Below are 71,763 nucleotides of genomic sequence, written 5' to 3'. Positions count from 1 at the left end.
CATGGGACGCACACGCTACCAACTGAGCTAAAACAGGCTATATTACAAAACGAGGTGAACTGGTTTAGTCTTAACTCTTGGTTGACGGTGTTGGGAGGGGTCACGTGTTGATTCCCCAGTGTCAAATAAACAAATGGATAAGAAGAGGACACAGCCATCAGGTGCCCAGGTCAGGAAAAAGACAAGAGAAGAAGAGGAGAAACCAGCAGAAGATAAAGGTACGGAGCCATGTCAAACACTCTTCAGAAGTGTGACCATGCATGTAATGAGATGAAATGACATTAATTAGTAGAAGTTAGGCTAACTGGTATGTTTGTTAGCCTCTTGCTACACTGCTGGCTACAATAGTAGATGACGACAGCATCCGTTTTCAGTCCAGCTGACCAGCAAACATTCTATCTAATTCATTTCACCCTAATAATGTAACACAACATGACCAGCTCACATAGTGTGTGTTAAACATCACGTTAGGTCCTGTGCTGCTCAGTAAAGTCAATTATCACTTCTGGAAGCTAATTGCTGGTGTAACTTTCTGTTTTTCATTTTACAGACAGTGGCATGTATTTTGTACACAGCTGTACATAGTTTTTTTTTTTTTTAAATTAGTCACAGTTACTTATAGTTAGGTACATTTTGTTATTTTTTAATTTGTTAGCGTTAGGGCTGCACAGTGGCCCAGTGGTTAGCACTGCTGCCTCACAGCTAGAAGATCCCCGGTTCGCGTCCCTGTGTGGAGTTTGTATGTTCTCCCTGTGCAAGCGTGGGTTTTCACCGGGTACTCCGGCTTCCACAGTCCAAAAACATACTGAGGTAGGTGTCCGTAGGTGTGAATGAGAGTGTGCCTGGTTGTTCGTCTCTATGTGTAGCCCTGTGATAGACTGGCGACCTGTCCAAGGTGTCCCCTGCCTTCGCCCTAAGTCAGCTGGGATAGGCTCCAGCCCCCCCGCGACCCTGCAGAGGATTAAGCGGCGTACATATATAATGTGTACAGATAATGGATGGATGGATGTATGGATAGTTAGCGTTAAATATTGTTAGTTAGATCCCTGCACATGGACTCTGCCTTGACGTGTCGTGGAGGCTTGCGTGCCTCTGTGATACCAGGGAGTGTCCAAGTCCCTAGTATCACCGAGCCAGACAAAAGAGTCCATAAAAAAATGTCGAGTCGTAGAAAATATCACAGGAACTTATCCAAGCCAATTAAGGAAAAGAGGAGAAGAGCCAGAATGAACGAGAGCTTGGGCAAGTTGAAAACTCTCATCCTGGATGCATTCAAAAAAAAGATAGCTACAGACACTCTAAACTGGAGAAGGCGGAAATCCTGGAGATGATGGCGAAGCATCTCTGGAATCTCCAGAGGGCTCAGATGACCGCAGCCCTGAAGCACTTCGGCTTCATAAACCCCCTGTTCTTCCACTTTTAGGAGGTCTTCAACAATTTTTCAACAAAAATGTTCCTTTAAAAATTCAACAATACTTTATTTACCTTCTTCTATTTTTTATACACTTAAGTTTCATTTTATAGGGATTTTGTATTGTTTCATTTGGAGTTTATAATTTTAAAAAAAAAGGCAGATGAATAAATACAAAATCAATAGGAACCAGATCCACTGCATGACGCCCCCAGCTACTGGGGTTCATCATTTTTTAAACCTTACCTAACCCCTAACCCTGAAATGTGCTCCTAAACACTTTCTGGAAGTAGGAGTTTCACTCTGACACTTGGTTAAATTTCAGCAAAAAGTTGGAAACTTTTCAACTTTTTATAGGTATCTATTAGGGATCGACCGATATGGATTTTTCAGGGCCGATACCGATACCGATTATTGATAACCAAGCGAAACCGATAGCCGATATGTATAACCGATATTTATTTGCAGTAAAAATGAAAATTTTGGTGTCAGAATTTACAGAAAGACACCTGGGATTAGAATGAATACAGTATACTGTTTGTTTACATTGAAAAAATGTCCTTTTGCTCCAGTGCTCTTTGCAGCATGTGTAGTGTTGAATTCCACCTCGTTGGGACAGTCTGGATTAGTATGTGTTGTGGCAGGCCACAACACATACTAACTTGGCAAGAATGGAGTGGTGGAAATGGGTGGCACACTTTTTCAGAATTGCTATGATGTTTGTAACTGCTCTTTGACTGGACAGCCCATCATTTACTACAAGCTGCAAAGAATGCGCTGTGCAACTTAGGTCTGGAATTTCAGCGAGCCTCATGCCTTTGACCATATTTGCTCCACTGTCTCGAAGCACAAGTGCTACACGGCCTTTGCTGATTTTCCAGTCATCAAGCATGCCCAGGAACGTCTCTCTTATATACTCTCCAGTGTGGGATCCATGCATTGCTTTTGTGTTTAAGACAACCTGCTTTCTGTTCCATTCATTGTCGATGAAGTGGCATGTTAAACTCATCAATGATTCTATGGATCCAGACCAGCAGTCTGTAGTGAAAGAAAGCGCATGGCCAGCATTCTCTGGTTGGATCAGGGCTTTTACCTTTTCAACAACCTTGTTGTAAACCTCTGGGAGCATTTCGGTGCGGTAATATTTCTCAGATTTCAGAGAGTATTGCGGTGCCGCTGCACCCATGAAGCGTTTAAAGCCTACATCAGACACCACTGTGAACGGCTGGTTGTCTGTGATGATCATTTCTGTAATCAGTTTGTCCAACATTTTAGATCGTTGATCTGAATTTGGCCACTGTTTTTGTTTCTGAAACAGGTCTTGTATAGTAGGCTGAGATAAAGTTGCTGTCCCTGCTTGAGATGGAGCTGATGTCGTCCCCAGCTGTGATTGTGCAGTTGCATACAACTGACTGTGATGGATCCTGAGATGGGACCACAGGTTGGACATGTTAAATGTCTTTGCACTTGTTCCTCCCATGCTCACATTTTCTTGGCAGGTATTGCAGACTGCCTTTCCTGGGGTTGGCTGTGCGAAATACTGCCATACTTTACTTTTGACCCGCTTCTTTGATCCATCCATCTGTAATGAGGATTTAGAGAAAGAGAGACAAAAGAGAGTGAGAATTAAAAAAGAGAAAATATATATTAATTTATTAGAGCAAAACTGTCTGTTAAACTTCCGCTACACTACATAATATTCTTAATGTTCTTCTATTCTACATTAATAACATTTAATTAATGATGTCTTATGTTCTCTCCCTCTCAGGTAGGATACATCTGATCCAGCCTGATTAAGACCAAACAATAAAGAGGGTGGCCAGAACCTTGGATCACTACATTCATTTTATAGATATAATAGTTACTTTTCAGATGAAAATTTTACATAAAACAGCAGGAGTAAATAAAGACACAACTTTCAGTGCTCACCAGAGTTTTTCACTTATAGTTCATTATTTATTATTATATTTATTTATTTATTTAGAGAAATGAATTCATATTCTGAATCTCAGAACATTAAATGTACACTATTGTGCTTAGAACTGTATGTCATATTACATAAGAATAAGGCACTTGGCAATTGTAAATGCAAACAATAAAGGCTACTTTACACACGTGGGTTCTAGACGGGACGGTAAATTTATTGATTGAAAAAACTCGTGCTCTCTGCTTGACTCATTGAAATGGCCCATCATTTCCCTGGACTTTACGAGTGACCGGCAAAAAGATGAATATTTAACACATATTCTGTGTGATCATTGTGTAGTGGCAGCATGAGCACCGAGGGAGAGGACACGTTAGTGTGTGGTGTTAAACTTATAGGCTATAATGGCCTCGGACTGACTCACTTGTGCCAAGTAGCCAATCAGTGAGGGATGTGGGTGGGACATTGTTACACAACCAAGAGAGTGGTGACTTCAGGCAGAGACAGCTGCATCAGAGCCGAAGGAGCGCATTTTAAAATACATTAATTAATTTTATCAGTTATCGGTGAAAAAACGGCCGATGCCGATGATCGTAAAAATGCCAAATATCGGCCGATATTATCGGCCAAGCCGATAATTGGTCGATCCCTACTGCCACCTATTATTGTCAAAAGGACTGATTTCCATATCTGTGTCCTTTCAGGACGCAGCCAGTTCCCGCCTGAGGGCCCAGGGGAGCTGGAACTTGCTTATGCTGGCCTTGGGAAAAGGATTATTAGTACACACAGTGAGGTAATCATACATATATGTATATGAATATGTATTAAACAATTTTGTACAATGTTCAATGACTGATGTTAATAACCTGCTGAATAGTTAATCATATCTCACTTTGATTTAAAGATTGTGGCTCTCCTTGAGGAGGAGTTTCCAAAACCAAAATTATTAAAAGAAGGATGGATGTTCTTCAAATCTACAGGTAGCATTTTTCTCAACCAAAAATATAGCTATAATTTTTTTTCACATTCAGAGCCCCAGAGATGTGTTATGTGACATCCTGCTTTGAAATACCATTCATATTACACAAAGTGGTAGAGGACAGTACTAAAGTTGCCTGATATTAATGCATGTATATTTTTACAATGTTTTGAAGGACCCTTGTGTTGTTCCTCTTTACATCTTAAACATAGGTGGGAGCAGACGTTGCAAGCTGTCCATAATCCCTACTGACAACGAGGGGTACTCCACAAGGCTCCTCAAATCAGTGTCCAACAACGGCAAAGACATAGTGTTTGTTGTTCCACTACAGGAGCAACTTTCCACCGAAGCGCTTCCTTTTGATTCGCCAGAGTTCGCAAAGATGCCACAGTCATGCTGCATTTCATGTGGCAGTGAAATGCCTTTGCAGAGGTTGCCGCTGCATGTAGAGGGATGCGATGGCAAAGTGACTGTAAGTTTTCTATAATTTCACAAATAAATATGTAACATTTCATCTTGTGCAAATGACTGTTTCAAAGTCTATAGCACTAGCTCTTTTTTTCTTTTAAGGAGAGTGAACCTGTGACGCCTCTTGTAGAAGATTGCCAAGTTATTACGCAGCCTTTTCCACCATGACAGGGATGGGGGAATCCTCAGAGGTAATGGATGTTGTCCTCCAGTGTAACTTTGCTATTGAGAAATAAAGTCTTATTCTTTTTGTCCCTGGGAAGCAAGGTAGAAGACAGTTGTAATATTTTTTTAAAGTCAGAATTATATTTCCTGTGTCCAGGAGATGTGACATGTCTGAGAGAGGTTCATTAACCACAATATATTTCTCCTAAAAATTAAAGTATTTATTTTTTAAAATTTTCTTTTAGGTTTGCCCAGTCTGTCTCGTATCATACCCAGTTGGTATCCTCCCATCTCACACAAGCACATGTGGTGACAGGTAAGAGGTTTTGACCAATTCAGGTTTACTTAATTCAAGTCCATGTTCTGAGTCAAGTGAAGAACATGTAAAGACTGTCACGCATAATTAGAGTATGATTATGTGTTGTGAATGCTCTTGTTCCTGTTTTGTGCTCAAAGTGCTGTATTGTGACAGCTATAGTAGTTGCATCAGAGTGTGACTGCAACATCATCTATTTGCAGTAGAAATCATAACAGAGCTACTACTTCTTAGGGTTCTGATTTGATGACTATGTAAGATGGAGCCTATATGCATGAAGAAATATGTGAAAAATAATAACCACTATTGATCTGTCTCCTTTTGCCATTCTGTTTTGTTGTCTGTCCTAAGAATGGGCAGTGCTCTCTGCAGTGGAACAGCTATGGAAAAAGAATTACCAGGACCTTCTGTCCCACGATTACCACCATCTTTTTCATCAGGTTATTGATTCAGAACAATTACTGTTGTGGTGTAATTGGAAAAAAGGACATTTTTTAACTGTAAATTATTTAATAAATACTCACAAAGTTACAACAACAAACATCCCCAAAATAAATTTTGCTACAAGATGTTTGATCCAGTCATTTAAAAAGGAACATTGATTTCAATTACCTACCCTTAATTTATTGCTTTAAAATGCAAGGCTTTCAAAATGTCACTGTCGAGACAACTAATTCAGACTCTGGAGTGACAGATGCTATGTTGCTGTGATCTTATAATATTTCGAATTACTTGTAGTAATGGCGCTGGTAAAATATATCTATTTTTTACTTTCTAAATTATTTTTATTATTTTCTCCCTCCGTTTTCAGCGCCCCCCTGTGGATGACGGCGCCCCTAGCGTTTGCCTATACTGCCTAGCCAATGCACAACTGTAGAATTAGCTGAAGAACTCTGTCCAAAGGAGAAAAAATACATTTTACCATGGCTAATTCAAATTGCAACATGTCTCTCCAGTGAGACAACATGTGTTCTGCCGCTCGTGGAGACCAGTGTACTCGGTCATGTACAGTTTGAAACATTGCTTTTGGTAATTTTGGAAGGTGTGGCAAGCTTTCAATCAGTGTGTTAATATGAGAGAGCACCTGTTGGTATTTGTTTGGAAAATGTTTTGAGAAGGAGATCAGAGGCATGACTACCTCGGCTTTTGGAAATCTTTCTTTGGCCACTATAAAAATTGCCTCCAGTTCCCGTTTTACCTGCTCTCCATCCCTGGCATTTTTGTCATCGATTCCAAATGAAAGAGTGACTTTGAGGACATGATCCGTTTGCTTTGTGTTCTCCAAAATGTGCAGGGCATGGCACAATCGTGCTCCCGGGTAAGAGTCGACCTGTACTCTGCTGTCATTGCACTTTGGTAGCCGTGAAGTATTTGAGTCACCAAGTATCAGGATTGGCCTCTGGATGCTTAGCTTTTAAATGTGTCATTGTAATGCTGGTGCCTTGTAAACAGGGCTTTGTCCTCTGCCACTTGATCCAGTTTTTCCTTCAGCTTTACTTCAGCTCTCATTGCAGCATCCATATTAAAATCAACCAGTTCTTTCTTGACCCAGTTTACTGCCATGGTCCATGGCTCCTGCCAGTTTGTGCTGTCAGTAGTGAAGTGGAAATCTGCCAGTACACCCTCAAAATGTCTAGTGATAACTGCAACTGTGTCCTCAGTCCAGTCGCTGCAAGCTGTGTTAACTTGCGTGTGCACGTTCCCATCTGATGGTTTGGTTTGCACAGCCAGCCTAAGACATTTGTAAGCATCCTTAATGTTTGTATTTTCCAAAGTTTTCCTGTTGAATTTGAAGCAGTAATCAAGGTGCTGATGAACCTTAAGATATCTTTTATAAGATTGGCAAGGGTCTTAGGGACTGCCTTGCCTTCTGCCATATCTTCTTCTTTTTTTCTTCAAGGAATAAAAGCTTTCAAGTTCTTCAGTCTAATTTTGTTCCAAATATTCTTTAAATTCGTTTTGAATGTATTGATTGCACAGAGGATCATTTAATAAGCTTGTGTTGAGCCTCCATGTGGTATTTTTAATTTCACCATCTAAATGTAGGGATAGATATTATCCAGTGGTGATTCTGGGGGGTGGCCTGGGGTGGCCATGGCCACCCCTGAAAACTCATTGGCCACCCCTGATCTGATAGGTAGTTGGTCAAGTTCATCAACACAAGAAACAAGAGAAATGCTGTCAATCAATGATGACAGCTGATCAGCTGATTTAGGGCCAGTTTTATATTTCTAACTAACACAGTAATGGGCACACAGAGGCTGTGAGAGCTGATTTCTGGTCAGCGAACAATTGGCAAATGGCCATGCAGGTGTAATAGGTGAGCCATTAGCACACTGCATCTGCTGCTGCTGCTGGTCCGGTCCGGCCCGGTTGTTAATGAAACAGGAGGACGGCCACAGTGACAACATCAACTGCTGGATAAAAACGCTGAAATCTGTCTATTGAGAGGTAATTTAATGTTTAGCAATGTCGTAGTTCCCTCTGAATGTGTAGGAAAACTTTATCTGGTACTAAGTAGCAGCTAAAAGAGGAGCTAGTTCAGCAGTCTGCAAACCAAGTTAAGCATTTAACGTTAGCATTTTAAAAAAAAAAATGTTATTTGCATACTGCCATGAAATATGAACAGCTGTTTTCTGGAGTGAAGACTGAGGGCTTTTTTTTTTTACAGATGTGTGTGTTCAGTAGAGCTGATGTTATATTTCTGACCAACCAGTGTGTGAAATAAAGTGTGACAGACTAGATTTAAGTAGCTATTACACAAGAACAAGCTGGGATTTATTTATCTGCTCTGTGATTTAAGGGCTGTTTAAAGACTTTATGCTCTTGGAGATAAAGCACTTTGTGTTTGTATCAATTAGCTCATCTTAACAGTTCACATATTTTTAGATGTTTAAATATGCAGAAGACGAGCAAATTGCATTCAAATGCCACACATGCTTGAGATGCAGTATGTGTTAATTGTGTTATTAAAAGTGATGGAAGTTGTCGGTAGTTATGTAAAAATAAACCTTTGTAGATACTATAAATAGACATAATTAGGCACATTGTTGACACCTCCTTTCTTTTTGGCATTTTAATGGAGTCAAAGCTGTTTTTAAGACCTGTAGTTTGCATACTGATTCTAACCCAGTTTGACAATGATCCTGCTTGATGTTTGTAGTTACAGCTATTACATCACAGTGAATTGACTGACTGATTGAGTGATTGAATTCCATTTCCCCAGGGTTATTTAGAGAATAGCTATGGCCCGGTCCAGTCAGCAGCCTCAGTACAGCTGTAGTAACCCAGAGCAGTCAGCTCCCCCTGCACAGGATGGTGGGTCATTCTTGGACAGATGGAATGTACCATGTAGGCTCACATTCAAGTTGTTTGTCACTCCAGTCATACAATTACAACTGTATGAATGTATGTATATATGAATGTGTAAGTGTGAAAGAAATAAATTGATAAATATATATATACAGTTTTTTTCACACGTACATACATACATAGACGTGTGTGTGTGTGTGTGTGTGTGTGTGTGTGTGTGTGTGTGTGTGTGTGTGTGTGTGTGTGTGTGTGTGTGTCAGAACCTCCAACCTATTGATGGCTCAGATTTCTCAGATATCTGTGTGTTCCCACAGCTGACCGGCCACACCCAGAAGAGGAGGAGATAGTGAGAGATGAGTGTGATTCAGCAGTGTCTGGAGCTCCACCTGCTGAGCATGGTATGTCAAGTTCTGTTTTGTCCAGATGTGTCATTCATGAACAGTTACTTGAAGTTGTTGTGTACTTTCATACATGATTATTTTAAAAAGGATGGTCCAATTTTGCCCAAAGTGTTTGCTATTTATTTGCTAATGCACAGCAAACCCCATGCTTAAACATAGACAATCTGCTCTGTAGATCTCAACCGCGGTCGGCTGCGTACGTGCCATTAAACTTGGCTATGCCATGGCCACCCCACACTAGCTTTGTGTCCCATCTTGGCCACCCCAGTAAAAATATCCTGGATATGCCACTGATATACACCCGCATGGTCTGAGATATATTTTACCCCTATTTGACATTTGAAAATTTTGTGTCTTTCTGAATGAAACATTAAAAAGTAATCAGCTCTTGAATGGACGTTATGAGGGTGGGAGAAAAAGGTAAACTGCCTCATTGTTGGGTTTAATTCCCTCCAAACATCCATCATACCTGCTTCAAGGAGAAGTTTCTTAACGGTGACTTTCTCAGGATTATTTCTTTCTGTTAAATTAGTCGAGTCGAGGGACTGTTGGAATTGTATCTTCCAGTCTCCACCACAGATAAGGACCCCACCAGTGTCTTCAGCAATTATATCCAATATTTTCCTCCATAAATGTTTTATCATTACCTGGGGGTCTATACACATTTAATAGTGTTACCTGCTTGTGGTCAATGTAACCTTTTACTAGAATGTATCTCCCCTCAGTGTCCTTTATCTGTTTGGAGATCTGGAACATAATTTTGTCAGAGATTAATATTATAACTCCTCTCTTTTGTCCATGTTTGTAAGATTAGTAATATGCTAATATATTTTCAAAAGCCAACTGTTTAAACTTTTCATGCTCTTTATCACTGAGGTGAGTCTCCTGCCAAAAAATAATATGTTGTTTTTGTCTTATTTTTCTCAGACTCATTTTGGATTAATTTTTAATATTTCCAGACATTTCTCAAACCAGAGCTGCAGGCCCTGCTCGCCCTCCCTCGTACTCAGCACGGACAGGGTAGAACCAGTAGGTTATTATTAAAGGATATTGTTGTTACATGGTAAGAATTTAAGTGGTGCTTCAAACTGATTACTAGACAGAACACTGCTATGTTCGCTGTACAGAGCATGAAGCACTAACTCCTTGATCACTGTACAACAAACATGCTAGTGGTCTGTGTGTTCTAACCCTCTCTCTCCCGTGTTTTAGATCTGTCTACTGCTTAATAAAAGGTGTCCATGCCAGAAAAAAATCTTAAAAACAAAAAAAAAGATGCTGTTTGAGTTCCTGCAGCCGCTTCCTGTTTGTGGAGACAATAAGGTGGAGTCCTTCCTCAAGTAGAACAAGATAATGAAGAAGGTGAAGTGGAGGACAAGCTCAAAGGTGCAGGCACTGATGACAACGGTGAAGCTGTACTTCACTAAGACGGTAGAAGAATTAGCTAACTGTGACGCCAGCAGCACGTTGGCCTCTGTGACACTGAACGTTAGCGACACCTGAGAGGGAGTGAGGGAGAGACGGAGGGAGAGAGAGAGAGACACAGACAGCAGGTCATTACTGTACCTGCACACATGACAAGACTACAGGTTGTTCCTGCACCTGTGATGGAGCCGCTCATACACATTCAAGGACAAGAGCCACTCACTGCCTCCATGTTAGCTGCAGCTCCACTCATGGATCAATAACAGCTTCTTGGGGAGCGACTGTACCCAATGATTCAGGCCCTTCAGCCAAATTTGGCTGGTAAAATTACTGGGATACTGCTGGAGATTGACAACTGGGAGCTGCTGTACATGCTGAAGGCTGCTGAAGAGATATTTGAGCTGTTTGAAAGAACGATAGCAGAGCAGAGCACATGACTGTGAGTGTTACTGTGATCTTTTGGTCTGCATTGGTAAATTTCACCCTGATATTTTAGTCATTAACTCTACTAATTCATGTGAAACCCTGAGTGGCTTGGCAGGGCAAAACAAGGGCAACAGTGGGTGATTGGGGTAAAGGAGCACAAGACAGCAGCACAGCAAGTGGCTGCCTTTGCCCCATCAGAGGAGGAGGTGCATGTAAGTTCATCACATTTCCTGTCAGAACCTGTCAGAACATTAACCTTAATTTTTTCTCCTCTGCCAACAGTGGTTTGATGTCTCCTACAGACTGGTGCAGCCACAACTCCTGAGACCCACCAGGAATTGCAAGAGGGATGTGAAATGGAAAAATGTGATTGTGATGATTGTCTTAGTCTTATTAAAACTGGGAAGTACGCAGAACACTGAGATTTTTGTTCCATTTTTTTAAGTAATTTTAAGTACCTTTGCCCCCCCAATATTAATCAAGCCGTTTTGCGAGGATCTGGATCGGTGGCTGAGCGAGGATGAGCAGCACATTGCTGTCATCCACTGCAAAGCAGGAAAAGGCCGAACAGTTGTGATAATCTGGGCCTACCTGCTGCACCGGGGCAAGTTCCAGGAGGCGCTGGGCTTCTACAGAGAGGTCCTGACACGAGACAAGAAGTGTGTGACCATCCCCAGTCAGCGGCACTGTGTCATCTACTACAGCTTCCTGCTGAGGAACCAGCTGCTGTACAAACCCGTCGCTCTGCTCTTCCACAAGATGCTGTTTGAAACCATCCCCATGTTTACTGGAGGAACCTGCAACCCTCAGTTCATGGTGTACCAACACGTCGAACCCGAGAAGACAAGCTGATGCTGTTTGAGTTCCTGCAGCCACTTCCTGTTTGTGGAGACTTTAAGGTGGAGTCCTGCCACAAGATGAACAAGATAATGAAGAAGGTGAAGTGGAGGACAAGCTCAAAGGTGCAGGCACTGATGGGAAACCTCCTCAGGCCACGATGTGAAGATAGCAGCATCAAATGTTTGGTCGTCTCTCACTTTACATGCTTCCTCTCCATTCTGGAGACTCCACTGAGAGAGCATGGTTTTACTTTCATGCATTTGGATGGCACCATGAGTCAAAAGGAGAGGACTCGTGTCATCCAGGAGTTTCAGAGCACTGCAGCAGACAGTCCTGCTATCATGCTTCTGTCACTCAAAGCAGGAGGGTGGGGCTTAACTTGACAGCCACCTCACATGTTTTCCTCATGGACCTGCATGGAATCCTGCTACTGAGGAGCAGTTTATTAACCGCTGCCGGCTTTTGGGACAGACGAGGAAAGCCGTCGTGACCAAGTTCATTGTGAAAGACTCAGTAGAGGAGAAGATGGTGGAGATCCAGAGGGGGAAGCAGGACCTGGTGGAGAAGGCTTTTGGCTCCAAGAACAATGACAGGAAAACATCTTGCATCAATGACATCAAGGCTCTGATGGAGCTATAGATGTCTGACAATGGGCCTGAGCTAATGTGTCAACAGTGCAACAAGACAAACCTTGAACCATTACAACAGTTGACTGTGTTCTCTATTGTTGTCTCAGTTCATATCTGAGAGTTTTTGCACACATTGTTAATGTTTGCTTCCTACTTTGAATTTGATATTTTGCTTTCATAGTTTATAATTTTTGTTCTATTTTAATTCCAGCTGTTTTATTAAAATTTTGATAAGTAGTTTTGTAAGTTTCATTGTTCTAAGTAGTTGCCATTATTTGTTTTGCTTTTAGTCCAGACATATATTTATGGATCGCCAACACATTCAGCACACAAACGAGTGCTTTGGCAGTATGTACAGTGTTACCTCATGCCAATAAAGCCAGTTGAATTGAGAGAGAGACTGAGAGACTGGCTGACTCTGTTTCCAGCACTAAGACTGTATCTGACTGTCCATCCACACTTGACACCCAGCAGAGGCTGGATAGTACAAACACTCCCACTGGCACAGTTGATGTTTTGATTTTGTTTACATTTTTTTTTTGTTGTTATGTTTTGCTTTTTTTAAAATGTCAATTTTCAAGTTGTCTTTTATTTTCCTTTGTACTAATTAAAAGTTAAGTTACATGCTATGAGGAAGTGTATGCCATATGATTGATCTTAATCTGTGAGAAGTTGAGATAATGGCAAACATGGTGTTTTACAGGAGGGCTAATGTTACGTTAGCTCTGTAAGGGAGCGGATGCTCTGTAACTTTGCAAGGGTACATCGCAGAGGGTTACGGCCTTTGACATGATTCTGCAAGTGTCAGAGCCAAAAGTTGTTATGCCAGAAAGTGTTCAGGAGCATTTTTCTTGCCATTTGGAGTCAATTTGGGTTAATCTTTTAAATTTATATCTGTTGAAAGTGAAATTGTTGGGTCCGAAATCACATAGTGGAGGATGGACCTTACGTAACCTTATGTAACCTTACATAACCTCCGTATGGTGTGCCTTTTTCCTGCGAGGTCAGGGAGCAGAATTACAGCCAATCGAATTTGTGCAAAATATTTGCATTTCTCTCGCCCCCTTTTAAAGTGTCAATAATGAGCTTAATCTAAATTACAGACAAATCTTTCCAATTTCTTCACACTGGTATTTATTTTATCTTATCAGTATTTATATGCCACATATGCGTCTCTATATCAGTACACAGTGTACCAGAGCATGTGAGCGGAGCTGAGCGGCGAGAATTTCTGCTCCCTGCTTTCGTGGGTGTTCGCTGCTTCGCTCCATCACTCAAAGTTATACCAGACAGCTCCGCTCAAAGAGTGCTCTCCGCTCACCTAAAATTTCATTCAGCTCCGGTGAAATCGCTCCACGCTCGCTCAAATTTAAAAGAGGGAGCAATTCCTGACGTTTTCCACTGAATTACGGCTGGGACACACTGCCCGATGTGGCCTAAACTAACATGCAGCGGCTCTGTTGCTGGAGAGAGCCTGTCGATTGAAACCCTTTTCAGTTTGTAAAGAACAGTAGATTGTTTTGGGGTGCTGTGTTCTGTCTGTTTGAGCCAGTGGATGGCCTTGTACTGCCATCTAGTGGCCAGTCTTGGAACTGGAGCGAAAAGGAACCATCACTCTGGCCTTTGGATTAAAACCCGCTCTGCGCTCCGACTATATTTCACACGCTCCGCTCACATGCCCTGCAGTGTACAGTCACAAACTTTTACATCAGTCTGCATTGTTTTGTGGTGAAGTGTCTGCTTCAGATGCTTAAAAACGTGCATGGTTTGAAATAAAAACAAATCTACCTACATTTTTTTAAATTTGATTGTTTGCAAAAGTTAAAATGGTAAGACGGTAAGACATGTTTTTGTTATGGAGAGGCTGGCTCTGATGATTTATTCATTTTTTTATGCATTGGGGTTGTGCATTGATATGTCAAAAGTGCATGTTCTTTCTGTGCGTCAAAAGTTCCATCTGCGAGTTGCCCCCGATAAATAAAATACCTGAGCAGTACATGTTGCCCCGAAACACATCGGCAATATCAAGTAAGGAGCTTGTTGTATATAAAATGGTTCTAACTGGAACCACAAACCACCAGGAAACACAGGTTGCAGTCAGTTCGTCTTGTTTATTTCCCAGAATTATGTGAATGTTGGCATTATAGTTCTTCCTGGTCGATTGCCATGGTTCTAAACAAAAGAGAACAAATTACAGTATTTGCCCAAACAAATTAGACATCCAGCTCCAAATATTGTTAAATACTTGTAAATTAGGATACAATTTATATTTCAAATAATAAACTTCATAATCCAAATGAAGCGGATGACGTGCTACTTACAGTGAGGGATTTCAAATACACATGGTAAACTCAGGTGAGCACCAGCACACACTCAGCCTGGTAAAAGTTTGGAGACAAAGAGGAGGGAGGCCTCATCCAGCCCTCTATTTATAAAGTGGGAGGAACAGTGGGAGGTGCTTGAACCACTATTGCTGGTCTCCTTGTCACGGTTGACTGTAGCTGCCTTTGTGACATCTGGTAAATATTGTACCGAATTGTCTCTTTATTTTTCCTACTGACAGCACTCGGTCATCTCGATCAACAGGAATAAGGAGTAAAAAAGGCAGACTATCTCCTTCAAGCAATCACTCATTCAGTTAGAAGTTGTGCCTGCTTCACCTCGTTCACCTCCACCTCTATGCTACCTGTCTGAACAAAGTAACGGCCGCAAGAAGTATATTTAGAAATACATAAAAGTCTCCCCCTGCTTGGCTGTTTATTCATTAAACTACCTGAGGTGGGATGCCTCAGGGGAAGGAGGTAGGGTTAGGGAAAGGGAAGGGAAGGGGTATAAATGTGTGGCACTTTAACAAAACAAGTGATGTGCATGATGGGTGCAGTTCTTGGGTGATGGGGAGGATGACGGTGACGGATCAGGTTAAATAACAACATAAAAACCTCAAGTTTCATCTATATGACCGCACTAACATACATAAATTTTGGAAACTCTAAAGTTTGCCTTAAGAGTTGGCTCGAAAAATGAAGCAAATGCTGTCAAATTACCATTCTGGCTGTCATGTCCAAGTGTCAACAATTTAGTGAAACTGTTAAGTGCTTTTAAAACTGCTAAAAGTTGGACTCTTTAGTCTGGCCCCCGTCATCCCAGGGATTCTCCAGAACGGCCATACCCAGCACAGTTAAATCCTGTGTGGCAAGGCAGGAGTATGCCATGTTGGGTACAGCCATTCTGGAGAATGCCTCGGACCACTGAGGCACGCAAGCCCCCACGCCACGTCAAGGCAGAGTCCTTGTGGGGGATCCTAACTAACTATAACTATGTACAACTAACTAAATGGTACTATTATTACATCTAACTATGATGACATAAATATAACTGCCTAACTACAAATAAATATTTAGAACAGTAACTCAACTTAACTAAAACTATCAAACTATAACTAAATGTAAATACTACTAACTAACTACTAAGCAAACATCTGTAACTATAATTGAAAATGACTCAAACTATATTTAACCATAACTAAATCTTAACATAACTACCTGAACTATATATATAAAATTGAACTACTTACAAAATTAGAACAGACTCCTGTTGGATGGTTGTTTATTCATTGTTTTACCGGAGGTGGGATGCCACTAGGGAGGTAGGGAAGGGGAGGGAAGGGAATGGGTATAAGTGTGTCTCCCTTTAACGAAACACTCATTTAAAGAGAGGTTGTGACTGATGGGGTTAGGGGTTTGGGGGATGGGGAGGGTGGGGGTGAGGGATGCAGTCTTTCTCTTTACTTTGTTTCTCCACAGTCCACCTCAAAGCACCTACTTTACACAGTTTTCAGAATAACTGCTTGAAGTCAAAGCCCACTGACGGTTTTGGCAACCTGAAAGGTATTGCTTGCCTTGAGTGTACTCCACCTTAGCGCATCCCAAAGCCCAAACATTCACCTCCACCTCTATGTGGCCTGTTTATCCAAACCAATGGCAGCTATGTATATTTACATATACACAAAAGACTGCCCTTGCTTGGTTGTTTATTCATGGCCCTACTTCAGGTGGGATGCCACTGGGGAGGGAGGTAGGGTAGGTGAAGGGGAAGGGAAGGGGTATAAGTGTATGTCACCTCTAGGCATGTCATAGATTTTCATTTGTCGGTGTGTGTTGCCATTTGTGGTGAATGTCTATCCACACCTTAACCCCTAAATTATCACATTTTTAAGGAGAACGTTGGATGTGTTTAACTCATATCCCTGTTGTTCGAGGTTAGAGAGTGCTGTCAGTAGGAATAATAAGGAGAATTTTTAGCACAATATTCACCAGGTATCAGGACGGCAGCTAAAGCGAACCTATGGGGACAGACATTCTTAATTCCTCTTTTGGTTATGTCTGCCCTCATAGGTTGACTCTAGCTTGTTGTCTTGTTAATTTTCCTACTGACAGCACTCTGTCACCTCGATCAACCGGGATAAGGAGTAAAAAAGGCCAATGTTCTCCTTCAAGCAACCACTCGTCTAATGACTGGTTGTGCCTAATGGGCTGAGATAGCTTTGTCCTTAAAACTCTCCTTGCGTGGAGGTGTGGTAGGGGATGGGGAGGGTGGGGGATGTGGGGGGTGAGGCCTTGTGAATCCCTCACCCCCAAAAGAAACCCATCGTCTTCGTTTCCTCCCAAAATTTTGTGCCTGATGGGTGTCAGGGTTTTGGGGATAGGGAGGGTGGAGGTGAGGGATAAAGGGTGTGGGGATTATTTTTCTTAGGGAAGGGGATGTTTAAAGCCAGCGGGCCCACCTGGTGCCCGTGGCATGTGGCACACTATGTTTGGACAAGTGATGAAGCTGTAGACAGTGTTCTTGTTCCATCATCATTTTCCAGAGGAGAAAAGTGAGAAAGGAAAAGGAAAGGAAAGGAAAAGGGGGGTATAGGGATAAGTGCCAGTTTTCAAGTGGTAAATCGTTGCCTTTCCCCATATTTCTTTTGAGCTAAAACTTGGTCTACCCCCACATTTCCAGGTCCCCTGAGTCCACTGGTAGCAATGGATCATGAATCCGAGCAAGTAAACATTTGATGAAATTTGGTGAAAGTGTTAGAGTGAAAATTCACCTTGCAGAAAGTGTTTTGGAGCACATTTCAGGTCATTTAGGTCTATAAATACCTATAAAAAGTTGAAAAGTTTCCAACTTTTTGCTGAAATTTAACCAAGTGTCAGAGTGAAACTCCTACTTCCAGAAAGTTTTTAGGAGCAAATTTCAGGTCATTTAGGTCAATAGATACCTATAAAAAGTTGAAAAGTTTCCAACTTTTTGCTGAAATTTAACCAAGTGTCAGAGTGAAACTCCTACTTCCAGAAAGTTTTTAGGAGCACATTTCAGGTCATTTAGGTCTATAGATACCTATAAAAAGTTGAAAAGTTTCCAACTTTTTGCTGAAATTTAACCAAGTGTCAGAGTGAAACTCCTACTTCCAGAAAGTGTTTAGGAGCACATTTCAGGGTTAGGGGTTAGGTAAGGTTTAAAAAATGATGAACCCCACTAGCTGGGGGCGTCATGCAGTGGATCTGGTTCCTATTGATTTTGTATGTATTCAAAAATATAAAATGAAAATTAAGTGTATAGAAAATAGAAGAAGTGAAATAAAAATAATGTTGAAAATTTAAATTAAAGGAACATTTTTGTTGAAAAATTGTTGAAGACCTCCTAAAAGTGGAAGAACAGGGGGTTTATGAAGCCGAAGTGCTTCAGGGCTGCGGTCATCTGAGCCCTCTGGAGATTCCAGAGATGCTTCGCCATCATCTCCAGGATTTCCGCCTTCTCCAGTTTAGAGTGTCTGTAGCTATCTTTTTTTTGAATGCATCCAGGATGAGAGTTTTCAACTTGCCCAAGCTCTCGTTCATTCTGGCTCTTCTCCTCTTTTCCTTAATTGGCTTGGATAAGTTCCTGTGATATTTTCTACGACTCGACATTTTTTTATGGACTCTTTTGTCTGGCTCGGTGATACTAGGGACTTGGACACTCCCTGGTATCACAGAGGCACGCAAGCCTCCACGACACGTCAAGGCAGAGTCCATGTGCAGGGATCTAACTAACAATATTTAACGCTAACTATCCATACATCCATCCATCCATTATCTGTACACATTATATATGTACGCCGCTTAATCCTCTGCAGGGTCGCGGGGGGGCTGGAGCCTATCCCAGCTGACTTAGGGCGAAGGCAGGGGACACCTTGGACAGGTCGCCAGTCTATCACAGGGCTACACATAGAGACGAACAACCAGGCACACTCTCATTCACACCTACGGACACCTACCTCAGTATGTTTTTGGACTGTGGAAGCCGGAGTACCCGGTGAAAACCCACGCTTGCACAGGGAGAACATACAAACTCCACACAGGGACGCGAACCGGGGATCTTCTAGCTGTGAGGCAGCAGTGCTAACCACTGGGCCACTGTGCAGCCCTAACGCTAACAAATTAAAAAATAACAAAATGTACCTAACTATAAGTAACTGTGACTAATTTAAAAAAAAAAAAAAACTATGTACAGCTGTGTACAAAATACATGCCACTGTCTGTAAAATGAAAAACAGAAAGTTACACCAGCAATTAGCTTCCAGAAGTGATAATTGACTTTACTGAGCAGCACAGGACCTAACGTGATGTTTAACACACACTATGTGAGCTGGTCATGTTGTGTTACATTATTAGGGTGAAATGAATTAGATAGAATGTTTGCTGGTCAGCTGGACTGAAAACGGATGCTGTCGTCATCTACTATTGTAGCCAGCAGTGTAGCAAGAGGCCAACAAACATACCAGTTAGCCTAACTTCTACTAATTAACGTCATTTCATCTCATTACATGCATGGTCACACTTCTGAAGAGTATTTGACATGGCTCCGTACCTTTATCTTCTGCTGGTTTCTCCTCTTCTTCTCTTGTCTTTTTCCTGACCTGGGCACCTGATGGCTGTGTCCTCTTCTTATCCATTTGTTTATTTGACACTGGGGAATCAACACGTGACCCCTCCCAACACCGTCAACCAAGAGTTAAGACTAAACCAGTTCACCTCGTTTTGTAATATAGCCTGTTTTAGCTCAGTTGGTAGCGTGTGCGTCCCATGTGCTGAAGCTCTGCAGTGGACACGCAGCAAAGGGACCCGGGCCGGTAGTCGACCCGGGTCCCTTTGCTGCGTGTCACTCCCCCTCTCTTACCCTGTTTCCTGTCTCTATCTTCGAGCTGTACTGTCAATAAAGCCAGAAAGGCCAAAAAATACTTTAAGAAAAAAAAAAGAAGAAGAGCTTACGAATCAGCAAAAGAGCAACATGTCAGCAACTCTTTGGACTGAAGTGTTATATGTCCCATTGCTCTGAGTGGACAACAGGCCAAGAGTAATCCTTCAGTGATCCACGACGGAACAGCAGGATAGTCCAGTGGCACTAAATGTTACCGTTGATTTTTTGATTTTGTAGAATGTGATGCGTCTCCGGAACTACGGATTGTTGCATCAGGCCACCCCAGCAACCTCTGCAACCTCAGGTATCAGCCAGATCCCCCACCAGGGCCATGTCCCTTACCCAAAGCCCAAGGAGGAAGAGGCAGAGGCAGAGAAATGTTTGCCTCTCTATGATTATATTAGTGTTTTTGCTGTTGTGTGTACTGTAAATTGTTGCTTAATATCGCATTACTCTAATCTGACCACTTTTTTCAGTAATGAGTAATCTAACGCGTTGATATTTCCAAACCAGTAATCATAATAAAGTTAAGTATTCAAGTCACTATGTGTTACTCTTACTTTAGTCATTTTCCTTGGTAAAAGTATGTATTTTTGCTTTCTTCTTGCATCTCGGTGAGTGATGTCACTTACGCAACAAGTTTCTAGCAGGAGATAGTCATTATTTTGAGTTTGTGGCAGCTACAGATGAGAATATTAAGGTTTGTCGTAAACTCTGTGCTGGCAACAAATTACTATCAAGCTTCAAAAACATGACAGTCGCAGCACAGCACAGTTAAGCTCACAGAGCAAGGCCCACCAGGTGGTGTTAAGCAGCGAGCTGCAGCCTCCACTTCTGCAGGAGGTCATTTTTATGTTGAGGCAGCGAGGGTGTTGTTGGCAGCTGCTGAATGTAACTAATAAAGTAACTTGTAATCTAACTCAGTTACTGTTAAAGACAAGTAATCAGTAACGTAACAAAGTTACTTTTTAAAGAAGCAATCAGTAATCAGTTTCAGATTACTTTTTCAAGATTACTGTGGCAACACTGACCGTGACAACAGGAAAATGACTGTCACAGGGCCATTTTTTTCTGTAGACACTGAGAAAACATTTGACTTTTTTTAAATAACAAACTTTATTACAAAACAAACTTATTTACAGTTTTTCAGTAGTGAGCTTGTGTGGAGGGAGGCTGAATCTTCATCTTCCCCCTCCTCTTCGTCCATGTCCTGTACTCTCCCACTTCACCTTGACTCCCAATTCCTCTCAGCACGCTGACACCTGAAAAAAAGTGACAGGCTTCACCTTAAATGTATATAAACTATACAAAGATTAGGAATCTGCACAGATTGGTTTGACATTTCCTTTCTGGAAAACTGACAGGGAGTACAGGGAGAACAAAGACTAAATACAGAGAAGAACTGAAGAAGAGACGAACAGCGTAACAGAGAAACCTAAGACAGAAGTACAAATATGAGGCTGTGAGGATGAACAACCACGTCCGTCTTGTCTGCAGCTGCTGCCTCCTCTGATTTTGAACTGATAGATTAAACAACCAGCTCTGATGAAGCAGGTTCCAGGGAAAGGGAGGGAGAATCTCTGTAGTGTCATGTTTCACCTTAAGTGCTTTGGAATAAAAGTCAAAACAGATGAAACACAGATGAAAATAAGCTTTCCTTCTGGTTTAAATGGTGGTTCAAATCCACAGGGTCACCTTCCCCCTGAAGGCGACATGAAGTACACTCTCCTTCCCCTGTCGTATTCAGCCGTAATATCCCAGTAGGGCTGGTAGGTGCGTTGGCATCTCCCTCCGTAACGTACCACGTTCACTCTCCATCCAAACTTCCCATTTCTGTGTGTTAGTGTTTTCCACGTTTCCAGCTGTTTGTCAACCGTTAGCTTTGCTTCTTTTTGTCTGTTTTTCTGCCTTCTCCAACAGGTTCTCTCCCCTTGCTAGGCTTACAATTGTAATAATAAATAATTCAGCCGCTGCAGATGTACATGTAAGAGACGGCTGACATTCCGGTCACTCTGCTGTTGCGTTATCACTGAGCAGTCATCTGATCTGAGTGCTGCCTGGCTTGGGTTAGGTTTAGGTTTAGGTTTAGGTTTAGGGTAGGGGACTCTCTACCCTCTCCGGAAGCTTTTTCTTTTTTTTTCCTTGACTGTAGGAAAGCATGAGGTTTATTGGGAGGGAAAACATGGGTAATATGACAATAAACTTTTCAACAAGGGGTAACTCCTCTATTTAAAAAGAAAACTTGAAACCACATACTTCACAGTTAACATCCTGGTCTTTGACAAATGTTCACATTTTTCTGTAAATGCATTCTGTAAATTCACAAAGAAAATATGCATTCCCTCCTTTTTAAAATGGTTGTACAAATCCATGGATTGGGGGGAGGCGACAGAGCCTTCCCCATACCAACCTTACCAGCCGAGGTGTGAAATCCCTGGCACTTCTGAATCTTCTTTCTCCTTCTCCTCATCTTCCATCTCCTCTACTGTCCCTCTATCCACTGTCATAGCTTCCCTCCATCGTCACCTCCACACAGGTGGTTCTCTTAGTGCCAGCCAATGGCCAACAGGCGACTGCCAAGTACTCGATATGCATGTTGTGTTTCCACACCAGCACTGGCTTCACCTCAAGCTGACTCCCACCTTTTGTTAGGCTGATTTCTCTGATGGTGTAGCCCTCTCGAATTCACGCATGATCGCACGATATAACAGGATGTAGTTTCGCAGCTGGTGGAAGCACACACAGTGACTAGAATTATAAAATATGTGTTTAAAAAGTTATAATCATGAGTAGATAAACTGTGACTCCATACTTTACCTATGAAAAGCTTACAGGCTTATATACTGACACTAAACATGTGAGTGTTAGCTAAACCCACCCAGCTCCTGATGTCCATTGCAATGGACTTTGAAAAATTCCTATAAATTAATGATATATGTTTAAAATAACTTCAAATATTATCACTTGTAACAGTTAAAATTACTACTGACAGCATTTTTTTGGCCAGCATGAACAAAAATGTATATTTTGATTGAAAATGGGCACTTACTCCTCCCTCTCTGCAGTTGCTCCGCCATGCTTGTCTTGTCTTGTCCGATGTCTGTCCCTCTCTCTGAGCGTGATCAAAGTCATGATATGACTGTGATTGGATAATCAGGATCCAATCAGTAACCAGCATTGCTGACATCATTCAGTTACAGAGTATTTATTGGTCTAGAGACAAAGGACACAGGGTCGTAAGGAGTTAATTCCCCGAGGGTTTGTCTCCTTCCACTATTGTGTTGTTGTAGTTAGTCTTGAAAAAAATCACCGCGACGGTCAGCCCTCCTGACGAGAGTACAGACTACGAACTTTCCTCAGAAAACAGCATCCCTCCCCGCGAGTGAAAGAGTCAGACAGCGTCCTGTTTACTCGTGCCCATTATGTAATCATGTCATTTAGAAGACCTTAATGATTAATGATGATTAAGACCTTAATCACTACACATTATAGCTGCATCCATATGATTAAAACAGTCAGCGGGTACATGTTTAGATTAGCAGGAGGACACCAGGGGAAACATATTGAAAAAAAACCCCCACAGATCTCAACGTCATGATCAGTACCATCACGCCTCTTTTGGACCTGCAGCGCCGGCTTTCTGTGTGAAGCACACACTGGTTCGTCTTTACACTGGAGCTGCTTGGTTCTGTGTGAACAAACAATGGCGGAGAATTGGCAAAAAGCCTAGTGCTTGAACATGAAAACAACAATCTCACTACTGATCATCTTTATTTGAACTTTATCCAGGTTGTTCCTTTTTTACATTTTTAAATTAACATTGGGTTTTTTTCCCGCCTTCCCTGTACTCCTTCACTTTCACAGAGACTGAAGCTTTAACCTGCCATAAACTTACATCTGCATCGAATTTATCAATCTTCATCTTTGGCAGTCTCATGGTCAGGTTATTGTACCGAGAGCCGGCGGAGCTTGCGCTAACATCACTTAGCCGAGCAGCCCAGGGATCGCCGTTACTCACAGTCTCATGTGCTCTGATCACTTGGTGGGCTCGCGCCTTCATACCGATGATGCGGTCTCTGTAATCCTCTGCGAGTTTGATCTCCTCCTCGGCATATTCAAGTGAAGTGTGTTACTCCACTACACGGTCAAGCTCACGTAAGCTGTCCTCCTTTGCTGATAATATGACCAGCATCTCTTGTACACGGCCAACGTTTGGGTCTTCCTTTAATAGTTCGGCATCGATCTGATTCAGCAGTCTCGTGGTGGAACTCCATATTGTCCGACACTTTCTTTTTGCCCTTTCAGTAAGTTGTTCCCCACCGTCCAGTCGCCCTCGTAGTCTCTGTCTTCGTCAGCCATTATCTCCTGCTTCCTGGGTTTCAGCACCAAAAAATGTATCAGAATCAGCTGATGACTAAAAATGACGAAGCAAGACTGTTAATTCCATTCCATTCAGTCCTTTAGTGAGTAAAGAAAAGCGACAAGAAAAACATACATACAGCGTGTGCTAACTAAACTAAAGGTACAGCATAGCTTCCTGCAACAGAATCTGACACCATCACGCCACGTTCACCTTTTTCCCAAGAGCATCCTGGGTAATGAAGTCTGTTTTTAGTATAACTCCACATCAAATGAAATGAGATTCAGTTCTCCTTAACTACATATTTAACACATTAACCGTTTTTCTGAATTTGAATGTTGACTCATATTTAACTTATTCATTCTTACAAATAACATGTTCTTTCAAAATAATTCTCAACATGTATTTACTATACACTTTTAGGCAACAGCATCAAACACCAGGCTGGATCCACAGTTGGACAGATAATTTCCCTCAGGTAAATACATAGTGCAAAGGATGAATACTGGTACAGTTTTCAATAGTAACCATCATCATTATTTACTTAACGTAATCCGTTAAGGATCCGTGGGAGAAACAGTGTCCAAGGAGTGGCTGTTGGAGAATGAAGTCTCAGTGGCAGACACAACATTCCACAAGAATCTGTGTGAAGAAAGGGCGGGACAATATAATGGACAAGAAAAAGAAGGTGAATGAAGGTGGATGAGGGCTCTTTGGAGAAGTCAAAGACTGAAGGTGAAGACAAATATAAGACAGAAGATAAGATAAAAGAAGGAGAAAAGACAGAGAAAGAGACACAGGAAGAGACTTTTGAGAAAATAGAGAGTAAGAGTGAAAAAATGAAGAAGAGAAAAACAAAGATTCAACTGAAGTCATTGGAGAAGATGGGGGGTAAGAGTAAAAAAGGAAAGAAAAGAGAAACAAAGATTCAAGAGGAGCCTTTGGAGAAGATGGAGAGTAGGAGTGAAAAGGGAAAGAAGAGAGAAACAAAGATTCAAGAGGAGCATGTGGTGATGACGAGGAGTAGGGCTAAAGAAGTGCAAAGGAGAAAACTAAAAGAGGAGCATTTGGAGACGAATGAGAGGGAAAGTGAAGAAGGATCAAGTGGAACAGCACAAACCTGGAAGATGCCCTTTAAGAGAAGGAAATTTCAAGAATCACAGGGGAAGAAAGGAGAAAGCAGGAGGAAATGGAAACTGTTCAAAACCTTCAGAAAAGGGGAAAAATAAGCATGTGCATTAAAACGTTCAGTCACCCTGCAGAGTTCCTTGAATTTGATGTGATCAATAGAACAGTTCAACTTGCAAAATAGTGGAATTTGTTTTCCCAAAGTCATAAGTCCAGTAATCCTCACATTTAAATGTTAACAGGGTTTAGCTAAAGAGTTTTTTGTATCTATTTTTCCATATTTATCCGCTTTTCTAATTGTGAAAAGCTTCACAGTAAAGATTTGTCCAAAAGCCCTATGCGGTGTCTCCTATGTTCAACAGTTCAGAAGAGGAAGGTAGTTTTCTTATACTCCCACCAATGATGCAGGGAAGTAAAAATGTTGTTTTAATTTTCAGAATTTGCTCCAATCATTACTTGGGGGGTTATGAGGGTCCCCAGTGCAGGGCCCTTGGTTGTCCTGGCCATTCACAAGGCCATAAAATGCATCTTCATCCAACCTTATTCCTGAGGGCCACCTGCTGGGGGGAGGAGCGTGATATTTTGGAGAGGGTAAGCATGACTCCAAAGTTTCAAAGGTCTTGAGAAAAGTTGTTGGGTTCTACATCTATTTAATTTGAGGCCTATTGTCAAAGACTTGATCTGTTGCTATTGTGTCCTCTTTTGGATCCTGAAGCAGTAGGAGATGTACATTTTAACCATGGTGGCTCAATGCTCAATGCTGTAAAGATCAATATATAAATAAATGTGTTTATATATTGTATTCATTTACATGATAGTATGTGGTTAAATAGACCTTGAAGCACCACAGGTGATCAGCCAACTGGCTGAGGCCTAAGAAGTGAGACGTTGTATTTTTTTTATTTTTTCTGAATTATACAAACAGACAGATTAATATGATGTAGTACTGAGTTCTGTTCAATCAAATAAGGGTTTATCAACTCCCAGTCACTTTTACTGTGAAGCGAAGGCGTCAGTAAACACAAGTGCATATGACATAGTTTGTCTCACTTAATAGGAAATGAAAACAATATGACCCAAGAGGCCTAAAGACAACTGGACACCATGTTATCATGATAGAAATGAAGAAACTCCCAACGTATGCAACTTTGTCCCTTCGACCTAAGAATATAATGGATGCCACACGTGCCCTCTGGCCCTGCCCCCGGTACATAGTTCAAGTTTCAGCCCTCCATCTGCTTCAGTGGCCAAATTAGTTCAGAAGACTAACTGGTCTGGGAAGGCCTGAGTCAAGGTTAAAGGTCAGTGGAGACCATCCTGTGAGAATATACAATTAAAAAAAAAACCAAAACAAAACAAAACAAAAAAAACAACTTAGAAATAACTTGATGAGCCCTCCAGCTCCTCTCTCTCACTCAGATCACTGTCTTGATTTAGTGACTGTTGCAAATTTAAATCTCGGTGTTGCAGAGATTTTGTATCTCTTTTTTGGCACATATTGTAAATATTGTAAATAATTGTTAAAATACTTTTTCAGTCCAGGTTAGTAGGGGTGAGTAGCCTTTTTTCTTTGTACACCTTTTTCTCCTGTTTTTTGTTAGGGAGTGAGGTAAGAAGACCTGTATTTATGTTGACTTTTGTGTTAAAACCCAGCTTGTGTTGTTTATTGTTTTAGGTATTGCTCACCCTGAAGTATTTTTCATTTGGGTAAATAAAATCCCTTATTTTTGCTGTTCTGGTGTTTTGTTTTGTTTTGTTTTTGTTGGGGTTTTTTTTTGGGGGGGGGGGGGGTAGGAAAGGGAGAGATCACTATGTTTTGCTCTGGTATATCCTAGGCCGGGGTATAACAGTGGTCCTTGGGGGGCCTAGATCATTTGTATAAGTTTTGGTGGAAGAAGCAGCGAGGCTTAATCAAGAGGCAGACTTTGCAAGTGTATGACTGAGGCCTGTTCACCCAAATGTGGCTGTATCAACTCACTGTCACATTTGCTGTAAAGCTGAGGTCTAACTAGCTGAACATTAGGACCCATAAATTGTCTGTCTGTCCCAACAGGAAGTGACCTGAATTTGACCCCAAACTTCAGGAGGTCGTTTAGACCACCCTCCCAGTAAATAAAGGCTATAGCACCCAACATACACCCTTAAGATTCTTTAATGTAAGAAAAACTGATTTCAGCACCAAATGCTGTCAATCTTGAAGACTCACAAACACTCTTTCATGGAGAACACTGAAGCACAGCCTTCTAGTACCTTCCCTAGCCCAGGTCTTTTCAGGGTCCCCTGGGGGCGCACAGTGTTGAACCACAGTGTTGACACAGACACTTGGCAGACATGTCTGATGGTCTTCAATTACAATTTCAGTTTGGGGCTCCTGGGAGCCATCTGGGGCTCTTGCTTGACCCTGTAGACAAGTCAGACAAAGTAAAAATACATTTTAATTTTGGGCACATCTAGAACACTTTGAGCCCATTGAGGCCTATTTGGGCCTCTGGAGGCAACTCAGATTATTTCAAGATGCATGTAGGTGTTGGGTTGCCTGGGGCCTTAAGTTAGCATTGTCAGGGACTAGTAGTGACATGCGGGGTGCCTACTGAGATCACGGCCTCCTAGTCGTGGGGCGAGGCCCCTGGAGGCCTTAGGTCAGCATCGTCAGGGACTAGTAGTGACATGCTGGGTGCCTACTGAGATCATGGACGTGGGGTGGAGCCCCTGGGGCTCCTGGGGGCCTTAGGTTGGCATAGTCAGGCACTGGTAGTGACATGCTGGGTGCCTAGTGAGATCATGGATGTGAGGTGCAGTCGATGCTACTTGAACAACCTTTTTTGCCAGAGGGAGGTGCCAAAATGTCCAAAAGTGCCCACTGCTCCATGTCTTTATTTGGAGGTCAGGGCTAGAGTGATTTGGAATTCTGCAGCAGCTATAGACTTAGACTTTGACTTAGACTTTCTTTTATTGTCATTCAAATTACACTTTACAGTGCAATGGGAACCAAATTTAGTTTCAGTGGCTCAGGATAGTGCAGGATTAACGGTTTTTTAAAAAACAGCATGTATTTACATGAAAAATAAATCATTAAAAAGTGCAGACAAAATATATGTAATACAATGTATAATATATATACAATACATCTCACAATATACAATATGGATGGAGGAGGGAATTCAGTCTTATGGCAAAAGGGAAGAAGATGTTGTGGAACCTGACTGTTCTGCTGCGAAGGCTGTGGGACCTCTTTCCAGTCCAGCAGCAAGAACAGTCCATGGTGGGAATGGGAGGTGTCAGTCCTGATGTTGTGAGCCCTGGTCAGGCAGTGTTTTTTAGCAATGTCCTGGATGGGAGGAAGAGAGCTTCAGATGATTTTCTCCGCTGTCCTCACCACCCTCTGCGGGGACTTCTAGTCAGAGGCACTGCAGGCTCCTAACCTTCATTTTATGGGTTATGAGGGTGAACTTGGATCCTTTATAATGGATATACCTATATGGTGTCTTCAAAATCCAACATTGTCTTTGGGCTGCATGAGACTAATGTGCGTGAATTGCGTCCAATAGTCCATAAAATCCGTATAACCCAGCATTCCAATTCCAGGATCCAGCTATACCACAATTACACTGCAATGTTAGTTCTTGGCCACATGGGGATTAGTTGACAGCTTCATGTAATTATCTGTATTCTCAGGAAGCAGCCAGGTTATCCCTATTAGGCCCTTAACATACTAATTTAAGTCCCCATGTGCCACTAGTAGCACCACGCTCAAAAATCCCCACTCAGTCATGTCTTCTTGCTCCTGTTCCCGAACCTGAACCGCCGCTACAGCTTACTGTTCCTGAGCCTCAGCCTGAGCATGAGGTGCAGCCATGGACACTTTCTGTGTCCGAGTACCAGCCTGTACCAGAGCCCTCTTCAAAAAGTTTCCCTAGTCTTTTGTACCAATGCTCTGCACGTGGGTTCCTCATTCTGTTTACTGTGACAAAAAGGCAAGATCATATCTCTCCAGTGCCATGCTTTCAACACTGGTTCCTGGCAAAATTCAGAGTAGATGTCCTCTTCCTCTTTTGTGACTTTGACTTATTTTTTATATATACAGTTTATCTCTGCATAATTTATTGCGCTGACACTTTGCAGCTGACACTTTACGTTGTACTTGCTGAGGCATAGTATTCTGTTACCTCTTACATGTTATACTTTCTCTGACAGCAATGGAGTTTGTTCGTTGTACATTTTTGTACAATGACAATAAAGATTCATTCATTCACTCATAATTGTTTTACTATTTACCTGTTAAAAACACTAATCCACATGTTTGAAATGGCCCAACTTTTGAACATTTGGAGCAGAACTATAAACAGAAACTTTTTTTTTTCCCTCAAATACAGTTCAACATGAACACTTAAGCGGTGTGGCAGCTGGGTGTCCTCATCCTCGTCTTTTGTTTTGAGTCTTCAATTTTTCCGGAGCACAAAAGTGAAAGACTCATGTAGGGCGTGTGACCTTTCTCATATATAACAGAAAATACTTGCAGGTAAATTACTGAGTCCTCAGCCCTCTCTGAAAGTAAAGAGAATCTGCCAACCACAGTTAAAAGACTTACAAATTCTCCAGAAAACAGAAATGTGTGCCTCCAAACCAGCAGAAAAAAGTAAGAGTTGTTTGAATCATTTCCTGTGCTTTCAATCATGACAATCGTCATTGCCCTTTTCTAAAAATAGAAGATGGTGTCCTCCTGAGGGGATGACGGGACAGACCATCCTCCTCAGAAGATGACGGGACAGACCATCATGACGGTTGAGAGGGTGGGACAGATGACTAGAAACCCATGCAGGATGACTCAGATGACGATTCAGAAGAGTCAGAGGGAGAAGTTACACAAAGGGTTCCCAACCTGCCTAAGAAAAAGACAGTGAAGCGCTATGTCCTGCAAAGACAGGTTAGAGTTGTCATCAGTTTTGATTCCTTGTGAGAATTTTCAATCCAAAATGAGTAAAATAAATCTTGATGTTTTTTTGAAACAGAGAGCACTCCTCTGAAGGAGATGGGACATACGATTGTGAGTTTAAGTGGCCCATCCTGCAGCGACAGGTGAGACTTGTCATCAGTTTCAGTGCTGACACGTACCAGAATCTTGAAGTCCAAACTGAGCAAAATATGTCTTTATGGTTTTCAGAAACAGAGGAGAGCTCATCTGATAACGATGGGATGAGGTCAGGGAAATATGGACCAAATGAAAGAGAAGATTCAAAAGAGAAACAGAGAAAGGAAGACATGATGCGAGGACAGGTCGGTGGGGCTCGATCAGTTTTTAGCAAGGTCACAAGAAGCAGCAGCAAACAAACTTATGGTCTTGGAGGTCCATTTATGGAAAAAGTACTGAGTCTTTATCACTGGAGGTGTTTTGAAGTTGTTAAGAAGTCACCACAGTAATTTTAAAACCTTTATTGGAAGAAGACCTGCAAATTGGGGATTGAAGTTCATTCTTGATAAATCTATTTATTTGTAAACAAGAAATGTCAATGCAGTATGTTATTTTTTATTACAATTATTACATTTATGTTGTCAAATTTACAGGATGAGAAAGCATTGATGAGCCCATCTCGAGTCCTACCACTGAATTCAGCTAGTGTTACACTGGATCTTGTCACTCTGAAGACGCCTTTAGTAAGTTCATTTTACAACATACATATTCACATAATTAAAACTGTAAGTCATATGTAGTTAAACCATTCCTTTTAAATTATGGACATTTGTGTCAATAGAAGAAATATTTAGAATCTCTGCCATTGTGTATAAGTGATTAAAGGAGCTTTCTGTGCATGTCATTTAAAATGACATTAGTGAAACTGATCTGAAAATGTTAATGTTGTTATATATGTTCTTCACTTGAAGTCAACATACTAATATTTGGTAAGTGGACACAAACAGTCATGAAAAATACAATAATACAGACTTAAGACAGACAGTACAGTTGTTTGTTATCATTTGAATTTTTTTCTAGATTATTCCAGATTATCATAGGAAACATTGGATTTACACAGATGATCAATTTAGGTAGATATCATACACAATATTATTACTGGGCAATTTGTCATGTGTTACCAATCATTATTTTCTTACAATGAAGGACTCACAGTGCAAGTGGTGTGTCAGGAGGGGATGTCACATGAGGAATTTATTGAAAAAACAAGGAGTGAAGGAGAAAAACAAATGAGGGACACAAATACACAAGTGGAGCCTTCAGACAAGATGAGTGAAGATGAAGAAGGAAAACCAATAGAAGTACAAACACAGGAGGAGCTGAGCTGTCAGAGAAAAGGAAAGGCAGAGGAGAAATGGGAGACGAAAAGATACAGAGGGACATGTCAGAGAAAAGGAAAGACAGAGGAGGAGAAACGGAAGAAGCAAAGATACAGGGGAAGGCGTCGGGGTAAAGAAAGACAGAGGAGGAGAAACAGGAGAAGCAAAGACACAGGGGAAGGCGTCGGGGTAAAGAAAGACAGAGGAGGAGAAACGGAAGAAGCAAAGATACAGGGCACAATAAATGCCATGAAAGTTTTTACAGCAAAGGACCTTTTAAAGCAAAAGTAGACTTCAACTCGTCCTCAAACAGAAACAGTGGATAGTTTCACTTACACAGTCTTTAAGTCCACCTTCTCTAACTGTAGCACAAAAAAACTAACTTTTTAGCGGATGAAACAGAAAAAAATCGGTTACAGTTTCACATTTAGCAAAAAAAAAGAGTGGCCGTCAATTTCACACCAGAAGAATACTTCAGCAGAAAAAAAGAAACAGACAAAAAAAAGTAGTCAGCACTGTAGCAGAAAGAAATCAGAAGTTGACTCTTACCTAGAAATGAGCTGCCACTCCTGTGAAAGTCCATTAATACTCAACTGCAGCCACTGGGACCCACGAAGCCACCACAACCCACGCCCATACAAACCACGCCCCATATAAACCACGCCTACGTGTTGCTACGGTGGTCAGGGAGGACGATTTAATGATTTAAGAAGAAGAAGAAGAAGAAGAAGAAGAAGAAGAAGAAGAAGAAGGCGGCAATACGAGACGGCAATTAAAGTTATCACAGCAGCAAAGACAAGATGGCAATGCCAGCTCAGGTGAGACGCATATTATTTTTAAGTTCCCGGTTAGGAGGTGTAAACATTGAACACTTGATGTCATTTTAACCGTACATTGACCAACCGCAGTTGTCAGCAGCGGCTGCAGGCAGACAACATGACGATGCCGATTCAGGTTAGGTCGTTTACATTTTGGGAAGATGTTGACGTTTAATTTAACGTTTAAGATGTCTTTCACCAGGCAGAAAGAGCATTAATGACTGTTTTTCAAAGACACCGGAATCTATTCGTAAAAACACATTTCTTCAAACTCGATGCACTGAAAATGTCCGTAAGTAAACCCATTGTGTGTCGTCTTTTACGTTATGAAAATTTAGATTAATGACCGAGCAAGGGATGATAACAGAAGTATTGAGGGAACACGGCATGTAGACGCAGAATATTGTGGGAGAGAGAGAGAGAGAGAGAGTGTATTACATTCTCTGTCTGAAAAAGAAAGAATTTGTCTTCAAATAAGAGCTTTATAGTGCATATATAGAGTTTAGAACTGGGTTCTTAGCGGGGGGGCTTTTAATTTGAAAGTAGCAACCATTCATAGCTTGCCACTACAACGACAAGTGGACACAACCAAACAGCTACAGAGATCGAGGAGACGCTGCATCTCCTGGATCTCTGCAGCTGTCCAGTTGTTCATCTTAATGTCCGTGGATGAAGTGATGGACTGACTGCTGTGATCAGCTGTTTCCTGGTTTTAAAACTCCCCGGCTGTGGGTCGCACAACAGTGCAGGTCATTTACACCTCCACCCATCTCATGCCATAGCTGGCACATCAACATCCCGGATTTAGATAACCTCTGAGGTGTAATCTCCCAGGCGGCAAATTGGTGGACCAGAACAGACCTCCAATATATCGCCCTCTCTCTAAATCCGTGGACCTAGCCACAAAAAGTACAACAGAATTGGCGGCTTGCTGCCCGGTATAAAAACTGCTATTAACTATGCAAGCAAGGGCAGCCATGCACTGCAGGCACACTGTCAAACAGAAGTGCACAGGAAGAAGACACAGTCAAAACACACTCTTTAAGGGCTTGCTTTTTTTAATTCTGCAGCAGATTGCGCTATTAAATTTGTGCTGTTGCGCATGTCATGAGAGAAGTTGTCAGTCTCATTTCTTATATAGCATAATGTGACCATGTATAGATAGATACTTTGTTATACATTCATACTGTCTTGTAATTCTGCTTGATTTTTCTCTCAAAAATGCATCAGGTTGATGCTCTTGAATATGAAATATTAAAAAATGTCTTCCGAGGGGCCATGCCCCTGGACCCCCGAGAGGAGTCGAATCCTTCTCACCTTTTTCAACCCTGACCCGTTTTCATGCCTGTTAGAGTGATTTTTATGGTATCTGATGTAGTAGGCTAGGCCAAGCTCTGTGATAGTGTGGCTCTTAGAAAAACGGCTGATGGAAACAACCTACTTTAACAGAAATGACCACTACTAATTATTTATACTACTAACCTGCAAAAGGTCCATCTACTTGACGTATGTATTTTCAGTTGTGTGGTCCCTGTGTGTTTTTCATTTGGTGAGGCTCCTCTAGATAGATACATACATGCAGACATACATACATACAAACACACACCTGTGGAATATGTTTGGGCATCCAATCTGTTATATTGTGAGGTGCATGGATGACACAGCAGTGGTCAGATGCATCATTAACTATGAGTTTGGCTACACACAGGAAGTGGAACACCTTCCAGTGCCAGCTTCACCTCCAACCATCTTACAACTCAACTCATTAAATTCAACCATTCCAACCTGCTCACCTACCTTCCGGTCCGCTGCCTTACCCAGTGCCGCTCTTTTCCTCCACCAGCTTCCACAATAAATCCAGTTTACTGGACATGGTATACTGTGTCTGCCTCTGGGTCCAAAACTACAGCCATGAGATATGTCACAGGTCCTAGTGTCAGCTTTATGGCAAGACTCACTGCTAGTCCAAACACCAAGATCTGGCTGAACAAGTATCAGCCGAACACTTGCAAAGCCCGATCTTCATGTATACTGCAGAAATTGGCCTCAGTGAATGGGTAGGTGACTTTCAATGATTGTTGGGCAAATGTGGCTATTTAGCACAATGTAAGTGGATTTGTGGCTCCAAAATTGCATCTGTTCATATTGAGATGGTGGTCTTAAATATGATAGAATAGAATAGAACAGAATAGAACAGTCTTTGTTGTCATTGCACGGGGGGTATAACAAATTGGACGGTGCTTGCGCAGAGCTACTATACACCACAGAAAAATTGTTCAAAAGGACTAAAACAGAAACACAAGGGATTAAGAAGGTATTCTCATGAAAGGTGAAAGTGTAATATTGCAAAAGTGTGATATGCACACTTTAGTCCGAGTGTTAACACAAATGTTAACTTAAAAAAAATTGGAAGAGCCTCTGCCCATATGGGAACCTGGTTGGGTTTAGAATTGTTAAAATCTCAGCAGCTCAAGTTTGTGAGCACTGAACTTTCCTTTATCATTATCAAGAGTACATGGAAACTGTCTTACCCTTCAGATATTTTTACAAGGGGAGACACTTCAGTGTTGGTGCTGATGGGTATTTGAACTATATGTACGCTGAAAATGTTTTCATGATTAGATCTCAAATGTACAAACGTGTGAACGTGTGAACGTCTACATTACACTTTCAGGTCTTCCTACATTACAAGCATGTTCAAATGTTGGTGTTGATAGATGTTTTAATTTTTATACACTTTCATGATCAGACCAGAAGTACAAACTTCTTCAAATACAAATTTCTTCAAACAGTATTAAAAATTTCTAGTCTCCCTTATGAAGCAAACACACACACACACAAAGTAAATTATACATTAGTTCTGAAACACCTAGAGGAATTAACAGATAAGCTCATTAAGTTTTAAGTATGAACTCTTTTATCAGACAAATCTTAGGCTTCAGAAAACACCCCATATGTAAGGCCTGGGCTAGAAAGATGACTCAGATGCCAAGTAGAAAGTCACAGGCTTTTATTCTGAAATTCCGTAGCTTCAGGATAGAGTTATAAACCAAATGGCTGTGAAAATATAAACCTGATCTACTAACTTTGATAGCAGTCTCAGATATCAGTCTTCTTTGTGCTTCTGCTGTGACTGGGTCATGTAATCGTGATTTTTTATTATTATTGCTGTTATTTTTGTGAAATGAATATTCATAAACGAGTAATGTATGGTCTTTCAACAATTTCCAGTGAATAATATATACATTTACGTAAAAGATTTTTAAAGCTTGTATCATGAGGTGACACCCCAACCCAGTCTATGGATAATCCGGCCTTGATGAAACCCTGCGAAATGATGTGTCAATATGTCAATATGACCGCTTATGGCCGAAATAGGTAAAACACCATAAAACTTCAAACATCATCATATCCATGTCTTGCATCAAAATTAAATAATAGCGGCGCGTAGGTCGTCACTAGCGGTGCTCTTGTTTTGAAAACATGTAAACTATGTCCTTCCGGTTCACAGGACGGACCAGTCCAATCAGTAACCAGCATTGCTGACATATTTCAGATGACAGTGATCTATCGTGACCATTCCAGTGGACGGCGACTCGAGCTGTGGCGCGTGAACTGGAGCGAGTTTACCGACGTTACCGTGAATGTTGCTGTGTGTTTACCGGCGGCAGGATGAAGAAAGCCCTCAATAAGTTCTACGTCGACATGGACAAGTACCTGTACAGTCTGGGCCTCTACAGGAAGATGGTGGCCCGGGACGCGTGCAGTCTGTTCCGAGCCGTGTCTGAGCGGGTGAGTCGGGCTAAAAGTCACAGCTAATGGCGGTGCGGAGTGTGGGGGTCTGGTGTCACCAGGTGACGGCACCTGGTGTCTAAAGTTATCACTCTGCACACAGTCTTGATTGAGCAGGTCGCCATTGAAACAGATACCACATTTAAGCCAGTTTTGAATAAACACAAGCAAGGACGAAGTTTTGATTCAGAGGTGGGGGGAGACACACGTATTTTTAATAAAACTCTAACTCCTTCAGTTCACTGTGTTTTCTAGTAGTTCTTTTAGTTTTCTATTGCTACTTTTAAGTTTACTGTTCCCTTTTTTGGTTTGAGTGGTTGCAAAGCATGTAGCAAAACGTTATCACCTGGTGTTTAACCTTGTTTTCACTCCAACTCATCAAACCAGTTTTATTTATTTTTAAATATTAATAATATTTAATAATAATAAAATAATAACAGTCCTCATTTACATATCACCACCCAGTAGTGGGCAGGTCAAACTGGTAGGAATATCACAGGTGGGGAGAAATTGAATAAAATGTCCATAGTTCAGAGTAAGTAGTCAAGTAATCAATTTTATTTGAAATGGGTGTAAAACTCATTTTAAAGGCAGTTATATGGAAGAAAATCCTATTTTTGATGTAAATGTAAAGTGAACAAGGGTCATTTTGACCCAAAGTCCACAGGAGGGTCAACATAATCAACTCATCCAAAGGTTCCAAACACATGACGTCTTCGATCATTGGCAGAGATAAAATTCTGGCAGAGTTTCTTCCTGTCCAAGGCATCAACACTTTCTTGGTGTATGTGACAAACTGCCACATTGTTCAGGCGTTTCTGCTTCATGCAGTTGCTGAGTCAGGTCTTTAACCTCCTCAGTGCACTGTAACTCCTCTCAGCTTCAGCAGACGATGTTGGAACAACCAACAACAGCCTCACAAGGACCTCCACCTGATCAAATAGACCTCTGACTTCAGGCAGCATGCCTCTCAGGATGTCTGCAGCTTCTGTGCTTGATATGTAGGTGTTCTTTGACGTGAACATGGCTAACTGCACATCCAACATCCTCCTGTTAATCTCTGGATACTGGTCCACAATGGCATCACAAGAAAGATTTCCTTCCTCTGAGAGCCAGGCCTCGTCTGCCTAGAAAATGCACACAGCTCATGATCTTCATCAAGCATGCCCTTGCTATTTGCTGTGATGCTGCCAATGCACTAGAAAGCTGAGAATTAAATGGATTTGCTTTTTGACAATGTGTAGTAACTGTCAGCTTATGAGACTTGATTTTTGTATGATCTGTACATTTCTCCACAGCCTTTTTTACAATTTCTGAACCCAGCGGAGACAAATATTGAATCAGTGTTTTTCGTCAGTGAGGACTTGTCAAGTTGAAATGCTTTTACACAGTAAAAGCACAGGACTACATTCATACTATGACTGTAATGAATCCAAGGAAATTCTTTTAAACCATTTCTCTTGGAAATGTAGGGTTCTGCTTGCAAGTTTTGAACTGCTATTTCTTTTGCATTAGGCTGATATGGCTCAGTTATCTGATCTGGCCCTGCTCTTCCATCTTGTGCTGCTTTACTGACTGAGCATCCTCTGACCCCTGGCTGCTGCTGATCCAGCTAAGATAAACATAACAAAAGATGGAATATCTATGAGCAGCTTATAACCGAATTAATCACAATAATGATGAAAAATATTTCCAAATAAACTAGTTTATGTCACTCCCTCCCTACTGTGAGTTCTTGACCAAGCTCATGAACTCACTCCTTAGTCGCTAATATTTCTTACCAATAAAATAATACATTTACACATTTACACAGGCTTTTTAGTACACTGGCCTCAATATAAAACTGTACCTGGCCAGTTTACTTCTTTCATCTGACAAAATATATACACAGACAGATTATCATCACGCTAACATTTGTCACGATGCTTAATTAATGTGTGTGTGTGTGTGTGTGTGTGTGTGTGTGTAGTTGTATTACTCTCAGAACTACCACCGGAGGGTCCGTCAGCACTGCGCTAACTTCATGAGAGCCAACAGATGTAAATTTGAGCTGGTGAGTCTGAGATCGTTAACTAATGAATTTATTCATTATACCCTCACCTCTGCCCTCTCCTCCATCCTCACCTCTGCCCTCTCCTCCATCCTCACCTCTGCCCTCTCCTCCATCCTCACCTCGTCCTCCACCTCGGCCCTCTCCTCCACCCTCACCTCTGCCCTCTCCTCCATCCTCACCTCAACCCTCAACTCCTCCCTCACCTCCTCTCTTACATCCTCCCTCACCTCCACCCTCACCTCAGCCCTCTCCTCCATCCTCACCTCGTCCCTCATCTCGACCCTCACCTCCTCCCTCACCTCCTCTCTTACATCCTCCCTCTCCTCCACCCTGTTTTTCAGTTTGTTGAAGGTTCCTTTGAAAAGCATCTGGGACGTGTGGAGAACCCGAACGTGAGCTGCTGTGCCCTTTGACCATTGAATCACTGTTTTTACCTGTGGATAGTTGTGGCAATGTGTGACAGTGAGTGTGTTTTTTCAGGAGACGGTGGGTCAGGTGGAGATCAAAGCTTTATCTCAGCTGTACAGGTGAGAGGCTCTCAGGTGTTCACTCACCTTCTGTGACCTCAATCAGTCAATCGCTTTCACCTACAGATCAGCTTAGGCCAGAGCTAGACCTAGATCAGAACTTGACTTGGGTGTGTGTGTGTGTGGCTGTGTCTGTGTGTTTCTGTGTGTCTATCTGTGTCTGTGTGTGTGTGTGTGTGTGTGTGTGTGTGTGTGTGTGTGTGTGTGTGTGTGTGTGTGTGTGTGTGTGTGTGTGTGTGTGTGTGTAGGTGTTGTTTCCTGATCTACGATTACCCGGGGATTCCAGCCAAAGTGATCTCAGAGGACAACTTCGTAGTTGAGGTGAATACTCTTATTTTTCCCTTTGATGGTTGTCATGACGATGAACATAGCAGGTCACATGACATTCTTCTTTGTGTTTTGATTGGCCAGCTCTGTCTTGTCTGTTGTCCAGGTGATGCTGTCCCACTCCATCAATGGTCACTATGACATCATTTACCCAAGGACTTACCACGCCTCTGCCGCCCTCCGTCAGTGTGAGTGCAGATCACTGATTGGTGGCTCAGTATGGTTGACAACTGTTGTGTGCAACATTTAGTGTCAGACCCACTGTGTTGGTCTTAGTGAAGGTTCACAGGTCAGAACCAGGTTCAGGTCAGAACCAGGTTCAGGTGAGATGTATTTCGATGGTGGTGTCGGTGAGATCATGACAGTGAGGGCCCTCACAAGTAAAGAAGAACAAACAGTGTTCTGTCTTTGTGTCTGTCTGTCTGTCTGTCTAGCTCTCCTGTATGAGCTGTTCTACACTCGGGTGTTTTTGTCAGAAGAGACGGAGCTCTGTCAGGCGATGGAGGCCTGCAGAGTTGGAGGTCAGCGCTATAGACACAGCACACCTGAGGATCAAGCTCACAGGTACACACATTAATGTTCGACAGATTGACAGCTGATGTAGAGATGACATCATCGCACTGCCGTCAGATTTCTTGGCTTGATGTGGATTTCTGTTTGTTGTCCGTGATGTTCAGGTAACTGCTATAATGTCACTCTCTAACACACCTGTGTGTTTGTCCAGCAGGGAGGATGTGGAGTCCGGGGGAGCTGCTGAAGAGACGCGAGGAGCTGTGACAGAGGGGGCAAAGGTGGGGGGGGGGGTGGGGGTGGGAGTGGGGCTGGTGGGGGAATGCATGATCCATGGTGTCACCTGCAGGTTTGTTCTGAAGCTCAAAGTGGGCGGGGCTCCTAGTCTCAGCTAATCTAAAAATGGTGAATGAAGCCCTGTTGATGAAACACGCCCACCTAGCTCAAAGCTACCAAACAGCTACGGCATGGCCATGCCCTTTTTATGTCTAACTTTAAGCCTTATTATATCTAAATGGGTGAGTTATAGAAAAACTCACCCCCCATACAGTTGTCATGACCAAAACTGTTTTTGTACCAGGCTGCAAACATTTTTATATCTGCTGTAAATTTGGACATTTTAACATGGGAATCTATGGGGATTGACTTGCTTTTGAAGCCTCAGGTGGCCACTGAAGGAACTGCTGGTTTTTGCTTCCTTCTTCAGACTCGGGTCACTGCTCGTGTGAACAGAACTGAGCTTGGCTCATGGTGACTCACACATACGAGCTCTGAGTGGCTTTTCAGTTAAATTTGTAGGTAATAAAACATAAACTCGTCAGAGAAATGGAGCAAAATTGAATGTTTTTATTGGTCAGTGTCCACTAGAAGCCCCGCCCCGCGCCAGACTGTCTCTTTCATATAAGGTGATGAGGTCTCTGGACGCAGAGTATTACAGAGATGTGGAGTTTAACATCCGGCTGGATACCTGCGAAGGTAACTGGTTACATACATCTGACAGAAAAATATAGAGGGTTTCTGTTGAGACAGTAGTTCTGATTGTGTGTGTGTGTGTGTGTGTGTGTGTGTGTGTGTGTGTGTGTGTGTGTGTGTCTCTCTGTCTGTCTATCTGTGCGTGTGTGTGTGAGACAGAGATGCAGAAGACAGACTACAAGTTGTTTGCAGGAAGGCAGTACCTCCTGGGAGACAATTGTCAGGTAACATTACACTTCACGATACTGATGTTAATACTGAATCAGGGTCAGGACTGTGTATGTTGTGGACGGCTTTTGTTGTCTGTCTCACATGTGGGTGTCATCACCTCCACCTGTGTTTCAGGTGCATTTGGAGGCAATAGGGAAGTACTCCAACGCTTTCAATCAGGAAGTAGAAACAGACTCCACGGCCGTCACCCTCATCATCGAGGAACTCAGAAAAAAGTAACAAACCACTTATACCTGACACTAAGTTTAACCCTAAAACCAGACCCTCAGAACCCTCAGACAGATGAGGACAGATGGAGTGTGAGAGTTAAACTGATCTTTACAAAGAATTCTGAGACGTTGTGTGGAAATATATTTCACATTGAAGGGGGTCAAACTTTGAGGAGGTCTTGTCTGAGTTAGTTAGAGTTCAGTACATCTCTGTCTCTGTCTCTGTCTCTGTCTCTGTGTCAGACACCCGGACCTGAAACCAGTGAATCCAGTTCCTGCCTGGAATGTTGCTGCTCCTACCAGAACAGGAGACCTTGGTATATTTAACCCCCGTGACCCCCTCCTGACTTCTGTGACCCCCTCCTAACCTCTGTTATCCCCCTTATGACTTACTGTGACCCCATGCTGAGCTCCTTGACCCCCTTCTGATCTCTGTCACCCAATGCTGACCTCAGTGACCCCTTGCTGAACTCTGTCTTCATCTCGTTCTGTCCTCATCTAGACTTGGACTCTCGTGGTGGGCGTCATCATCGCCAGTGCAACTTCAGGAAGTTTCATGGTAGCAGTGGAGGGCCGGGTACGGAGATTCTGATGCCACCACCATCCCACAATGCAGGCCCAGCCCCCTCTGCACTACCCCCCCGCTTCCAGCCAGCTGGTCACCCCCACCCGCAAACCCCGCCGTTCCCAGGAGCCATGGCCTACCACCCCTCTGCTCCCCCACACCACCACCCCATAGCCAGACCTCCTCGCTATGGAGCTTCCAGGTGGGACTTGTTGTCCTGGATGTTCAACAGGTTTGATTGGTCCACAACTGAACTGATTGTCGTGTATGTCTGTCTCTCTGTCTCTGTGTGTCTGTGTGTGTCTCTGTCTGCCTCATGAATTCGGGCCGGATCTCCTCCTGTTTCCTCAGCCATCATCTGATTGGTCCACAGTTGACCTACTTCCACCCTGGCAGTCGATATCATCACAACTACGAGAACTACACCTTCGGGTTAGGGTAAACGGCAACGAAACCAACACATGACAATATTATTGATAATAATATTGTTGATTTTAATATTATTGATAATATCACTGAACCCTCAGACCACTGAGGACAGACTGAGTCCCCTCAGACTGGTGACTTTGAGGAGGTCTGGTCTGAGTTAGAGTTCAGTACATCTCTGTCTCTGCCTCTGTGTCAGACGCCTGTTCCCCCCAACGGACCTGAATCCAGTTCCTGCCTGGAATGTTGCTGCTCCTACCAGAAATGGAGACCTTGGTATGTTTAACCTCTGTGATACCCTCCTGACCTCGGTGACCCCCCCCAACGACCCCCTCCTCACCTCTGTGATTCCCCCCTTATGACTCACTGTGACCCCTTCCTGACCTCTGTGACCCCCCCCTTATGACTCACTGTGACCCCCTCCTAACCTCTGTGACCCCCGGCTGACCTCTGTGTCCCCCTGCTGAACTCTGTGTTGATCTCATTCTGGCCCCATCCAGACTTGGACTCTCGTGGTGGGCGTCATCACCACCATTGCAACTTCAGGAAGATTCATGGTGGCAATGGAGGGCCGGGGACAGAGCTTCTGATGCCACCACCATCCTACTATGGAGGCCCAGCCCCCTCTGCACTACCCCCCCGCGTGCAGCAAGTGGGTCACCCTCACCCGCCTCCCCCGCCGGGCCCAGGAGCCATGGCCCACGACCCCTCTGCTCCCCCACACCACCACCCCATAGCCAGAACTCCTGACTATGATGCCTCCAGGTGGGACTTGTTGTCCTGGATGTTCAACAGGTTTGATTGGTCCACGACTGAACTGATTGTTGTGTATGTCTGTTTCTGTGTGTCTCTGTGTCTATGTGTCAGTTTGTGTCTCTGTCTGTAGTCTCATGGATTCTGGTCAAAAGCTCAGCCCACTTCCTCAAACGTCACCTGATTGGTCCACAGTTGACCTATTTCCACTGTAGTGGGAGACTACCTTCCTTATCTGTTAAATTATTCCACTATGTGACCTTGGTAATCTGCTCAGAGTTAAAGTCCCAATCAGAGGCGAAACAGCTCAGAGACTAAATCCAAATCAGAGGCAAGAACAGCTCAGAGATTAAGTCCAAATCAGAGGCAAGAACAGCTCAGAGATTAAATCCAAATCAGAGGCAAGAACAGCTCAGAGATTAAATCCAAATCAGAGGCAAGAACAGCTCAGAGACTAAGTCCAAAACAGAGGTGAGGCAGGAAGTCTTCAGTCCAAAAAGGTGTTTATTCGAAGAGAAGAAGTTATAAATCCATGAGGTACCCCGGGGCAACTGAGAAATCTCTGCGGATCACCCACTTTTATACCTGGGGTCAAGGTCACCAGTGCCCACTTGGACCACCCCCCTTCGTCATGATCACACAAGACTGTTATCTACTGTTTTCATTTTTGAATGTGTTATGTAAAAGCCTACAAAATGTCTCACCCAGGCCCCTATCTGTGGCCTTGGGTGAGCTGTGGCTGCACTCGTTGCTCATTCATTTTAACATTGTGATCGTAAAGGGTGAATCAAAAACTGGTCTTTTATCAGGCTCAAAACTCATTATTAGAGCATCATTTGGGACTACATGGGACACTCCCAAATCTATTTATATGAATGATCATAACCTAGATTTATTTGCCATTACACCACCCTGGAAGACGATATTATCACAACTACGAGAACTACACCTTCAGGTCACGGTGAACGGCAACGAAACCACCACATGACAATTTTATTGATGATAATAATATTGTTGATTTTAATATTATTGATAATATCACTGAACCCTCAGACCACTGAGGACAGACTGAATCCCCTCAGACTGGTGACTTTGAGGAGGTCTGGTCTGAGTTAGTTAGAGTTCAGTACATCTCTGTCTCTGCCTCTGTGTCAGACTCCTGTTCCCCCCAACGGACCTGAATCCAGTTCCTGCCTGGAATGTTGCTGCTCCTACCAGAAATGGAGACCTTGGTATGTTTAACCTCTGTGGTACCCTCCTGACCTCTGTGACTCCTCCGAATTTTGTGACCCCCGCCCCCCCCCCCCCCGACTTCTGTGAATCCCCAACGATCCCCTTCTGACCTCTGTGATCCCCCCCTTATGACTATCTGTGAACCCCTTCTGACCTCTGTGATCCCCCCTTGTGACTATTCTGACCCACCCTGACCTCTGTGTCCCCCTGCTGAACTCTGTCTTGATCTCGTTCTGGCCCCATCCAGACTTGGACTCTTGTGGTGGGCGTCATCACCGCCATTGCAACTTCAGGAAGATTCATGGTAGCAGTGGAGGGCCGGGGACAGAGCTTCTGATGCCACCACCATCCTACTATGGAGGCCCAGCCCCCTCTGCACTACCCCCCCGCTTCCAGCCAGCTGGTCACCCCCACCAGCAAACCCCGCCGTTCCCAGGAGCCATGGCCTACCACCCCTCTGCTCCCCCACACCACCACCCCATAGCCAGACCTCCTCGCTATGGAGCTTCCAGGTGGGACTTGTTGTCCTGGATGTTCAACAGGTTTGATTGGTCCACGACTGAACTGATTGTGGTGTATGTCTGTCTCTCTGTCTCTGTGTCTCTGTGCGTCTATGTGTCTATGTGTCAGTGTGTGTCTCTGTCTGTAGTCTCATGGATTCTGGTCAAAAGCTCCGCCCACTTCCTCAAACGTCACCTAATTGGTCCACAGTTGACCTATTTCCACTGTAGTGGGATACTACCTTCCTTATCTGTTAAATTATTCCACTATGAGACCTTGGTAATCTGCTCAGAGTTAAAGTCCCAATCAGAGGAGAACCAGCTCTGAGTCTAAGTCCAAATCAGAGGCAAGAACAGCTCAGAGATTAAGTCCAAATCAGAGGCAAGAACAGCTCAGAGACTAAGTCCAAATCAGAGGCAAGAACAGCTCAGAGACTAAGTCCAAATCAGAGGCAAGAACAGCTCAGAGACTAAGTCCAAATCAGAGGCAATAACAGCTCAGAGACTAAGTCCAAATCAGAGGCAAGAACAGCTCAGAGACTAAGTCCAAATCAGAGGCAAGAACAGCTCAGAGACTAAGTCCAAATCAGAGGCAAGAACAGCTCAGAGACTAAGTCCAAATCAGAGGCAAGAACAGCTCAGAGACTAAGTCCAAATCAGAGGCAATAACAGCTCTGAGTCTAAGTCCAAATCAGAGGCAAGAACAGCTCAGAGATTAAGTCCAAATCAGAGGCAAGAACAGCTCAGAGACTAAGTCCAAATCAGAGGCAAGAACAGCTCAGAGACTAAGTCCAAATCAGAGGCAAGAACAGCTCAGAGACTAAGTCCAAATCAGAGGCAAGAACAGCTCAGAGACTAAGTCCAAATCAGAGGCAAGAACAGCTCAGAGACTAAGTCCAAATCAGAGGCAAGAACAGCTCAGAGACTAAGTCCAAATCAGAGGCAAGAACAGCTCAGAGACTAAGTCCAAATCAGAGGCAAGAACAGCTCAGAGACTAAGTCCAAATCAGAGGCAATAACAGCTCAGAGACTAAGTCCAAATCAGAGGCAAGAACAGCTCAGAGACTAAGTCCAAATCAGAGGCAAGAACAGCTCAGAGACTAAGTCCAAATCAGAGGCAATAACAGCTCAGAGACTAAGTCCAAATCAGAGGCAAGAACAGCTCAGAGACTAAGTCCAAATCAGAGGCAAGAACAGCTCAGAGATTAAGTCCAAAACAGAGGTGAGGCAGGAAGTCTTCAGTCCAAAAAGGTGTTTATTCGAAGAGAAGAAGTTATAAATCCATGAGGTACCCCGGGGCAACTGAGAAATCTCCTCGGATCACCCACTTTTATACCTGGGGTCAAGGTCACCAGTGCCCACTTGGACCACCCCCCTTTGTCATGATCACACAAGACTGTTATCTACTATTTTCATTTTTGAATGTGTTATGTAAAAGCCTACAAAATGTCTCACCCAGGCCCTTATCTGTGGCCTTGGGTGAGCTGTGGCTGCACTCGTTGCTCATTCATTTTAACATTGTGATCGTAAAGGGTGAAAAAAAACTGGTCTTTTATCAGGCTCAAAACTCATTATTAGAGCATCATTTGGGACTGCATGGGATATTCCCAAATCTATTTATATGCATGATCATAACCTAGATTTATTTGCCACTACACCACCCTGGAAGACGATATTATCACAACTACGAGAACTACACCTTCAGGTCACGGTGAACGGCAACGAAACCACCACATGACAATTTTATTGATAATAATATTGTTGATTTTAATATAATGGATAATATCACTGATAATATTACTGATAATTATGATACTGACATTAATATTGACAATAATGATATCACAGTGAACATCTGTCGGTATTTTCACCACTAAGTGAACAGTCACAGGAAGTCATAAGACACCAGATTACCATGACAACCTCATTTCAAAATAAAGACATGTCTGAATATTATTGATCTTTATTAACTTGCTTTGTGTACAATTCTGAAAATGTCCTACATTGGTGCCCCCAGTGGTCATAAAGAACTCTAACATTAGAATAACATTAAAGGTTAAATTTAAGTAATGCCCGTGTCCTGTTTGTTTGTTCTCCAATCAGTCGAAGTTGCCATCAGCTGGCTGCTCTTAATAAAGAGTGTCAGTTTGGTTTCTCAGAGCCGATGGAGGACCTATCTGATATGGACCCAGCCATCGTGTGCTACCAGCTTGAGGGCGGGGACACCGTGTTCCCTCTACTGCCGGTGAGAAAACTAAAACTGCCAGATGATTGAAGAAATGTGTCTAGGAAGTGGGAATGTGAGGTTCATGAACCAAAGACGTAGGTCCTCTGATACGCACTCAAAGTCTGACTTTAGACTCTTGATTTCAGACTTTGACTTTAGACTCTGGACATAGCCTAAACATCTGGACAGGGAGGGACAGGATGCAGAGACAATGATGGGGTCATGTCGGTGTACAAACATTAACCACATCTGTATAATGTTAATATTAAAGTAAATCAGGTAAGTCAGCCGACCTCTGACCCTGCTGTCGTCAGTGAGAGGGGGAGTGAGTGGGGAGGACTCAGTGATTTACTTGCAGGTTTTTTCTATCATATATGAGAATGGTCACATGCCCTACATTAGTGTTTCACTTTTGTGTTACTGCAGAAGAAACATTAAAGATGGAGTCACAAAGGAGGACAAGGAGATCCAGCTGCTACCCTGCAGAAGTTCGAATGTTCTTGATGCATAAGAAAAAAACATTGTTTTAGTTTACAGTTCTGTTCCAGATATTCAAATAAAGGTAGGACATTTCAGACTCACTGATTAATGTTTCAAAATTCTAAGTCTTCTTCTTTCACATCGCTGTGTGCCTGACTCTCTTCAAAGATAAGTTCTAAAGCCCTCCAGCCCTGACAGCTAAATCTTTTGGTTATACTGATGATGGAAGATTCTGTACTGTGATGGAGAGGTACTGATATCTTCGGAGCCCCCTTGTAGTGCAGGTACAAGTCATTTAGTGTGAGAAAATGCTGTTAGAATACATCATTCTTAGAATATTATAGCATATGCTTGTGCATGTCTCTGTGTGTTTGTGTCCGTGTATGTGGCTGTGGATGTGTTTCTGTGTGTCTCTGCGGATGCAGGTCAAATTGATCCAGAGACCATATGAAGGACCATGCCCTATCTGGGTAGGTCTCTGTGTGTCTGGGGCTCCCTACAAGAATGTGAATGCTCAGTTCACAAAAAGAAAACCTTGCTAGTAATATTGAGAGCACAAAAAATGGAGTTCATACAGCATATTCATGATTTATTTAGTGTTTGTTTAAAATACATTACCTGTATTTGTAACATGCACATTTAGTTAGTGATGTATATTCAACAGTATGTTAGGTTAGTTTGACTTAGGTTTTTTCTAATTTTTTGTTCTGTTTTACCAGTGCCCCAGGGTTCCTGTTGTCCTTGCTGAGTTCATCTGGCTGGATTGGCAAAAGTATAGGCCCCAGGGCAGTGGCACAGTTCAAGAAGTGCCAATGAGACTGAACCAAGAGCCTGCTACAATAGGGGGGAATTGGGGTTATTGAGTTTAGTTCATTAGTAGTTAATGTATTAATGCGTTGTGTCATTCCTCTTGTGTGTCTTTGGCCTGATCAGCCACTATTGAACCCCCCTGTGTTCTTTATTTGTTAGGTTGGTCACAAAGGAGGTTGATGACATGCATGAAGATGCATAGAAAATTCTTGAAGTCATAATGTTTTTGAGAAAGAAACCAATTGGTTGTGTATAGTTCAGTTCTACATGTTCAATTAAAACTAAAACATTTCACATGTGTGGACTTTTCTTTTAAAGCAGAAATGGTAATACATTTAACACAGACTTAGAAATACTTAAAAACTTTTCTTGTAGAACCAGTTAGTGGTTGTCAAGGGCATTGTTGTAGGAAATGTAGTTTTCTACACAAGTATTGGGCCAGTGAAGTCACATCCCCTGCCACAAATGTATTTTATTGGCCGAGGACTTAATGCGAAGCGTCTTGGAGAGAGAAGTGTGATCAAATAGACATGACATATCAACACTATGGGTTTGTGGCCCTGGGGGGCTCAATTAAGGGCCTTTAATGTTAAAAAAAAAAAAAAAAAACCTGTTGACCTTCAAGTGGCATCAAACATTAATAGTGGGCAGAGCCAAGATTGAGCTAAAACTCTGGAATGAGCCCCAAAAGCTGACTCAAGACACAGACACAGTTCTGATGTGGGAACAGTCGTCTTTACTGATTCTTGATCAGCCTTCCAGAAAAGTGCGTAGGGCAAGCGGTGGGGAAGGTGAGGTCGCTTGAAGGGAGGCCGGGGAGACTGGCAGCAGGAGCTGTGAGCAGAACTTCTGCAGTGGGGTGGACAGCTGTGCTGGAACTGACAGGGCTGAAGCACAGTGAAAAGCACAGTTTGTGTGAGATTTAAAAGAGGTAGGAAAAAAAATTGGATTATTATTTAAGCGGGCTGGAGTGTTACCATATGGTAAACAAGAACGATCTGGCAGCTTGTGACTGGGAGCCTTGATAGATGTACTGATCTGATGAGCTGATGGAGAACAGGTGAGACCAGCAAACAGCACAGCATCACGCCCCTGCAACAAAGCACACACACACACACGCACAACTTAAGAGGAGGTAACACAAGGAGGACACTGTAACACAGAGACCCAACTGTCCAGCTTTCCGAAACCCAACCTGGTAGCATCTTCCAGTGGCTAGCTCTTTTCAAGGCTCCAAACCATGATGTTTCAATTTAATGTCACACACAGGTCATCCAATGCTACTTTGCAGTCAAAGCTTTTTTTAAAAGTCCTCATAAATAGCTGACATTAGCCAGGTAAGACTACCTTCTCAGTATGTAAATGATAAATAAATGAAATCATTATTTACATCCTTATAAATACCGACATTTGTCCAGAGATGAGCAAAGGCCATCATCCCAATGGCGGAGGCTTAAGAAGCTCAACAAGCCATTGGCCAGTCTCTGCAGCATGTCTGACTAATAGACTGTGCAAGTGTATTGACTTGCACTCACTTTTGCTGAGAAGCTAACGTCTATCTTGTTCCTCTACCACAACAGGAATTGTCACCAAATTTCAAGAAGTTACTGAAGACCAGTTTCCCTGTTCATAAAGGCTAACAAACCCAACATCTAGCCTTAAGAGCCTTTAATCCAAAAAACTCTGAGCTGACCTCCAATGACCATCAGCCCACTGGCTAAGACCTAATAATTTGAACCTGCCGTTGCTGACTTTCTCTCACTTTTGTTGCAAAGTTTCAGTCTATCTGAACATTAGGACCAATGACTTGTCCATCTGTCACAAAAGAAAGTGATCTAACTCAGACCCAACATTTCAGGAGGTTGCTGAAGACCAGCTTCTCAGTATGTGAAGGATAACAAACCCAACATGCACCGTCAAGAGTAAAGTGGATCAGATCCACTTTGAGGGTGCACAGTGGTACAGTGGTCAGCACTGTTGCCTCACAGCAAGGTTTGAGCCCCAGTTTGCCTGGGGCTACTCTGTGCGTAGTTTGCATGTTCACCTCATGTCTGCCTGGGGTTTTTCCCAGGTATTCCAGTCTCCTCCCACAGTCCAAAGACATGCACATCAGGTTAATTTGGATGCTCTAAATTGCCTGTAGGTGTGAACGTGAGTGTGATTGTTTGTCTATACATGTTAGCCCCGCAGCAGACTGGCAATCTGCCCAGGGTGTATCAGAGAGAGAGATCCAGACTCTGCGTCTCTAGAGGCAGAAACACCTGAACCAACTGCAAGCTTTGTCAAAAAGTAAAGTTTTAAGTCTACTAGAGAGAGGGTGTCTGCCCCATGGACCCAGACTGGAAGTTGGTTGCACAGTAGAGCATCCTGATAACTGAAGGCTCTGCCTCCCATTCTACTTTTAGAGACTGTAGGAAGTTTGTTCTTTGATGTTGTAAGAAACTCAGCTGTCAAATTCATTCAGATAGATTAACTGAATACCTTTATCCTGTCTTCTTTCTTTTACATCTCTCTGAGTGGGAAAAGAGAGAGAGAGACAGTAATAGAAGTAGTAGTTACATTAATAATCCTAACAGGGCTAGAAATTACAGTAGTCCCAGTAATAATATTAATGATGATGTGCTAAATTGCACTCACTATTGTTGCAAAGTTGAGGTCCATCTGAACATTAGGACCACTTTGGATCTCTTGTTATGTGTGCAATACACAAAATCTCCTACTACTCTGTACATAATTTCTATCTGCACAATTTGATTTAATAGTGTAAAATGTCTGTAAATATTAACTGTGTATATAGTGCTCATTTTGAAGGGTATATTCATTTACTTCTTCATTTTATATTATTGTATTTCTATTCTATATTATTATTATTATTATTATTATTATTATTATTATTATTATTATTATTATTATTATTATTATTGTGTTTTGTTTGTTTGTTTTTATTTATTTATTTATTTATTTATTTATTTTCCATGGATATTATCTACCATAAACCTGCTGGGCACACAGTACGTCTGGTCCCGGTGAAGAATCTGCTCCATGGTTACTCTCAGTCTCTTGGCCAAGACTTTGGATAGAATTTTGTAGTCTGTGCAGAGGAGAGAGACAGGACGCCAGTTTTTGATGTCTTGCAGATTTCCTTTTTTTGGCAAGAGGGTGATGACGGCTCTCCGACAGGACAGAGGCAGTGACCCAGACACCAGGCTCTCATTAAAGACATCCAGGATGTCCTGGGCCAAGATGTTCCAAAAAGCCTTGTAGAACTCAACTGTGAGGCCGTCGATGCGTGGAGCCTTTCTCCCCTGCATGTCAGTGGGCTGTCGAGCTCTGAATTAGCCTCTCTGGATATTTGAGGAAGTCCACCACAGACCTCCTCCATGAGTTCTTTGTTGCTCTTGAGGCATAAAACTCGACAGCTCTTTTCCTGATCAGGCCCGGCTCCGTCAGCTCATGTCCTGTCTCAGAGAGCAGAGAGTGGATCTGTCTCTTCTGTCCTCGTCTCTTCTCAAGTCCAAAGAAGAAACTTGATGGAGCATCCATCTCTGTGATGTTCTGAATCCGGGACCTGACCAGTGCACCCTGTACTTTAGTGTCCAGCAGGTTGGCTAAAGTAACCTTTTTATTCTTGAGGATTTCAACATATCCTCGATTTCCTGTGGACTCACTCACACACTCGAGATCCACAATATCAGTCTCCAGATCTTTGATAGATAGAATAAATAGTCCTCCGAGTCACAGCTGCTTAAAACATCATTCACTTTCTCAAAGAAATGTTTCCTCTCTGTACCGTTGTTCGGAGCATAGATGTTGATAAAAACCACGTTAAAATGTTCAAAACGAGTTTTGACTAAAAGGCACCTCCCCTCCACAACATGCCTGACCTCCAGAGAGGTTGGAGTAAAACCTCCAGAGAACAGGAAGCCCACTCCCCCACTGAGGGTGGTGTTATGGCTTAAGATCACTTCTCCTTCCCATTCTCTGCTCCAGTCTGCCTCGTTTCCAACATCACTGTGTGTTTCTTGTAAAAACAGGACATCAGTATGTTTCAGTTTAGCTGTTTCAAACACTACTGCCCTCTTTCTCGTCTCTCTAGCACCATTTACATTCAAACTGCCTATTTTAAAAACATCCATAATGATGGAGATGTTAAAAACAAAACTAAAAACAATCAGTGAAATAAATAAAAATAAAATCTGTTCATTCATCTTCATTAATAAGCAAGTTGTTTTCTGACTTTATTGATCAGTTTTTTCAGCCTGTACACTTCCGGGTCTGTCAGGTCTGACTCAGCTCTGTGCTTCACAACATGTCTGATTGAGTCATAAAAACCCTGCAGGTCAGGGAAGCGCTGTTCTAAGGCTATGTTCCTCAGCCCTTTGGTCTGTTGTAGAAAAGACTTCACGATGTTTGCAGGATACACCTGAGCAGCAGTCTGCTGAGTGTGAGACAGGTCGCTGCTGTCAGACACACACCCTTCACTGTCACTGCTGTCATACAGAGCTGCTCTGCTCTCTGCAGCACTCGGTTTACCTGCCAGACGTCCAGCTTTTCCACCCACCTCCACAGTCAACATGTTCCTCCTCTTGCTGCACTGCTTAGGAGGAGGAACAGACACCAACACAGCCCCACAGGCCTCCATCTCCTCAGCTACTGTGTTCCCCTCACACAGCTCACCTGTCCCCTCACCTGCTTCACACAGCTCACCTGTCCCCTCACCTGCTTCACACAGCTCACCTGTCCCCTCACCTGCTTCACACAGCTCACCTGTCCCCTCACCTGCTTCACACAGCTCACCTGTCCCCTCACCTGCTTCACACAGCTCACCTGTCACCTCACCTGCTTCACACAGCTCACCTGTCACCTCACCTGCTTCACACAGCTCACCTGTCCCCTCACCTGCTTCACACAGCTCACCTGTCACCTCACCTGCTTCACACAGCTCACCTGTCCCCTCACCTGCTTCACACAGCTCACCTGTCTCCTCACCTGCTTCACACAGCTCACCTGTCACCTCACCTGCTTCACACAGCTCACCTGTCACCTCACCTGCTTCACACAGCTCACCTGTCACCTCACCTGTCACCTCACCTGCTTCACACAGCTCACCTGTCACCTCACCTGCTTCACACAGCTCACCTGTCACCTCACCTGCTTCACACAGCTCACCTGTCTCCTCACCTGCTTCACACAGCTCACCTGTCACCTCATCTGTCACCTCACCTGCTTCACACAGCTCAACTGTCACCTCACCTGCTTCACACAGCTCACCTGTCTCCTCACCTGCTTCACACAGCTCACCTGTCACCTCACCTGTCACCTCACCTGCTTCACACAGCTCACCTGTCTCCTCACCTGCTTCACACAGCTCACCTGTCTCCTCACCTGCTTCACACAGCTCACCTGTCACCTCATCTGTCACCTCACCTGCTTCACACAGCTCACCTGTCACCTCACCTGCGTCACACAGCTCACCTGTCTCCTCACCTGCTTCACACAGCTCACCTGTCACCTCACCTGTCACCTCACCTGCTTCACACAGCTCACCTGTCTCCTCACCTGCTTCACACAGCTCACCTGTCACCTCACCTGTCACTTCACCTGCTTCACACAGCTCACCTGTCACCTCACCTGTCACCTCACCTGCTTCACACAGCTCACCTGTCACCTCACCTGCTTCACACAGCTCACCTGTCACCTCACCTGCTTCACACTGGTCGTCAACGACCTCAACCCTTTTACACAGCTCACCTGTTACTTTACCTGCTTCACTTTGCTCACCTTCAGCTTCGCCTGCCTCTTCCTCACTTGGTTCACCTCCCTCCTCTGTTTCTCCTGCTATTTGGTTTCCCTCACCCACTTCACCAGAACCCTCACCTGCCTCTTTCCCCATGCCCGTTTCCCCTACATCCTTGCCCAGCTCATCTCCCACTTTATCTGAAAAAACACCTGACACCTCGTCCTTACCTGTTGTCTCACTCGTGTCACCTGCCACCTCCCCCGTCTCACCATTCACCTCAGTGCTCTCTTCAGCCTGGCTCTGCATCTCTGCCACTTGTTTCCCCCCCGCGGCACCAGCCCCGCCACCGGCCACCGCGGCCGCACGCCGCACCGCCGGAACAGGTCGGCCGTCGGCAGCGGCAGCAGCAGCAGCGGCGACCGCCGCTCGCCCCCACACAGGAGCGGGCGGCTCAGCCGCCGCCGCCGCCGCTCCCGCAGCCGCGCCGGCAAGGACATGCCCTGATTAAATGTCCCTCCTGGCCACATCCAAAACACTTAACAGTGGATGAAGTTGCAAAAAGAATATAATCAAAATCATCCACACGGACTCTGAACCGGTAGTCAAACTTTGTTGCCGGCAGTGTCAGCAGTGTCACCGGCTCGAACATCCCTTTCACACTGCGGTCAAGCCACCCACCACTCCGGTGAAGCTAGCCGCCACTTAATTTGCAGTGCCTGTATATAGGCGATATTACGGTAATGCCGTGCCAGAACAGAATTCAAAATAAAAGCAGACACTTATGAAGGCAGTCTGCAATTTCACACAAATACAATCAATCAGCCAGTCTGTTAATTGATTGATGAATTATTTAAACGATTAGTTAATTACTTAATTGAGCATTTAAGGAATTCATTCATTGATTATTTATTTATTATTCAATTCATATTACCATCCTTATTCTTATCACACTGAAGCCGTAGAAGATGTGTGTCATGACATTTCATCTGTTTGTACAATTAGTCCAACATGAAAATAAACACAATAGCTGGAGTTTCTGATGAGGAACTTCAACATAAAAGCCCACTTAATAGTCAGATATTTTCAATATTCAATAATTTATTAGGCTTGGGCTGGTCTGTGTGTCAGCTAGTGCTGATCCTGTCAAACCTATCACTCACTCTGTGGAGCTGTCCGGTGCTGATCCTGTCAAACCCATCACTCACTCTGCGGAGCTGTCCGGTGCTGATCCTGTCAAACCCATCACTCACTCTGCGGAGCTGTCCGGTGCTGATCCTGTCAAACCCATCACTCACTCTGCGGAGCTGTCCGGTGCTGATCCTGTCAAACCCATCACTCACTCTGCGGAGCTGTCCGGTGCTGATCCTGTCAAACCCATCACTCACTCTGCGGAGCTGTCCGGAGCTGTCCGGTGCTGATCCTGTCAAACCTATCACTCACTCTGTGGAGCTGTCCGGTGCTGATCCTGTCAAACCTATCACTCACTCTGCGGAGCTGTCCGGTGCTGACTGACTGAATCTAGTGTGGGTTCTGTAACCTCTGTGGGGAAGAGAAGGATGTTGTGTCTTTCTCTGCTGTGGTGATGCGGGGGAGGTTACAGAACTCAAAGATACTAAAGAAACTTGAGTCTCATTTTGCTCACCTGCCTGAAGCTCAGCGTGACAATATTGTCGAGGTGATTATGTCACATAAGCCACTGTTTTCTGATGTACCTGCACGCACATCAGTTTTACAACATGATATTGACGTAGGTGACTGTTTACCAGTAAAGCAACACGCCGCTGGTCGCTGTCACCTATTGGCATGGTTTGACCTCCTGGGGGTCACATCATTACCTTGGTCATCTGGAGCGGGAGGGGCTACCCATGGCACATATATCACAGGTGGGGGTTCCCAAACAGGGGATACTGGCAGATCAGGATGTGCTGCAGGGGCAACTTGGGGTGGATTAATGTAAGGTTTAAGAGGATTTCTGTGCAGAACCCTCTTTTTCCTTGTGTGCTCGGATTTAACCCGATAGGTTAAACCCCCTTTATCCAACTGTTCCACCACCACATAGGGCTCTGGATCCCACTTGCCACAAAGCTTGCCCCTTCTCCCATCCCGCCTATTCCTACACCATACCCGTTCCCCAGGAACTGAAGGCAGTGCATTGGCCAACAGCGTCAGCTTATCTCTGTTGTCCAGGAGCAGCTTCTCTGTGTGCCTGTAAGCACGGGCTATCAGCAACTTAGCCTTGTGGTTGTTGTTCTGACACTCGCAGCACCCAAGCCTCCAATGACCTCTACAATCTCAGAGCCAGCCATAGCTAGAAAGGGCACCTGGGCCTCAGTGGCGACAGCCTTAGCCAGCAGGGTCTTCCCACAGCCTGGAGGCCCGGGCAGCAATGCACCCTTGGGAACCTTGGCTCCCAGCTGGAGGTATCGTTCTGGATGTTTGAGGTAGTCAACAAATTCCTTTACTTCCATCTTCACCTCGTGCATGCCCGCTACATCTTTTAAACTCACACCTTTACTTTAGCTGATTAAAAGCACTGAAGCTGCCACCCATGCCTGCGAGTCGCAAAGACATACCAGAGAATGGCCATGCCAATAGCAGCCATTCCCAGAGCTTAGATTGCATTCCCGAAGAATTCAGTGTGTTTGTAAGACACCTGTATCCTGTCCTTGGCGTCAATATTCAGCTCTTCTTCAACAGCTCTCAGCTTCTCCTCAAATTTGGCGACCTGCATTCTGTATGTGAGTGCAAGCCTAGGTCTTCCGAGGATGACCACTCCGGGATGAAGGTTGATTTCTACAATGTCACTCTCGGGAATGACCTGCACACGTGACACCTCTTCCTTGGCCAGCATCTAACTGACAAAGTCATTCCAGGAGATGTTACCGCTGCTGCTATTAATCAAGTTCAACACAGACTTGACAGCTGCTATAATGATGAAGGTCCGCACATGCTCCCAGGACATCTGGTCATTCTGCTCTCGGCGCTTCTTCTCATCTTCATCTTCCTCTGGAGTTTTTCCCTTTGGTCCATTACCTTTATTTTTCTCTCGTTTAGACTGAGATGTACTGAAGAAGTTTGTTGCCCCTAATAGATTTGCAACACCGACAGGGTTCCTCAACAGGCTGTTCCTGATGAACTCTCTGCTGATTCCCACCATGACCGGACCCAAGTGTCTGTGGAGAAGACTCTGATTTAGTGAACGACCAATTATCGGCCACCGATATATCGGGGCCCGATAGACCGGCCCAATTTCTATCGGGGGTTCTATCGTATCGGTGAAATGTTGCGCCGATAGAAAAGAAAGTGTGACGATGACAAAAGCATGCGCTGGTGTACTGATTTATTTTGTCCAGTGAGGCGCGCTGAGCTCAGCCAGAGACTTTGGCTCAGCTCACATGTCAGTGAAGTCCCTCAGATGCTGACTGACAGCATGTTGTTTATTTATTTATTTATTGAAAGTTCTGCTACATTATTTATTTTATTTTTGTTTGTGTGCCAATCTGCTCTTTTTCTCAGCTTGACTGAAAAAGTTCAAATGTTAAATGTCATTTTTAAAAAGTCTGTTAAATGTTAAAAGTCTTGAATAAAGACATTGGTTTAAGAAAGCATCTGTCTGTACTACTGTCACTGTGACTGTACTATTGCATAATCGTATTGGTGCAAAATCTATGCACAATCCAAGGCCTGTTTTCATTCCAGCTCAAAAACTCACTGAATCGGTTGCATATCGGCTATCTGTGATTGCATCCCCTCTAATTTCGGCTATCATTATCAGGCCATAAAAGCCCCTATCGGTCGGACACTACTCTGAATGACTCTCTGCGGCTGGCTTGTAAGGGTCCACACTGACTTTGAAAGAAGCATCTCTGTGACACTATCCAACCTGGACAGCACATTATTAACACTGCTGCTGGATGTCGACTTGTTTGCTAATAAATGAGAGTTAGATGTATATATATATATACATATATATATATATATATATATATATATATATATATATATATATATATATATATATATATATATATATATATATATATATATATATATATATATGTATGAGGCATATGTCATGAACTCACAGGAACACAAATTGCAAATAATATAGTTACTTTTCAAACAAACACCAACAGAATAAGCAAAAAAAAAAAAAAGAAAAAGAAAAAGATACAAACATACATCCAGTCCGTTACAACAGCAGCTGCACATCACAGGCCTGCTGTTACTCATGTCATTCATTCAGCTCTTTCTTCTTCAGGGCTGATAAACACTAAATATTCATTTCAGACTTTACCATGAATCAAAACACTGTTCACGCACAACAGGGTGTGTATACAGAACGAAGGATTGGATCAGTATCAAGAATTTAGTTTCTGTATGAATGCTTTGGCCTGTGTTTTAGAAAAACCTTTATTTTGAAAGGTCCAACCGGAAGCTCTCTCCTCACATCCGGGAGTGTTGACGTTGATGTTTAATGGTTAACTTCGAGCCATGACTGAACTCGAGAAGCAGGTGAGTGGCGCGTTATTAATCAATTATTATCTTAATGTTCATGTAGAAAAGTTAGTGTCTGAACTAGGGACGAGACAACCCACTGAATTTAAGCATATTACTGAGCGGAGGAAAAGAACTAACCAGGATTCCCCCAGTAGCAGCTAGCGAAGAGGGAAGAGCCCAGCAGGGATGTTTTAACCACAGAAAACCTGAACAAAGAGGCAAATCTGAGGACAACTACGTCTTCTGCTCCCGTTTTCAACATCTGTTGTAGCTACGGTCATAGACATAATATACGTAGACGCCTCATAGCGTGCTAGAGCGCATTCCCGCGTCGCCGCCATCTTGGTTCGGTTTCCTCACTGTAGGCCAGGGGTCACCAACCTTTTTGAAACTGAGAGCTACTTCATGGGTACTGAGTCATACGAAGGGCTACCAGTTTGATACACTCTTCTGAAATAACAAATTTGCTCAGTTTGCCTTTAGTTATATATGATTATTAATGATTAATGATACTCATCTATGTGAAGACACTGATCACGTTAATTATTTCTCACAATAATTATCAACAATGACTTAACAATGTGGGAAACAGATAATATCAATATTCAATTTTCAGTTTTAGAACAGGCCTGAGGGCTACTCATGTGGTCCTTGGGGGCTACCTGGTGCCCGCGGGCACCGTGTTGGTGACCCCTGCTGTAGGCCTTAGACATAATATACATAGACGCCTCATAGACTGATGCTGCCTATTGGAGCTGACGTATCAGTGCGGCCGCCATCTTGAATGGGTCTCCAATGCGCACTAGAGTCAATCGCAATCAATGGAGAGCGAGCAACTATGACCATATTTTGTGCAGTTTATGGTTGCAATAACCGGCGCAGTATTGTTACCAGATCGTGGGGGATTACCTTTCACAAGTAAGACTTTTTTTGTATTTTTAATAATTTTTGTGACGGCGCCTTGTATCATTGCTAAATATGTGCCATTTGTAACCATGTGAAAATCTGGTACAAATTCGGGAGGTTATGATTATTGCAGTTGTGGTTACACCTTCCACAGTAGAAATAAATACGGGGGCGCACATTGGAGACCCATCCAAGATGGCGGCCGGACTGATGCGTCAGCTCCAATAGGCAGCATCAGTCTATGAGGCGTCTACGTATATTATGTCTATGGCCTACAGTGAGGAGACCCAACCAAGATGGCGGCGACGCGGGATTGCGTTCTAGCACGCTATGAGGCGTCTACGTATATTATGTCTATGGCTATGGTGAGGAGACCCAACCAAGATGGCGGCGACATGGGATTGCGTTCTAGCACGCTATGAGGCGTCTACGTATATTATGTCTATGGCTACGGTGACTACAGACACATTCGGCTGCCGGTCGCCAGTTAACATGGACCCGTGCTAATCCGAAACACCGGGTCTTCTCTGTTCAGGTTCCTGTTTGATTAAACGTGTTTCTCCCTGAGGGAGAGTTGCTCTTCCTGTGAACGTGTATCTCTAATAAACCTTTATTAAAAACACCTGCTTGTCTCTTCTCCCTGTTTGAGGAAACATGCATCACATAAAGGAACTATGGAACCCTTTTAAACACAAATAAGATTTTCCAAAAGAATATGTTCTTTCTTAGTTAAAACCATCTATATTGAAGTAAAATGAAATAACATGCCTGAATGATGGAATATAACTGGGTCTATCTTAGATTTTGAGCAGATAAAGAGGAGGACAATTTTCATAAATGTTGGTATTGTCCAGTTGTTGCATCTTTTGGGCAGCAAGCATGAATTGATTCAATTTTTGGTGTATAGAGACCATGGTCACACGTTGTCCTGGCCACCTTCTGTGTCCAACAGGTGTCTGTGCTGAGAGGCTATGCTGTCAGTCAAACAAGGGTTTGTCTGGTGTAGTGGATTGGTTATCATTCGACAGGCTGCTTTTTCCATCGATTAGTCTTAGTTCGAGTCCTACGTTTTATTTCATTTTTTCAGTTTCGTTTAAAAGGGTTCCATAGTTCAATGTGAAGAATGTTTACTCAAATTGACAGCAAAGACAAGTGCGTTTCCTAAAGGTTTTGTTTGTTTGTGTTATAAACTGTCACAGTACAGACACAGTGAACAGACACCGCAGTCACAAGTTGATCTGGCCTCCTACTGTGTCCAAGAGGTGGCTGTGTGTCTGCTGTGACTCAGGTGTTATCTGTTGAATTAAACTTAGTCTGACTGACAATTCAGCAGTGAGCTGTCTGTCTCTCTCTCAGTGGATGGTGGGTGCTGACTGTCAGGCAGTGTGGGAGGAGGACGGGCAGCTGTATCCGGCGAAGGTGGTGTCTCTGAATGGAGGGCGCTGCAGAGTCAGGTTCCATGGCCTCGGCGTGGAGGAGGAAGTGGAACTGAGCGCGCTCCAAAGTCCAGATGCTGCTGTGCAACCACAGAGACAAAACTCTCAGGTAGGTAACGTCACCTTTAAACTCACAAATACATCACGTGTTTGTCGTGCACACGGCTGTACGGGAGAAGACCAGGAGACAAAAGCTCAGTCTGAAGAAATGTTGAGAATGAATCTGTATCATTTACCTTTAAAAGATATTAAAATTCTGTCACTGTTTCTTTCTTTTGTCCCTTTTATGTGAAAGCAACACAGAAAATCATGTGAGAAGTAACTCAAGCTCTTCAGGGTGTCAGATATTTTGCCTTTGTTCTGTTTAAAGGTTGAAAACAATTACATTCTGTTTAAATTCGTCCCAACTGTTGAGAATCAGAGTTCTGTTCATGATGCAACCCGTGATCTTTGTTGTACAACTGAAGGTGAATTTACAAAACCTGTAGATGTTTTTAAAGTGACAGCAGTAAAGTCTGATCCGGTCTCTTGTGGTCTGTGTGTAGCAGAACTGGAGAGCTGGTTCTCGGTGTCAGGCCATTTCTTCAGGGAGCGGTCTGGTGTATCCGGCCGTGGTTCTGTGGGTCATAGGTCAGCGCTGCTGCGTTCGCTGCGACAGCTGTAACTGTGATGAGGAACTGGACATCTGCAGCCTGCTGAGACGCCGCAAAGCCCGTCGGGCCAAGGTAAAGACCTTCTCCTCTACTGACTCACTGACTCATGTGACCTCATCAGAACCTGAATCAGACACATTGTTGACCAGCTGATTCACAGAAACTGAAGAGAACTAGAGAAGGCACGTTCTGAACAACTTGTGGTTGTGAATGCTCCATGTTGACCAGCTGAAGCCAAATGCAGATTGCTGCCTGTGAAAACTTACTGTAATGTCCAGAATATCTAAAAACTGTGAAATAATGTAGGATTTCAAACTTGTCGTTAATGTGTTTGAGGATCTTGGTGGAGACCTTCTCCCAGATCAGCAGAAAATAATGGATGTCGTCATCAACTGTAGCTTGACGACAAGCTCGACTGGGAGAGCTGCCGCTAGCATCACTAGCATTAGCATTAGGTGAAGCAGGCGACCCAATGGTTTTAAGCTTCTTTTTCTGCCTTTTGTCACGAGAAATCAACTAACCAGATCCTACTGTGTTAGCAATGTTCCCCAGGCAGGTGAAATTAAGTATGAGACTAGTACGTCTACTCAATGTGATGCTCACTAACACCTCCCACTGATGACCTCATTTTAACCACCTCTTCTTCATGTGTTGAATTGAACAGCGCGTCAGCAGACGGAGGCCGACCGTCATCAGCAACTCTGACTTGAAGAGGATGAGGAGGAGGAGGGAGGAGAACCAGGAGGAAGGAGGAGCAGAGAGGAAGGAGGAGAACCAGGAGGAAGCAGGAGCAGAGAGGAGGGAGGAGAACCAGGAGGAAGGAGGAGCAGAGAGGAGGAAGGAGAACCAGGAGGACGGAGGAGCAGAGAGGAGGGAGGAGAACCAGGAGGAAGCAGGAGCAGAGAGGAAGGAGGAGAACCAGGAGGAAGGAGGAGCAGAGAGGAGGGAGGAGAACCAGGAGGAAGCAGGAGCAGAGAGGAGGAAGGAGAACCAGGAGGAAGGAGGAGCAGAGAGGAGGGAGGGGCAGCGCTGCTCTTCATATGAGGTGAGTCTTCATCATCAAGGGCCTCGTTTCCCAGATTCATTAAGAAGCTCTTAAGTGCTAAGATCTTCTTAGGAGCGCTCTCAAGAACGCTGTGAAAGAAGGATGTGTTTCCCAGAGTCTCTCTTAGCTTAAGAAGATCTTTCACTAAGAAGGAAATGTAAGATTGTGCTGACCCACTCTTAACAGCCTTCTTAGCGACCAAATGCTCAGTGATCAAGCCGCGTCAGGGAAATTTATATCCTCTACAAAATAATAAAACAATGCTCAATGTTGAAATGCGCTCATAGCTGCGTACCACTGGTGCAAGAAACATAGGCTAATAGTAGAGAAGAAAAAAAACCTTTTATTGAATTACACATTTAAGTTTTTCACACACATCGGCATTTATGAGTTTATAGTACTACACATAAAAAAATGGCTGCAATACAGCACATTCTCGCTGCGAACCCACAGCGTCGCCGTGCACGAAGCCAGATGGTTTACATAAATGCATATGTGCATCAGCACTTCTCCCCACTGGACGTGCTGTCAGGCCGGGCTGTCCAGGCAAAGTACCGGCTGCCCCGTGTGGAGATCCAACGGCTGATCACTCTGGTGTCTCCACACATCCAGAGAGCAACCCGCTGCAATTTTTCCCCTCAGCCCGGAGGTGCAGCTCCTGGCTGCGCTGCGTTTTTATGCAGTGGGGAGCTTCCTGGAAGTGGTGGGGCACGGCACTGGCCTCAGCAAGGCATCGGTGTCACGGAGTGTGGCAGCTGTGACACCGATTCTCCTGCGCCATGCCCGGACCCACATAAAGATGCCCACCACACGGAACGAGGTCTGCCAGGTCCACCAAGGGTTCCACGCAGTGGCAGGGATCCCCTGGGTGATCGGTGTGGTGGATGGCACCCTCATTCCTATCCATAATCCCTCCCTGGTGGATCCGTGCTGGATCGGTAGAAAGCACTACGCGGCCATCAACACCCAGGTGGTGGTGGACCACAATGGCCTCATCACTGACATCGTCGCCAGGTGGCCAGGAGGCACACACGACAGCTTCATATGGGCCAACTCAGCTGTGGGGCAGAAAGCTGGCAGAGGAGAGTTTGGTAGGAGCATCCTCCTAGGGGACAGTGGCTGCCCTCTCTGGAGTTACCTCATGACGCTGGTAACCAACTCAGCAACACCACAGGAGGAGAGGTTTAATGAGGCCCACACACGTACCAGAACGAAGGTTGAATGGGTGTTTGGCATCTGGAAGTCCCGCTACAGGTGCATTCATCGTTCGTCGGCGGGGCTGCACTCATCACAACTCAAGTGTTGCAGCGTGTTTGTTGTCACTGCCATGCTGCACAACTTCGGCGCAGATGAGCCGCCTCCTGTGGATGATGAAGAGGAACATTCAGAGGACGAAGCCCCAAACCCTGCCCCCCGCGATGTGTGAGCAGTACTCCATCAGGCCGGTGCCCAGACCAGACAGGAACTTATCAACCTCTTCTGAGGTCCAACAACCCCAGCCCCTACCCCTTCACCACCAGTCACCAAGCACTGATCACTAAACCATAAAGCCACAACCACCACACCACCCATATCAACTGTCAGGCCTGAAGGCTGAAATAAATAAACAGAACCAGCAGATGTAGGCTACATGTAATGTCCTGCACACTACAATTTATTGCTGCAGTGTCTGGGTGCTTGACCGGAAAGTCTGGCACTGGAATGTTAAGTATTGTTGCATACAGTATGTGGGAGTATAGTGTCCACATCTCTGAGGTGACCAGGATAAAAGTGGGAAATTAGCGGCAAAACATGTTGTGCTAAAGTAGAGAGAAGCACGTGCGTCAGGGCGCACATTACACACAAGTCATGAACCTAAGCTTAGATAAATTACAAATTGCCTGTCTTGTCGTTGCTAGGTTTGACACCCTCATTTCAATGCAAAATGATCCACACAATACATGGTTGAAAAGGAAACCAAAGTAGCTTATTGAAACCATAGGGGTGGGGGGGCTTCGTGTTGTCTTCACTGGGTGTGGGGGGGCCACTGGGCGCTGTGTGCGACTTACGCACTGATAAAGAGGTGGGTGATCGATTTGCCTGGCATCGATTGATTCAATTTCAGCACCACCGCAGTGGACAGCTCCCACTAAGAGCTTCTCAAGAAGCTTCTTCAGCTTGATCTTAAGGTTCTCCTAAGAAGGCAGTTAAGAACGTGTCTGGGAAACACCCGTATCTTAGTGCTCCTTCTGAGCTGAACACTTCTTAAGAGCCTTCTTAAGTCCTTAAGAATGATCGAATCTGGGAAACGCGGCCAAGGTCAGTGAAGAGGAAGAAGCTGCATGTTTCACCACGCCTGTAGACACACCTGAAGGTGAATTTACAAAACCTGTAGATGTTTTTAAAGTGACAGCAGTAAAGTCTGATCCGGTCTCTTGTGGTCTGTGTGTAGCAGAACTGGAGAGCTGGTTCTCGGTGTCAGGCCATTTCTTCAGGGAGCGGTCTGGTGTATTCGGGCGTGGTTCTGTGGGTCAGAGGTCAACGCTGCTGCGTTCGCTGCGACAGCTGTGACTATGAAGAGGAACTGGACGTCTGCAGCCTGGTGAGACGCCGCAAAGCCCGTCGGGCCAAGGTAAAGACCTTCTCCTCTACTGACTCACTGACTCATGTGACCTCATCAGAACCTGAATCAGACACATTGTTGACCAGCTGATTCACAGAAACTGAAGAGAACTAGAGAAGGCACGTTCTGAACAACTTGCGGTTGTGAATGCTCCATGTTGACCAGCTGAAGCCAAATGCAGATTGCTGCCTGTGAAAACTTACTGTAATGTCCAGAATATCTAAACACTGTGAAATAATGTAGGATTTCAAACCTGTTGTTAATGTGTTTGAGGATCTTGTTGGAGACCTTCTCCCAGATCAGCGGCAAATAATGGATGTCGTCATCAACTGTAGCTTGACGACAAGCTCGACTGGGAGAGCTGCCGCTAGCATCACTAGCATTAGCATTAGGTGAAGCAGGCGACCCAATGGTTTTAGGCTTCTTTTTTGGCGTTTTGTCACGAGAAATCAACTCACCAGATCGTACTGTGTTAGCAATGTTCCCCAGGCAGGTGAAATTAAGTATGAGACTAGTACGTCTACTCAATGTGATGCTCACTAACACCTCCCACTGATGACCTCATTTTAACCACCAACCTCTTCTTCATGTGTTGAATTGAACAGCGCGCCAGCAGACGGAGGCCGACCGTCATCAGCAACTCTGACTTGAAGAGGAAGAGGAGGAGGAGGAAGGAGAACCAGGAGGAAGGAGGAGCAGAGAGGAGGGAGGAGAACCAGGAGGAAGCAGGAGCAGAGAGGAGGGAGGAGAACCAGGAGGAAGGAGGAGCAGAGAGGAAGGAGGAGAACCACGAGGAAGGAGGAGCAGAGAGGAGGGAGGAGAACCAGGAGGAAGCAGGAGCAGAGAGGAGGGAGGAGAACCAGGAGGAGCAGAGAGGAGGGAGGAGAACCAGGAGGAAGCTGGAGCAGAGAGGAGGGAGGAGAACCAGGAGGAAGTAGCAGTGGAATGAGATATAGATAAAGTTTCCTGTTCACATGTTTCTTTGAAATTAAAGTTGGGACAGAATTCCGTCTCTGAAGTTATTACAGCAGTGAAATATCTTGTTTGAAGTGAAATTCTTTGACAGTCTGAAAACTTAGTAACTTTTTTGTCTTTCAGTTTTTTTGCTTGGGAGCCAGACAGAATTATGCGAAGAGACTAAGCTGTAACGTCCTTCATCCATCCGTCCTTCATACATTTTTTTGTATCTTTAAAGACCTTTATTTGTTGTTGGATGTTTCAGCAGTCTGTGTGTAGAAACACTATTTACTTTGTGTTTAAGATATATATAATTAAAGAATGAAGAAAGTTTTCTCTCCTGGTTTTGTTTTTACTTCCTGTCAGTCGGAGGCCTCGTCCACTCAACACACCTGAGAATACAGATCACACACTGGGCATCTGCCTGTTGGTGTGAATAGGAAGCAGATTGTTCACTCTGGTCTGTTGCTTGATTAGAGAAAATCCTCTGAATGGGGCAGAAACATGTTGGACAAGAGACCACCATTGTTTCATAAATGTGTGTGTCTGTAGACATTGCAGACTGTGAGTGTTTCTCACTGCAATTAGACGAGCCTAGAGACACTAGCGATACAGCCCAGTTGTGCATTTTTGTTTGGATAGTGTTTACAGATATTACTGGAAAAGAGGAGCTATTAACACTAGAGAAGGCAATTACTGAAGAACTTGTGGTTGTGAATGCTCCCTGTTGACCAGCTGAAGCCAAATGCAGATTGCTCGCTCTGAAAACTTTGAATAATCCATCCATCCATCCATCCATCCATCCATCCATCCAGCTCTTCTGGGAGGATCCCAAGGCGTTCCCAGGCCAGCTGGGTGACATAGTCGCTCCAGCGTGTCCTGGGTCTTCCCCGGTGTCTCCTCCCAGCGGGACATGCCAGGAACACCTCCCGAGGAAGGTGCCCCGGGGGCATCCGAAACAGATGCCCGAGCCACCTCAACTGGCTCCTCTTGATGTGGAGGACCAGCGGCTCTACTCCGAGCTCCTCCCGAGTGACAGAGCTCCTCACCCTATCTCTAAGGGAGCGCCCTGCCACCCTGCGGAGGAAACTCATTTTAGCCGCTTGTATCCGGGATCTTATTCTTTCGATCATGACCCAAAGTTCATGACCATAGGTGAGGGTAGGAACGTAGATTGACCGGTAAATCAAGAACTTCGCCTTTCGACTCAGCTCTCTCTTCACCACGACAGACCGGTATAACGACCGTATTACTGCGGCCGCCGCACCAATCCGCCTGTCAATCTCACGCTCCATCCTTCCCTCACTCGTGAACAAGACCCCAAGATACTTAAACTCCTCCACCTGAGGCAGTAGATCTCCCCCAACCCGGAGGGGACAAGCCACCTTTTTCCGGTCAAGAACCATGGCCTCGGATTTGGAGGTGCTGATTCTCATCCCAGCCGCTTCACACTCGGCTGCAAACTGCCCCAGGACATGCTGGAGGTCCCGGCTCGAAGGAGCCAACAAGACCACATCATCCGTGAAAAGCAGAGATGAAATCCTGTGGCTTCCCTACCAGATCCCCTCCGGCCCGTCGCTGCGCCTAGAAATTCTGTCCATAAAAATAATGAACAGAACCGGTGACAAAGGGCAGCCCTGCCGGAGTCCAACATGTACCGGGAACAGGTCTGACTTACTGCCGGCAACGTGAACCATGCTCCTGCTCCACTTGTACAGGGACCGTACGGCCCTTAACAGAGGGCCCCCGACCCCGTACTCTCGGAGCACCTCCCACAGAATGCCACGAGGGACACGGTCGAATGCTTTCTCCAAGTCCACAAAACACATGTGGACTGGTTGGGCAAACCCCCATGAACCTTCGAGCACCCTGCGGAGGGTATGGAGCTGGTCCAGTGTTCCGCGGCCCGGACGAAAACCGCATTGTTCCTCCTGGATCCGAGGTTCGACTATTGGCCGAATTCTCCTCTCCAGTACACTGGAATAGACTTTCCCAGGGAGGCTGAGAAGTGTGATCCCCCGATAGTTGGAACACACCCTCCAGTCCCCCTTTTTAAATAGGGGGACCACCACCCCGGTCTGCCAGTCCAGCGACTGCCCATGCTGCCGCTCGCCTGGCCTGCCGGTACCCGTCAGCTGCTTCAGGAGTCCCCCGGGCCAACCAGGCTCGGTAGGACTCCTTCTTCAGCTTGACAGCATCCCTTACTTCCGGAGTCCACCACCGGGTTCGGGGATTGCTACCACGACAGGCATCGGAGACCTTACAGCCTCAGCTCCGGACAGCCGCGTCAACAATAGAGGTGGAGAACATGGTCCATTCGGACTCAATGTCCCCAGCCTCCCTCGGGATCAGGTCCAAGCTCTCCCGGAGGTGGGAGTTGAAGACCTCTTTGACAAAGGGTTCTGCCAGACGTTCCCAGCAGACCCTCACAATACGTTTGGGTCTGCCAGGTCTGTCCAGCTTGCTCCCCTGCCAACAGATCTGACTCACCACCAGGTGGTGATCAGATGACAGCTCAGCCCCTCTCTTCACCCGAGTGTCCAAGACATACGGCCGGAGGCCAGGTGACACGACCACAAAGTCGATCACTGACCTCCAGCCTGGTGCCATGTGCACATATGGACACCCTTATGCTTGAACATGGTGTTCGTTATGGACAAATTGTGACTAGCACAGAAGTCTAGTAACAAAACACCACTCTGGTTCAGATCGGGGAGGCCGTTCCTCCCAATCACACCCCTCCAGGTAACACTGTCGCTGCCCACGTGAGCGTTGAAGTCCCCCAGAAGAACGACGGAGTCCCCGGTTGGTGCACTCTCCAGTACCCCTCCCAGGGACTCCAAGAAGGCCGGGTACTCTACACTGCTGTTCGGCCCACAAGCTGAAACAACAGTGAGAGACCTATCCCCGACCCGAAGGCGCAGGGAAACGACCCTCTCGTTCACTGGTGTAAACTCCAACACATGGCGGCTGAGCCGAGAAGCTATAAGCAAGCCCACACCAGCTCGCCGCCTCTCACCGCGGGCAACTCCAGAATAGAAGAGAGTCCAGCCTCTCTCAAGGAGTTCAGTTCCAGAGCCCAGACTGTGCGTAGAGGAGAGCCCGACTATCTCTAGCTGGTACCGCTCAACCTCTCGCACCAGCTCAGGCTCTTTCCCCCCCAATGAAGTGACATTCCATGTCCTCATGGCTGGAGTCACCATCCGGGTATTGGGTTGCCGGGGCCCCTGCCCATGACCGCCACCCAAATCACACCGCACCCGCCCCTTCTGAACCCTCCTGCAAGTGATGAGCTCACTGGAGGGCAGGCCCACGTCGCTCCTTCGGGCTGCGCCCGGCCGGGTCCCGTGGGCAAAGACCTTGCCACCAGGCACTCGCCTGCGAGCCCCAACCCCAGGCCTGGCTCCAGGGTGGGGCCCCGGTAACGCCAATCCGGGCGACGTAAGCGTCCTTGATTGATTGTCTGTCATTAGGGGCTATTGAACCGATCTTAGTCTGACCTGTAACCTAGGACCTGTTTGCCTTGGGAGACCCTACCAGGGGCATTAAGCCCCGGACAACACAGCTCCTAGGATCATTCAGGTGCTCAAGCTCCTCCACCACGATAAGGTGCCGGTTCAAGGAGGAGACTTTGAATAATGTCCACAAAATATAAAAGCTGTTAAATAATGTACAATTTGTTGAAAAACTAAGGCCAAAGTGAATTGGTTGCTTTAATGCATTTGAAGTCACGTCTGAAGAGAATGAATGAAACGTTAAAAATACATAGAGTTTGAAGAGACGGTACAGTGAGAATGAGTCAAAGACTCTGAATCAGACTGAGAAATGCGTTGCAAGTAATACATTATTTCCATAAGCTTTAGCACTTCTGCCCTTTCCATTCCTGAGGCACCTTCACGTGAAAAGAGCTCCATCAGCTGTTGTCACTTATTTTCCAGAAAGTCTTTTGTCTCCTCAGGTGGAAGCTCAGGCTGCCATAGCATGCAGCCATAAGTGTCTGCAGGTCCTCGTTGTGGTTTCACCTGATTTACAGCCTTTGTTGTTCTGTGACGAGCGAGGGTGTTGTTTCTGTTCAGATGTTCTATGCATGTCTTTATTAGACACAGAAGAGATTCATACCCTGTCCCTACGGTTGTTGTTCCATCGTCCATTGTATCCATGAATGACTGGGGATATTGTGCTATGTCCCTTGCAATGATAAGACACTGGGTTCTGCTTGGATTCACTTCAGTCTTCCGCATGTCATCAACAGCTATCTGCGGGTGAAGGCTTCTTTCCGTTCTGGATGGCTGTGCATATACCGGGAGGCACCTTGTCCCAGTTTACTATAAAAGTGTTGGGCCAGTTTGCTCTTGCGGGGGAGGGTGATGCTGGAGGAGAGGACATGGGACTGCTCGAACATGAAGAGCTTTGGGCACAGGCTGTGGAATAGGGAAAATATTAAACACCTCTTGTTTTCATTTTTCCATTGAGGATACATTGCGCTCTTTGACCTTTAACTACAGGATATTGGTACCCCACCAGGCCAGTGTATACGATAGCTTTTTTCAAGTACACAGGGGAAAAGGCAATACCATCAACAAAGGTCTAGATTTGGATCAACTTCATTGGTCTTTCAGTTTTACTCTGTTTTCCTCTGGGTTTTTTCAGAGTCAGGTTATAACCACTCAGGGAGAAGAGAACAAGAGCCCGATACCTGATGCACTCTATAGTGATGCAGCAGTACAGTAGGACACAAGCCTTTTACCACCAGTTACCAAAAATGGAAAAAGGTTTAACATCAACATCTTTGTTAGTGTGCCCTCTTCCAAGGTTGTATCAGTTTATTTCATGGAGCTGCATTGTGATAGGCAGTGAGTGCACAGAGCTCAACCCGGAGAGACGATCAAATGTTGAATGACAACAACAAACTCTTTTCTCATTGAGAAAAGAACCATAATGAGGATATATGACAGCGAATTTGAAATGTCCCTTATTTGCCCCTTGCATTGTTAATGGTTTTCAATCTACTTTGGACAGGAATTTCACATTTTGATCTTCTAAATCTAAAAGGGAAACTTTAGCACATTTCTCCCCTAAAAATTCTGACACCACAGACAATACAGTGAAATGAAATCAGAATTACTGCTTCAGTCATATTTGGCCAATGTAGCACTTTTGTTCCTATTCTTTCTACCAGTTACTACTTGTTTTATTGTAGCCTACAACAGAGTTAGGAAGTCCCTATGATGAAGAACCTCAGTGATATTGATGAAAAATGACATGCTCTGACTGTTTTACATTTTTATATAAATGATGCTGTAGAAGCCAAATCATCTGCCTTTGTCTGCATGTTTGTGGTGTAGTGTAAATACAGCAATATCATCTAGAGGAACCATCTTTGTGTTCATTGAGAAATTCTTAATGCCTGTTACTAACCCAACATCTTCCCTTTCCCATCATTTTATACTTTCTCTTCCCCCTTACTCTCTGTAGGTATTTGGAGCTGAAGCTTCTGGACCTGTACAAACCACCCTCTGCCCCATGATCCTGCTCAACACCCTCTGTAATATTGTCATCATTGTTGTCATTTCATTAGTATCTTTGATACTAATGACGGTGTCAGCCCGAGGGTCCTCAAAGCGTGTGCATCCCAGCTGAGTGGAGTCCTGCAGCACATCTTCAACCTGAGCCTGAGTCTGCAGAGGGTCCCTGTGCTGTGGAAGACATCTTGCCTGGTTCCGGTACCGAAGAAGACGCGTCCCAGCACCCCCAACGACTACAGACCGGTGGCACTGATGTCCCACCTGATGAAGTCTCTGGAGAGGCTGATCCTCTCACTTCTTCGGCCCCTGGTCAGCTCATCACTGGACCCTCTTCAATTCGCCTACCAGCAGAAACTAGGAGTGGAGGACGCCATCATCTTCCTGCTCCACCGCGCCAGCACCCATCTGGACAGATCAGGAAGCACTGTGAGAATCATGTTTTTTGACTTCTCCAGTGCGTTCAACACCATCCGGCCTGCCCTGCTCGGGAGCAAACTGACGGCGATGCGGGTGGACCCTCACCTGGTTTCTTGGATCACGGACTATTTGACAGGTCGACCACAGTATGTCAGACTGCAGGACGGTGTGTCTGACACTGTGGTCAGCAGCACCGGGGCACCACAGGGAACTGTTCTCTCACCATTTCTGTTCACCCTGTACACCTCGGACT

General features: G+C 44.3%; 1 protein-coding gene, 2 long non-coding RNA genes and 1 pseudogene across 10 annotated transcripts; 2 read left to right on the top strand and 2 right to left on the bottom strand.

Annotated features, from left to right (window-relative positions):
* Window positions 1–35,629: 35,629 nt before the first annotated feature.
* Window positions 35,630–48,023, top strand: LOC119016317 (putative bifunctional UDP-N-acetylglucosamine transferase and deubiquitinase ALG13). 7 transcript variants are annotated; one of them, XM_037092081.1, is made up of 23 exons: window positions 35,631–35,906; window positions 37,876–37,959; window positions 38,301–38,351; window positions 38,440–38,486; window positions 38,735–38,807; window positions 38,920–39,001; window positions 39,248–39,377; window positions 39,538–39,604; window positions 40,181–40,298; window positions 40,455–40,519; window positions 40,641–40,741; window positions 40,979–41,052; window positions 41,238–41,502; window positions 41,652–41,732; window positions 41,926–42,002; window positions 42,227–42,521; window positions 43,635–43,711; window positions 43,960–44,254; window positions 46,316–46,457; window positions 46,866–47,001; window positions 47,088–47,203; window positions 47,345–47,389; window positions 47,639–48,023. In XM_037092081.1, exons 1-20 carry the CDS (start codon window positions 35,787–35,789, stop codon window positions 46,875–46,877), a joined length of 2,256 nt encoding a protein of 751 aa, XP_036947976.1. In that variant the 5' UTR covers window positions 35,631–35,786; the 3' UTR covers window positions 46,878–47,001; window positions 47,088–47,203; window positions 47,345–47,389; window positions 47,639–48,023. The 7 variants fall into 7 exon arrangements, with proteins under 7 accessions (XP_036947979.1, XP_036947976.1, XP_036947973.1 ...); XM_037092078.1 differs by having other exon boundaries at window positions 41,652–41,738; XM_037092080.1 differs by having other exon boundaries at window positions 35,632–35,906; window positions 39,541–39,604; window positions 41,652–41,738.
* A 225-nt stretch (window positions 48,024–48,248) lies between these two features.
* Window positions 48,249–49,216, bottom strand: LOC119016318. Its single transcript, XR_005074002.1, has 3 exons — window positions 49,138–49,216; window positions 48,707–48,821; window positions 48,249–48,616 (listed from the first exon to the last, which is right to left on the bottom strand). It is a non-coding gene; the product is annotated as an uncharacterized LOC119016318 (long non-coding RNA).
* Window positions 49,217–55,677: 6,461 nt separating this feature from the next.
* Window positions 55,678–56,901, bottom strand: LOC119016315 (annotated as a pseudogene).
* A 4,964-nt stretch (window positions 56,902–61,865) lies between these two features.
* Window positions 61,866–65,384, top strand: LOC119016310. 2 transcript variants are annotated; one of them, XR_005073998.1, is made up of 3 exons: window positions 61,866–62,009; window positions 64,444–64,620; window positions 65,217–65,384. It is a non-coding gene; the product is annotated as an uncharacterized LOC119016310 (long non-coding RNA). The 2 variants fall into 2 exon arrangements; XR_005073997.1 differs by having other exon boundaries at window positions 64,441–64,620.
* The last annotated feature ends 6,379 nt before the right edge of the window (window positions 65,385–71,763 follow it).

Source organism: Acanthopagrus latus, unplaced genomic scaffold, assembly GCF_904848185.1.
Source record: "Acanthopagrus latus isolate v.2019 unplaced genomic scaffold, fAcaLat1.1, whole genome shotgun sequence".
In the NCBI taxonomy this organism is placed as follows: domain Eukaryota; kingdom Metazoa; phylum Chordata; class Actinopteri; order Spariformes; family Sparidae; genus Acanthopagrus; species Acanthopagrus latus.
This window is presented reverse-complemented; position numbering and strand designations above follow the sequence as displayed.

Coding starts and splice junctions, on each gene's coding strand:
- LOC119016317 (XM_037092079.1), top strand. CDS start 35,787: ATGAAGAAAGCCCTCAATAAGTTCTACGTCGACATGGACAAGTACCTG. Junction 35,907..37,875: donor TCCGAGCCGTGTCTGAGCGG/GTGAGTCGGGCT, acceptor GTGTGTGTGTAG/TTGTATTACTCTCAGAACTA. Junction 39,605..40,180: donor CTGTGACAGAGGGGGCAAAG/GTGGGGGGGGGG, acceptor TTTATTGGTCAG/TGTCCACTAGAAGCCCCGCC.